The sequence below is a fragment of the Salarias fasciatus genome, chromosome 19 (genome assembly GCF_902148845.1).
Source record: "Salarias fasciatus chromosome 19, fSalaFa1.1, whole genome shotgun sequence".
NCBI classification, from domain to species: Eukaryota; Metazoa; Chordata; class Actinopteri; order Blenniiformes; family Blenniidae; genus Salarias; species Salarias fasciatus.
Genome location: NC_043763.1, coordinates 24,720,913 through 24,781,985, shown reverse-complemented (window position 1 = coordinate 24,781,985; position 61,073 = coordinate 24,720,913). Strand labels below are relative to the sequence as shown.

At 43.8% G+C, this 61,073-nt stretch overlaps 2 protein-coding genes across 4 annotated transcripts; both read right to left on the bottom strand.

The window, feature by feature from the left end:
* Positions 1–686: 686 nt before the first annotated feature.
* LOC115406773 (uncharacterized) lies at positions 687–7,576 on the bottom strand. The gene is made up of 11 exons (XM_030117000.1): positions 7,428–7,576; positions 5,854–6,235; positions 4,724–4,817; positions 4,534–4,638; positions 4,319–4,419; positions 4,104–4,190; positions 3,821–3,929; positions 3,639–3,743; positions 3,413–3,568; positions 3,181–3,302; positions 687–1,584 (listed from the first exon to the last, which is right to left on the bottom strand). The coding sequence occupies exons 1-11, from the start codon at positions 7,573–7,575 to the stop codon at positions 1,434–1,436; spliced, it is 1,560 nt and encodes a 519-aa protein (XP_029972860.1). The 5' UTR covers position 7,576; the 3' UTR covers positions 687–1,433.
* A 4,239-nt stretch (positions 7,577–11,815) lies between these two features.
* LOC115406779 (uncharacterized) lies at positions 11,816–31,479 on the bottom strand. 3 transcript variants are annotated; one of them, XM_030117010.1, is made up of 12 exons: positions 31,167–31,479; positions 26,770–26,818; positions 25,172–25,553; positions 24,553–24,646; positions 23,614–23,718; positions 23,399–23,499; positions 23,052–23,138; positions 18,208–18,313; positions 16,417–16,521; positions 16,183–16,344; positions 13,623–13,744; positions 11,816–13,013 (listed from the first exon to the last, which is right to left on the bottom strand). In XM_030117010.1, the coding sequence occupies exons 3-12, from the start codon at positions 25,537–25,539 to the stop codon at positions 12,863–12,865; spliced, it is 1,401 nt and encodes a 466-aa protein (XP_029972870.1). In that variant the 5' UTR covers positions 25,540–25,553; positions 26,770–26,818; positions 31,167–31,479; the 3' UTR covers positions 11,816–12,862. The 3 variants fall into 3 exon arrangements, with proteins under 3 accessions (XP_029972870.1, XP_029972868.1, XP_029972869.1); XM_030117008.1 differs by lacking the exon at positions 26,770–26,818; XM_030117009.1 differs by lacking the exon at positions 26,770–26,818 and having other exon boundaries at positions 25,172–25,548.
* Between the last annotated feature and the right edge of the window lie 29,594 nt (positions 31,480–61,073).

Below are 61,073 nucleotides of genomic sequence, written 5' to 3'. Positions count from 1 at the left end.
TTTATCTTCAGCAAATGGTTGATAAGTCGGTGTTTTATGTGGATCTGTAGCAGCATGTTTGTTTTGCAGATGAAAGTGGATCAGGGTTCATTCTGGTCTGAACTGGAACACATTCAGTGGATTCCTCCACTGTGAGAAGAATAAAGACATATCTTGTTTTATATTACTTTTCCCTTCAGCTTGTTTGAAACTTTTGTTTGAAATAAAGCTGGCTTAATTATCTGTGAGTGAACTGGTGTCTCCATGTGTTGACTCCAAGCTGGACTTTGTGAAAGCTGAAGGTGTAACCGAGCCTCTGCCGGTCGGGGATCCTCAGTGTGGATCTTCACTGAAGATCTGAGTGCAGATCCAAATATCACAAAATTAACAGAAGAACTTCACAAATCTGGCAAACATGAGACAAAACATTTCAAGTAGGACTAAAGAAATAAAGAAAACTCTCTGAAATGTGATGTGAAGCTTCCAAACGGAGACAAAAAAGACATGAAGAGACGAAAAATGATCAAAATAAAGAGTATTAATTTCAAATGGGATTCAAATGATCATAAACGTAATTACAAGAAAGAGGCAATTAAAAAAAACATGAATTCAAATAATCCCATTTGTATTGAAAACAAATTTCAGACTCAGAGAAGACTTTCTGTTGTTCCAGTAGAAATTACAACAGAACAAACAACCCAAAATTGTGTGTTTTAATGATTTATTGAATCTTTGTCAGTTGACTGGTTACACTACAAACCTTTCAGCAATTCTTACCCTCAACAAAGTAAAAAAAATAAATTAATTAATTAAAAAGGAAGCAACAGTAAAAGTGCAAAGTGGCCACAGAAGACAATCTTCGTTTAATGGAATGTCTCATTTCATTGGTTATAAACAATTAAAAAAAAGTCACCAGACTACATATGAAAACAGTCTACAATTATTCACATGAGCATCTCAGCTGAAGCAACTGACTTGAGAACATTCAAGTAATGCTAAAATAAATTAATTTATAAATAGTCAGCATAAATGTTTCCCTGTAGCTTTAGTCAGCTTTGCTTTTGTTTCTTTACATTGGTTATCAGGATGAGACGGAATAAATCAGTGCAAACGTCAAATTCTAACGAACAACGGAAAGCAAGATAAAAAAGAAATAAATATGATAAACGAAATAAAGAATGGTAGCGATCAGATCGACCCGTACAGATTTAGATGTACCCATAATGCTTTGTACAGATGCTCTCCTCCGAGGATTGATCATCAGCTTGACTTATCAAGCTCATTTCCCCAGAAATAGAATAAATAAAACACACATTCTGCTTGTTCAGGAAGAGGATAGTCTGCTGAAGAGCAGTTTTGTTTCCTGCATCTTGACTGAAGTGAAGTTATGTACGGACACGTAACCAAAACTACGACAGCGGGAAGAAATCCGACGTGCGACGTGTGGAGCAGCTTCAGCAGCAGAAGCCCCAGCAGGACTGAAGCAGCCAGAATCGACTCCTGGGGACGGGCGGAGCGAAAGGAAGAGCCTCCATCACCGTCACGACATCCCTGCGAGGATAACCTCTCCACAGCAGGAGGTCAGGAAGCAGCTGCAGGTCTTCACTGGAGGCGAGACGGCACAAAGTCACAAACATGCAGCTTCATCAGGGCCACAGCCAGAATGCAACACGTTTACATTTAACATTTATCTGATGAGGGGAAAGCAGGTCTCCACCAACATTGTTTGCAGCCTCTGTGGCCATATGGGGGCGCTCGAGGCCTGTTTTGTTTATCCCTTCTGTGCAGGTGGACGGTGCTGAGGTGTTTATGGAAGTCAGGGCTGGGCCAATCTCGGCGATCAGGTTCAGGTGCTACTGGGAGTGGAGGCCACTTCCCCCTGATGAAGAGGACTATTTAAGCAGATGTAAACCACCTCCAGAAGGGTTAATAAATACAATTCATTCATTTCTGACTGTTATTTAATTAACTTTTATCCTTATAAACTGGCCAGCACTCTATCCATCTGGTTTTTCATTTTATTTTGAAAAACTGGAAGTTTATTTTGTAAGACCTTAAAGGTGCATTAAGGAGTTTTTTAACTTTAAAAATACTTATTTTCCACCATAAATATGTTACACATTTTTAATGATGTGTACAATGTGCCCTGATATATTCACTGTAAGTACCTCTAACAGCGCTAAATTGTCACTTGAAAGTTGCAGTGCCGGTCCGGCTCCAGAATTTTTTGGGGGGAGAGTTTTAAAGAAATGACGTAATGCACACTCCGGCTGGCCTGATGGAGATAAGTTTCGTTTTGTCCGCCATTACTCCGCCAGATGCTTAGTGAGCAACAACTGAGCAGGATCTTCCAGAAAGTAAGAACAGACCGGCTTCTAGCACTGCCACAGCTCCACACAGACTCCACCAGGGAAAAGAGACTTAAATCTTACTCCAGCGCAAAGAGCGAAGAAGGAGTTCCTCTGTTCGTGCACGTGAGCCACAGGCGCAAGTTTTTCGCTAAGCTGCATTACACCCAAAGCCTGCAGGGGGCGCTGTTTCGCATAAAACGTGCAAACTCCTTAATGCAATCTTTTACTCTGAAAAGGCCTCATCTTTAGTACATGTGATGGGAAGTTAAAATGTATTCAGCAGGAATATAAAAAGTCATTTTAAGTTGACTAAAATCAGCAAAGCTGTAATTTAAGTTAATTCTGTTGTCAGAACTGATGTATTTCATTTTATTTGTTTAAAGTCTCTACTTTGACGTTAAAATGAAGAACACAGGAAGAAACCACGTTATGCCTTCATTTAAAAGGAACAATCCTGTGTGTTGTTGCTTTCGCGTTTGAGCCTCCGTCAGCCCCCGTAACAGTGGAAGGAATACTTCCAGGACCTCCTCAATCCCATCGCCATGTCTTGGAGACGTGGCGACCACGTCCCCCGTGGTATCTTGTGGGAGATGCTTCAGGACTGTGGAGTTCGGAGCCCCCCTGTCAAAGGCGGTCCAGTCTCTGTACGACCGAAGTAGGAGACTGGTCCACATTTCCAGCTGTCAGTTGGACCTGCTTCTGGTGCATGTTGCTGCCCTTTGTCATCAGTTCTGTTTGTAATTTTGATGAACAGAATTTCCGGCAGCAGCCAGGGGCCGGAAGCGAAATCGTCATGATACCCTGTGTTCAGGTGTTAAACTAGCATTAGTTACAGAGGTGGAGAGCTCACCTCTGTCCGTGACACTCCTTCTGTATGGCCGCCATCGTCAGCTTCATCCCCTCCATGTCGGAGCAGGTCAACACCTCTTCGATGCTCAGCAGCAGCTTGTTGTACTGCTGGACGTCCTTCGCCTGAAACGAGTCAAACGGATGAAAACCTTGACTTTGTGTTTGTTTCCATCTTGTACAATGAGCCAGTGTTTCCGGAGAAGAGCAGCTCAGTTTGCTTCTGCAGGTCTCACCCGGCCTGAGATGATGCTGTGAAGCTCCACAGCGTCCTCGTGGACTGTTGTCCCGATGTCCTCACTCCACTTCTTCCTCAGCTTCCTCATGCTGGTTCCGATGAGATGTTTGAAGTAGACGTGAGCGACGCCTTTGTAAATGTCCCCCATCACTGCCTGAGAGACAAACAGAGGTTCTATGAGTGGCTCTGATGAAGACATGATAACACACGAGGCGAATCCTCACCTTGTGCTCATCCGCAGCAAAATCCAGTTGAGGAAAATGATTCTCCACACTGGCGAACTGGAACGTGCACCTGCTGTCTGATTTGAAGTATCTGTGGAGGCTTTTCTGCACGACAGGAAATGGATCTCTGTTAACTCACACATGAATCTGTGTGAACACTGATTGCAGAGTTGATGGGATACCTCCACATCGTCAGTGACGACTTCAGTGAGCAGGCCTCTGGTGAAAGTCTCCATCTCAGTCAGGAGCTCCGCGGTTTCCTCCTTCATGTGTTGATCCTGGACGTAAGTCCTGAAACCAACATGTTCATTTAATCCCCTTGTTTTACTCCTCAGCGGAGCGAGTTGGTCAGTGTGAAAGTTGTATTTGGCTCACACTGAATGTGGACTGTTCTGTGGGAAACACTTTCACCTGCATGATGCACTCCAGGAGCTGGAGAGAAGGGAACCGTCCTGAAACACTCACCTGATTCCTCTACATGTTCTCAGAGTCTTGAGGAAGTGAACGGTCTCTGGTTGTTTCTTTAAAAACTCTCTCTGCCACGCGATGTACCTGTAAACAAAGACCACACGTTCCCTCAACACCTCAGAACTGTTTATCCAGCGGATTGCACTGGAAGAGATTTAGCTGATGATATTTGTGAATCTTGGTGATTTTCTGGAGTAAATACGAAGTCTTACCTTTTAGCAAACGCCAGCAGCTCCTGAGAACAAACCTGAAGAACTCTGTCACTCAGTTCTTGGTCGATCAGTTTGGCATTATCAAACATGGCGTCAGTGCACTTCAAGAGAGACAAACATCATCAGGAATGTCTCATTAAGCAGCAAAGTAACAAACAGATGACATTAACTAGAGCATAGTGTGAAGATCCAGGTACTCAGACGTGTATTTCTACCTGGACGACGTCCACGTAAAGTTTAACATAAGACTCCTCGTTGTCGCAGGTTTCCTGAACTTTATGATCCTCCAGGATTTTGTCAAGGTGACCTTGGAGTTCTTTCTGTGCACCAATTTGAAAGAACAAACACTCAGTGCGGCGTATTGGAGGGAACATTTAGACCACCAGACCCTGCTGTGATTTTCACCTGCACATATGGAAACAGCTTGTCCTTTGCTTTGGTCTCCCATTCGTCCCATCCGTCAATCTTCTGGTCGTCATGGTTGGAAAACTCCTCAATCCTGGGAAAGCAGCAGGAATATTGTCATCAGATCTGGTTATGATCAGTTCCAAAAGAGGTCAGTTAGTGAGACATCTCAGAACTTAATGTCCAAACTGAAGTTTATTTTGAGGTTTATTCACAAGTGAACTGGCATGTGTGTGACGATACAGAACAGAATACTACCTACTGTTTGTACAGTTTACTGATGAGACTCATCAAGCTTATATTCAATGTGTCTATGCAGGCTGCATATTTCAATAAAAATCTGAGATTGTACCTTTATCATATTGTATTTATTTATTTTTTTTATTGTATTTTGTATTTTTCAAAATGGAAAACAAAGTCCCTTTGGCGAAGAGAAAATTGGCAACCCTTGGCGGAAGACAACAGGTGAAGGACATCATACTGACACTACAGGGACGTGGACAGCAGGAGGATGGGAGATGGACAGAGTGCAAAACTGGCAACAGGCAACAGGTGGGGCTAAAGGACACCTGGAGAACAGGACCACACAGACAGGAGGACCCTGACACTGATCCCAGTTCAGCTTCTCCAACTGCAAGGTCAACACTGTAGCTGCTGCATGTGAGGAAAATATCTTTGTAATTATGACTACATTGTCTTCAGAACATTTCTGCGCAAGAGATAAACTTTTCTGAAGCATAAACACAGAAACGGTGTGTTTCCACTTCAAACATGACAATTCTACAATTTCATTCAGCAGACGCTTTTGTCCAAAGAGACGTACAACACAAGCTTTAAGCTCTTTTTAAGCTTTAGTAAGTGCTTCAAGTGCGAATGGTCAAAGGAGTTGCCATCAACTTGCAGAAGATGTGCCAACTACCCTCCCCCTGCATTTTTTTTTTTCAGTCAACTTAGTCAGTGCTAAGTAAGTGCTGGGTTTTGGACCACCTGCCCTATTCTACCCCTAAGATGGAGTCGGATTAAGTGCCTCGGTGTCACACTGTCATGTGAAGGCGGTCTGAGAGGCTGCTGACCTCCTGAGTTCAGCCAAACAGGGAAAAGTCCAGAGTGGACTGGAAGAAGACGAGTACCTGAGATACGTGTGACGAGCCCAGTACAGCAGCTTGAAGCAGCTCCTGGAGGAGCTGACTCTCTGCAGGAGGCTCTGCAGGTAATGGATCATCCGGCGGTGGCAGCAGTCCTCCAGGTATCCCATCAGCCCGTGGGGCTCCAGCGCCAGTCTGAGCCTCTTCAGATGGAGGACCACGTCCTCCTCTACTTTCCTCAGGTGCTCTTGAAGGTTCTCCTCGAGGTTTTGCGGCGGCTGCGTGATGATCTTGGTCCAGAACATCATCATGTGGCTGTTGCATTGTTCTTTAATTGTTCCTGCCTCTGAGGAACCAGATCGAGGAACATCCAGGATCACAGGCAGGTCCTGAAGGACGGTGTTCAGATCCATCTGGACGCGCTGTTCTGTGAACGAGGCAGAATAGAGGAATACGGCTCAAACTTGTGACACAACTATAAACCTGCACTTAACTGTGAGTGAAGTTTGACTGGGTTTGGTCTGATTGGTCATGTGTGAGACAAGCTGCAGAGCTGCTGTCTCCTCGCTGCAATGACCTCATCATTTCTTTAAAAAAGAGCTAAAATCCAGATTATAGGGAATCTTTCTCCACTAACATCCAGATTACCATCCAAATAATGTGGCAGCAATCCCTGAACCCGGTGGAGGACACCGGAAGTAAGTCAGTAATGCCGTCACGCTGAAGAAGAGTCCTGTCGAGTCTTGTCGTCTCGTGGGACTCCTGATGCAGCAGACAGGTACCGGCAGGTCAGGCGGACAGCACTGCCAGTGCAGGCAAACTCTGGGGTCTGGGAGGAGTTTGGGGAGGTCATAGAAGAGGACTACCGGTCGGCCTTTTTCACAGTGACCTTTTGGTTTTTCTTCTGGATCATTTTTGTTATTCAAATGATTTGCTGATTAATTCAGTGTATGTTTCTCAAAGGAAATGTATACTGTGCTTATTTGCTTACAGCTCCTATAGTCTAGTCTATCTTATCCGTTGCTGCAGAACCAGTAAATTAATCGTGTCAAACTTCTGTTACCGTGTTCCTCTTTACCTCAGACTCATTTCCCAGTTCAGCATTAACCCACGGCATGCTGTCTGCACGGGGACACGCCCAGGGGTGGGTCACTTACCTCAGTTTGGGAATCCCCAGACTGATAGTGGACGTGGGCGAAAATTTCCCTTTATGTAACCACAATACCTTCAGGAAAGCAGCTGTGGCGTTTATGCTGTCGATGTTTATGTCCTGTCACAAATTCTAAAAGCACGGTTGACACTCTACTGTGAAATATGCTGCATGTTTGTGAAACGTGGTTAGTTTTTCATAGGATCAGGTCAAGTGTAGGAGCCTGCTCTTGTCTGATTATTCATGTAATAAATTCAGTTGCAAAAATGTGTTTGAACAGTTGTACCCTCTGCTCATCCATCACGATGAGGGGTCCACTCAGATACCAGTATTTTACTTCCATGTGTATTTGTTGCAGAATTTCCTTTCTTTGATTCTTCATACATGAAGCGTTCAGCACTCAGACGATCAACAGAAAAACCAGCCAGGCTGGTTCACTAGCAAAGCCAAGAAAAAAACTGTCTCTTACCTTCTTGTGAATCCTGGGTATTTTTCTCCATTAAAGGCTTCAGGCTGTCGCTCGTCGCAGCCATTTTCAGTCTTCTGCTTGTAAACCTTGGCATGATCTTCAGTTTCAAAGACATGATGGAGTGTTTCTCTGTGATGCTCCCTCTCATCTGACGGTCTGTTGGTATATACACTCCAAACTCACAGCTGGGAGGGGTTTTCCTGCACTTTCACTTTCACTTTCCTCTCACTAACCAACCTGCAGTGAGGGCAGCTGCAGTAAAGCCAGCCTGCTGGAATGGAGCAGCCAGGGTGACGGTGTGCTGTGGTAAAAATCTTTATCAAATCGTCTGTTTCTGAACACTGAGATCCGGAAGTGAGCAGCAGACGATGCTTTATTTCTGTCCCACTTTGTTGAATATCAACAAATTCTTTCTAAACAAGTGATATGTCAGATTGTTCTGTGAATATCATCATGAAACAAACATTCAAAACCTTAAATATAGGAACCTCGTTGATGACAGGGAGCCTGTGGGAAATAGAGATTTTTTTAAACATGTATATTACAAATGTACTGCATGTGTGTGTAGAAAAATGAATGCCCAAAATGGTATTAAAGTCACAGCATTCAAAAACAGCCATAGAAGAAATCCACTCCACCTCATTAAGTAACTCAAAACTAAAAAGCAGCAGGATGTGATCTTTGACCTCTCAGTGACATCTTGATTTGTGTGTGTGCGTGTGCATGTGTGTGCGTGTGCGTGTTACCTGTTCTTTTGTCAGTTGCTGTGCAGGTATTCTGTGGGGAAATCCTGATCCGTGTTCACACGTATGAAAACCGATCAGATCAGTGAATCTCAGCTCTGAGCCATCGGTTTAAATGGTCGATATAAATGGAGAAAGTTTCGTCTGAGCTGAGCTCATCTTATGAAAACTGACCTGGAAATGAAAGAGAAAAGCTTCAGAGGAAACGAGACAGTGAAACCAACATGATAGTTCAATTTGACAGCTTGTTGTTTCACAACACAGATGATAGTTAGGGAAGAATTCCTCTCTCTGTTGACATCACTTCTACTCTGAGTCTGTCGAATTGTAAACTGTTTTTATTGTTTTGAAAAACTCTGCTTGTTCTTTAATGTCCTGAGGAAACAAATCAGTGAGTTTGCTGTTGACCAAGTGAAATCAGGGAGTGAAGTTAATGTTTGTTTTATCATCAAGGCTGTAAAATAGTTTCTAAAGCAAACAGGCGGAGGAAAAAGGAAACGGCGAGCAGCTCAGCTTGGATTCATGTGAAACGACGTCACTTACTCCACCTGGAAGTTGTGTTTTCAAAGGGAGACGTTCAGGATTGATAAAAAAGTTGCTAAAAAATGGAAAGGTCCCGGAAAAACGTGATGAAACTGAAAAAGCTCTTGACTGGTTGGTACTTTCACTTCTCCCTTTATCTTCAGCAAATGGTTGATAAGTCAGTGTTTTATGTGGCTCTGTAGCAGCATGTTTGTTTTGCAGATGAAAGTGGATCAGGGTTCATGCTGGTCTGAACTGGAACACATTCAGTGTGTGTGTGTGTGTGTGTGTGTGTGTGTGTGTGTGTGTGTGTGTGTCTGAGCACACTGCAGCTTCTGGTTACATCCACCCACTTTCGTTTTGTCCTTTTGTTGGTTAGTTTACAGCTAGAATTCAATCCTTGAGAAAACGTTTAACTTTAACCACTCGGGCTCCCACTGCTTTAACCGGCCGGAAAGCAGAAGACAGCGTGTCCGCATGTCACCGCTCACGCTTCATATCTGTCCTCCACAGCCTCCCGTAGTCCTGAGTCATCTGGAATATCCTCAGTGAATTAGTTCATGTGGGCGGATTCCACTTCCTCTTCAGGAGTTGATGTGCTGACCTCTGACCCCCCGGCATGCTGCGCCGACCCAGAGGCCGTTCCTGTACGCCGTGGCGGCGTCTCGCTGTCCTGCACACATGCGCAGCCTGATCACATGATGCTTCATGAACGTGCTGTTCAGGTGCGTCTGCTCAGGTGAGCTCTGACAGGCACACTAACTGACCTGCTTCTGCTTTTTCACTGGAATTTAGGCTGCCGATGTCGATCGCCTTTAATTAACGGCGGACTGTCAAATCGCAGAATTCGGATTAACGTTGGCAGTCGGCTCAAACAAAAGAAGGGAAATAGGGAGAAAACACAGAAAGTGTTCCAAATATCCTGCTGTGACTGTTCTCTGTTCTACACTGTTAGGATCAGAATGACTGTTCTGCTCATGGTTGTATTATTTTTATTTTATTTTTTTTGAAGTATCATCAGAAAGTGAGCTGTCGCTCTCCGTTACTTTATTCCTTTTAATACTTGAAGTTGTTTCCTCCTCTTGGTCTTGGTTTCATCACTGTTGGAGCTTTTGGTTTAAGATGCATGTTTTAGTTAGATCAGTGGGATTAAATGAATTTTTTTAAACTCAATTTCAAAATTGTGTTTGATGTTGAGATTGCGTTAAGTTGGTCCACATGAAACTTTATTTTGAAAGAAAATAAAAAAGGTAAATTAAATTAAGCTTTTACTGTCATTTTGGTGGGGCCAGCAAAAACGAGAAAACATTTCCACAGGAAATACAACACACTCATAAAACTGGACAACCAAAACAGGAAATTCTCTCTGTGTTTGATTCTTGGCTCTCTATCTGCTGTAATCATCAGGGCTCTGTGGCTGTTTCTGTCCCATCATGTGATGCAATTTGCACCAATAAGGTTCATTCTTTCAGCACGATGACGTCATTTAGAACTTTCCTCACTCAGGAGTTGGCAGCAATGTATCAGTTTTAGATGACATCATCATCTAATTTGACCCAGATATGCAAATGAGCAGCTTTGTCAATTCGATGATGATGTCATTTGGGACTTTCCTGACAGGAGTTGGCAACTCTTTATTGGTTTTAAAGCAACATTTTTTTTAAAAAAACACAATGAAGTGAATCATATTTAATTAAAAGTTACTTACAAAAAATGTTTCAATGTCATTCTGGTCGTATTGCGGCCCATTCTAGCCATTTTGTGACTCCTTCTGCACATTGTACACCTCTTTTTGATAATGTATCACCTTTTCAGTCATTTTGCTTATTGAGCATATAGAGCTGACCTTTGACCCCCAGCACGCTGCTCAGAGGCAGTTCCTGTACGCCATCACGGCCTCATACAGTCCTGCACACGTGCGCAGCCTGATCTCACCTGCACAGGTGAGCTCTGACACACACACTCCTGTGTTTTTCCTTTCATTGAGGCTGTCAGTGTTCATCTTTCAAAGTCAGCGCTCCATTACTTTATTCCTCTGAATGCTGAGTAGTTTCCTCCTCTCAGTCCTGGTTTCACCTCTGTTGGAGCTTTTAGCTGAAGGTGCATTTTTGAAGCAGACCATTCGGTCTACATGACTCTTCATTTTGAAAGAAAATACACAAGAAAGGTCAATCAATTGTATTTATTGCATATATTGTAATTTTTTGGCCGTGCCAGCAAAAATGAGAACGCATTATTACAGGAAATACGACACACTCACAGAACAGCATAGAATAGACTTTATTTATCTAACCATGGAGAAATTTACCGTTACAGAGGCTCGTAGAACACACGGGGTGCAGAAAAATTGAACATCCCACTCAAAATGGAAATTCTGTTTGAGCTCATGTGCTTCTCAGTTAAGGCACTCTGGTAAGAAATGCTTCACGTTTTGGGTTTAAAACTGCCTTGAAATGAAAAGTAACTGAATTTTAAACATCAAATTCAAAAACAGTCGACATTAATTCACACATGTATCTCAGCTACAACAGCAGTCTCCTTCATTGCACAAAGTGAACACTGATCAGGGCTCCAACAGGTGCAAATTAAGACTTTTAAAGAACTTTTTAAGACGAGAACAGAATTTATTGTCCATTTCATGGTCATACTGGAAAAAAATATTAGATTTACTTGTGGCACAATTTTGATTTTTGTTTTTTTGAGGCAAAAAAATGTCTTAATTTGCCAAAAATATAAATTTTGCGTTTCCTATGTAAATGTGGAATAATTTGATGAACAGATGGACGTATTTAGTGTATTTTATCACATTCACATCACCTCCACCCCCAGCCCCCTCTGAACCGCCTCCACCCCCAGCCCCCTCTGAACCGCCTCCACCCCCAGCCCCCTCTGAACCGCCTCCACCCCCAGCCCCCTCTGAACTGCCTCCACCCCCAGCCCCCTCTGAACCGCCTCCACCCCAGCCCCCTCTGAACCGCCTCCACCCCCAGCCCCCTCTGAACCGCCTCCTCTGAACTGCCTCCACCCCCAGCCCCCTCTGAACCGCCTCCTCTGAACCGCCTCCACCCCCAGCCCCCTCTGAACCGCCTCCTCTGAACTGCCTCCACCCCCAGCCCCCTCTGAACCGCCTCCACCTTGGCCTTGTAAACTGTTGGAAATATTATGTTTGATTATCATTGCTAAATGTTTTCATTGTTAAATGTTGTAGTGAACATGCACAGGAAACTGAAAGTTGACGAAGCAGGACAGGTGACTTGCCTGCATTCTTTAAAATGCTGACTGGGAGCATCGTATCTATGCTGACAGAGTGTGCTACCCTTTCCTGTTGCAACTGATGCATCTGTTGCATTGTTTCTGTTCAAGCAGGATGACTTCATTAAACCAAACAGCATCAGGAGCTCCTGCAGCGCCGGAGCCCCGCCCACCAGGATCACATGATTCACACTTCAGTTCGGTGCTTTTCGGCTAAACCTGCGTCAGTCACCAAAACATGTTGAACTGCTGCATTGTGTTTAAATGTGGCTATTCTATTCAAACAAGTTTACGGAAACATAATTTAACACGTACAAAACCAAATTTAAAATATTTTCAAGGTATTAAATACAGATTAGTAAGTTCAATACTATTATGGACTTTTCCAGACCCTGAGGGAACCCTGACTCATGTAGTGCTAAAATAAGTTAGTATTCAACATAAACATCTCCCTTTGGTGGCTTATTTGTTTCTTTACAGTTGATTATCAGGATGAGACGGAATAAATCAGAGCAAACATCCGACAGTAACGAACAAAGGAAAAGACGATAAAAATAAAGAGGTGAAGAAAAGATGCAGTGAGCCACGGATTCCTTCTTTAGTGCTTTTTGCTGTAGAATCACATGAATAAAGCCCTTTGATTAAAACCTGGATTCTCGTTTTACTGCGGCTGAACCGTTAAAAACAGAAAGAACCTGCAGGGTGTGCTGAGAACGGATGCCGTTAAAGCACTGCTGGCTTTTTGGTTTAAAATGTTTTTCTGTTGCTCAAAGTATGAAAAGTGCTTCACTAATAAAGTTGAACTGATTGAAATCTTTTAAGGAATTCCTTCATCTTTCAGTTGAACACAAAGAGAAATAGCAGACCAGAAGAACTTGTTGAAAAGAAGAATTATTGCAGAATTTGTTGCTCACGGCTTCAACAGCAGCAGCACAGGTAGTACTGCACAAACCAGGATGGCATTTGGAGGATGGAAGGAGGGGATTGGAGCACCTCCAGCACCCTCTTGACGTCCAGAGGACTGTAGTCTGCCCACAGCAGGAGGTCGGGAAGCAGCTGCAGGTCTTCACTGGAAACGGAACAAGGTCAGAAACATGCAGCTTCATCAGGGCCACAGCCAGAAGTGCAGAGGAGTCAAAGACACCAAAAACCCAAAGCACGTTAGATTCTTCATTTGGCATCTAAGAACTGAAGGCTGAAACAGTGAACATTTAAAATACAGATGAAGGGAGGAAAAAGACTTTCCTGAGGATAGAAGTTTAACAAAGTGTTGAGTGAGCTCAAAAAGTCAGATTAATGAGACTAAAGTGAGTGAGAATGTGGAGAATACAGTCAGACCATGAAGGAAAAAATCTAAATATTTCAAAGTAAGTCAGAATGTTGAGAATAGACACTGAAGATTAAAAATAGTCTAATTAAAAGAAGACAGATTTTTAAGGATAATGAGTCAAAAAATGGAGGGAAAATACAGAAAGATCGAGTAGACAGACTATCTTTAACTGTTTAATTAACAAGTTATTACTTTATTGGTAAAATTACTTTGAAAATGGTCCAAATGACTATTTGGTTTTGGTACATCTGGACACAGCTCAGTTTTGTTTGTGTCAGAAGTGAAATCATCACGAGACGCTGTGTTCAGACGCTAAACTGGCAGATGTTCCAGGCGTGTAGAGCTCACCTCTGCTCGTCACACTCCTTCTCTATGAACGCCATCGTCTGCTTCATGGCCTCCATGTCGGAGCAGGCCAACACTTCTCTGATCTTCAGCAGCAGGTTGTTGTATTGTGGGACGTCTTCTGCCTGGAACCAGCCAAACAGAGGCTCGCTCAGAAAAAAACTCCCCAATACAAGTTGGCAAGTATGACACGACGTTATGCAACAGAAGCCCGCACGCTCGGGCTGGACGATATGGCCAAAAATTTGATCACGATATACCATATTGGCCCGAATATAGGACGATGTTTTTTTCCAGAAATTGCATCCTCAAAAAGTGGGGTCGTGTTATAACCGCGGACTTACGGTAGATGGTCAATACCCATCCGCGCCGCTAGATGGAGCCAAAGTATCACTGACCAGAGAGCGAGTGGAGCGATGAAATGAGATCAAATGATCTGATGAAAAATGGCGGATCATCTGGGACAAAGGGGCTGAACGCTGGACAACTGAGCAAACAACAGAGGAGAAGTTATGATACCAACTTTAAACTGATGGTGATCAACGCAGCAGAGGCATCAAACTACTGCCAAGCCGCCAGGAGAGCTGGTGGAGCAGAGCCTCGTTCTTATTGGAGAGCACAGAAAAAAAGAGAAAAGCTTTCCGTGGTCCCAAGAGCGACGCTTCAGAGAGACTGATAGAAGGGTGAGTGAATACGTCTCTGAAAAACAGAAAGATGGAATGCCCACCACCAGAGCCTGATTCAGCTGAAGGCACCGGAAAGTTATTTACATCATTTATGCAGTTTGGACCCCTTGAGGTTCTTATTTGTTGCTTTCTTATTTTGAGAGAGAGAATATATTTTTTATTCAATACTGTTGTAATATTTTTTCATTTTGTATCTCGTGAAATGTTATCTCAATTGTGAGTTTTTGAGTTTATAATAATTTTATAATAAAAAGTTGTTTTATGAGTGACCTTACTGTCTTCAGCATTTTTTTTTTCACAAAATGATCTTTGAAAAATAGGGGTCGTGTTCTAATCGGAGTCGTCTTATATTCGGGCCAATACGGCAGTTCATAATTTCGGTCAATACGACATAATTCTGATATCGATATAAATGATGCAAAAGCCTCAGAAAAACTGTTAAGAATCAAGTACATAATGTACTAGCTGTAAAACTAGAAATGATCTATCCAGGAAGCTCCTCCAGTATAACATTTTAGAAATAAAAACTACAATAAATTAAATGTTTACCTTTTATTTAAGAAATATGAAATCACTGTCAAATAAACGTAAGTTTCACCTTTTTCAATATAAATGGCTTTAACTTTACACTTAAATACAGTTATGTTATTGTTACAGATTCAAACAAAGCTGCTTCAACCACAAAGAAAAATCAAAGTGCTCAGAATTACTGCAATAAACAGAAAAAAGACTGAGCAACAACAAACAAACGTTACTGGGACAGGGAATTGAAATAACTTCCATACACTCAACTTTTCAATTTTAATAGCTTTAACTTTTAAACTACGACACAGTTTCTCTGATAGATTTAAACAAAGGTGCTTCCACCAGGAAGAAAAATAAGTGCTCAGAATTACTAATGTTAAGTACAGAATGTCTTAAGGTTGTAGTGATTATGGTGACACTGCAGTGAATCCCTGTACTGTTTTTTTTTTTTTTTTGTGGTATTTGTCTTCACTGTTGCAGCGTCTTGTAAATTGTAGATGGTCCCTTAACCCCGCAGCACTATGGCTGCTCAAATAAATCAGTGTTGTTTCTGACGCTTGATAGACAGATACTTTTAATGAAAATGAGCTTGTAGCATATCGTCCACCTCACAGTGATGGGATGGAGGCGCCCTCTGAATGTTACTGACGTTTTGTTAAAGAGTTATTGAGACCAAAAGTCCGCATCTGTCAATACGCTGCTAACTTTACTGGACTGTCCAGTGAATGATATACCTAATTCGTGGCCATGAATTAGTATTTTGTGCGCACGATTTATTATTTCGTGGCCACAAATTAGCTTGTGGAAGCTTATTCAGTCACGTTTACATCACAAGTTCTCATTTTGGAGCTCAAACTTACCGCGGTGGAGCTTAGCTTGTAGCCTGAGCTGAGGACAGCCAGCTGTGGCGTGCGTGCCGAGTAGTGATCACTCTCTTGCGGAGCTTTCTGTTCGGCTTGAATCGGCGGCGCCGTGAACAGCAATTAGTGATTGTGAAATGCATACTGTAATGCACTATATCGAAAATTTGTTTAAAATTCATATCACCGTTATTGAATAAAAATATACCGCGGTATATATTGATATTGAAATTTTGTCCAGCCCTACTGCACGCTAAAGGTTTCAGGGCTCACACATCAGCCATGCTACATGCTAAACATGATTAAAGTCTGACACACTCCTCTGCAGCCAGGTGGAGTGTGTGGTGGCACACAGCAAGTTTGCTCTCTCAGTCTAAAGTCAACAGGAAGCAAAACTTTACCCAAAGCGTAGACTGTTCTATTTCTGTTCTAGTATATATACTGTTATATATGTTATATATACTGTTCTAGTCTATTTCCAGTGACTCTCACCCAGCGTGAGATGATGATGTGAAGCTCCACAGCGTCCGCTTGGACTGTCTTCCCGATGTTGGTGTCAGTCCACCACTTCTTCCTCAGCTTCCTCATGCTGGTTCCAATGAGATGTTTGAAGTAGACGTGGGCGATGCCTTTGTAAATGTCCCCCATCACTGCCTGAGAGACAAACTGAGTTTATATGAGCGGCTCTGATGAAGACATCTGTTCACACACGAGGAGAATCCTCACCCTGCGCTCCTCCGCAGCAAAATCCAGTTGAGGAAAATGCTTCTCCAAAGGGTCGAAGGGGAAAATCCGCTTGTTATCTGATCTGAAGTATCGCTTGATGTTTTTCTGCAGGACAGGAGATAAGATACTTTTATTGTCATTGCAGAGCACAGGTACAGTACGGTGACGAAATATCGTTTGATGATGAGGAGCATCGGGGTGCAGCGACAGAGCATGCCGCCACCTCCAAAAACCATACCTGGACACACACACACACACACACACACACACACACACACACACACACAGACACACACACAAAAGACAGTCTGCTTCAGTTCAGCAGTCCAGGCCCGTCGCAGCTTCCCGGCGCGCCACATCGCCCACCGCTGTCCATCTGCAAGAGAAGGGAGGGCTGGAAGCGGTGTGGAGATGGGGAGGGGAGGTGTGTGTTGATGTGTGACCTCAGTCCTCAATTCCATATGTGTGTGTGTGTTAGCCCATCTTCCTCTGTGGCATTCCAAAAGCCGTTGCTATGGAGACGGCCTCGGTTGGAGCAGCCCAACAGTCAACAGGTTGCCAGGAGAGGAGGGAGGATGGAGACAGACGATCGCTCCGTCTGCTGTTCCAGATGTAACCAGTGGCATCTCGTTTTCCCCTCCCTCTGCCGCAGACAGCAGCTGCATCAACCCTCTCATCAGGGCTGCTCAAGGAATCCAATTCTAATCCTGATACGATCTTTGGGGCAGGCTTGCAAAAGCGTGATACGGCTCCTTTAACCGTTTTTTCCCTTCACCTTGTTGAATGTTGTGCCAGTGCACTCAGACGTAAGAAATTGTATTTTGGACTAATTTATTTAAGTATTGAGTATAGACTACTTTGTTGAAGCGTCTATCTCTCATTGTATTTTAAATATTTATTCTTTTCACAAGGTTAAGTGCAGTACAGCTGTTTATTTTTTACTACAAGATATCTTTATACAGTATATGTAACAGGAATATTTTTTGAAACATGTTCAATAAATGCTGTTCCACATTCAAAAAAATAATCATTTGAATAATCACGATTACAGTATTGGCCAAAATAACCGTGATTATGATTTTTCCCCATAACTGAGCAGTCCTACCTCTCAGTGACGACATCCAGCTCGTGTCTCAACTCCACCACAACCCCAACCTGAGTGTCCATCTTAAGACTGAGTTCGTCAAAACAGTCAACCTCAGCTTTTGCCTGTTTGTTTGTAAAGACCGTTGGACGTCTCATGGCTGCGGCCTCCCTGATCCTCCAGAAGCTCAGGCCACAGCCCAGGGCGATCAGCAGCAGACCTGTCATCATAAATCCCAAGAGATAAACATCTCCCACGTTCTCTAGACAGGGGTGCGCCAGGCACAAGACCCCCCTCCACCTCCCCTAGGCGTCGATCACACAGCCAGCTGCCAGAGTCCCGTCCCAGCAGGAAGGTTCCCCCGCACCTTTGATTCTGTTGTGATGATCGCATCGATTGTGTTGATAGACCAGCTGATCAATTCCGTGATCATTATTTTCAAAATCCAAGGCAAAGTGATCGGTAGAGTCAAGCAGACGAAGCAAGTTAGTAAGGAAGCAAGGAGGCAAGTTACTGAGGAGCGTGAGCTGGGGTTAAACCGTCGTGAGAAAGGTTAGTTTTACCCTACTGATGATGTATTGTTGCAATAGTAGTGAAGCGGAGAAGCACAGACAGAGCGACAGGAAGAGCGTCCGCCTCCTCCGAGAGCCAAGCAAGAAGAAAGATGTGATCTCTGTTAATCAATCTCTGCAGACTTTATAGGATACCTCCACATCGTCAGTGACGACTTTAGTGAGCAGCTCTTTGGTGAAAGTCTCCATCTCAGTCAGCAGCTCGACAATTTCCTCCATGTGTCGATCCTGGATGTTTTTCCTGAAACCAACATGTTCATCATGACGTGACAACAGTGACACTGCTGTTGGAGTTTCCTCTGAGTTGCTTTGTTTCCTTAAAACGAGAGTTACGAATGTAACAACGGTTCTATGAATCCTGGATGACCGCCAGAGGCGGTGCTTAAAGCACTGGAATGTTCTCTTCGCGCATGCGTAGTTCAAGTATGTATACCAACAACGTCACTCGTGACCCCTGGGTGACCCAGGAACTATATAAGTTTGGGGTCTTAACCCTGGATCAGCTCCTACGGAATCTTCTCGCGTGACCACGAGGATTCCGCGCTCTGGCGGTCATCCGGGATTCATAGAATCGTAGTATATTGGTAACTCTCGTTCTATTTCATCCCTACTGAACGCCAGAGGCGGAGCTTAAAGCACTGGAATGACGAATGCCAACTCAGTCATGAGGAATCCCAGAGACCAACCTCACTGAGAAGCCTCTGCGGGGCCCAGTACCACCCGCAGTGCATGTGGAGGCACAACGGCCAACCTGTAGAACCTGGAAAAGGTGCCAGGAGTCGTCCAGATGGCGACAGCACATAGCTCATCCAGGGGCGCCCCCTTCAGGGCGACCAAAGACGTGGACACCTGGTGCCCTGGTGGAGCGGCAACGCACACCCTCGGGCAGAGGCTGGCCTGCGGCCTGGAATGGCAAACAGTGTCCACAACCCAGTGAGACAGGCGCCGCCTGGAGAGAGCAGAGCCCTTACTAGGGCCTCCGTAGAAGACCACTGGCTGGCCAGATCTCGGCACATCTGCACAGCAGCCATGCAGCGTCCCAGAGTTCTAGCCGGGCACAAGAGGCCCGGCCGGCCCCCAGGTCGTCCGACGGGGGTCACATATAGTGAGTGGCATAGGTTGGCTGTCCGCAGCCCAGACAGCACCCAAGGAAGGAAGCGGCAGTCACAGCGTGATGCCCGCCCCCCATCCGGATGCCACCAGAGACATGCGGGGAGAATAGACAGAGCGTGCAGCTCCCCCAAACGCTCCGCCGTGGTAATGGTCAGCAGGAACGTCGTCCTGCGCAACACCCACTGCAGCCCCGCCGCTGCCAAGGGCTCACAGGGAGGTTGACACAAGCTCTCCAGCACCAGATGCAGATCCCAGGCGGGCGCCCGTGGGGCTCTAGGGGGGCGAGCTTCAAAGCCCCCCTGAGGGAACCGAGACTGGAGTGTGGCCCCAAATCGTGCCGCCTGCAACCCATGTATGGAGGGCATATTCCACTGCCACATACACCCTCAGGGTGAATGGGGACCAGGCTCCGTCCAAAAAGAATGCAGAAGTCCAGGACCACGGGGACCGGGTAGAGCAACGGGTCCTCCCCACAGCCGCTGCACCACTGTGCAACCAACCTCCACCTACTACCATACAGCCGCCTGGTAGATGGTACCCTAGTATTCAAGGTGGTCCACCTGACAGGCTTCGAACAGCTGCTCAGCAGCGAGTCTGGCCCCTCAGACGCCAGGACAAGACAGAGTTAGTGAGGGTGGGGGTGCCCCACCGGCCTCCGCGCTGAAACAGCAGAACCCTCCCGCTGAGAAAGTGCCATGGCCCGCTGTGGAACAACCTGTGGAGCAGAGGAAACCAAGCTCACGCCGCGGATAGTGAGTCGCTTCCGTAAGCCACCACAAACGCACAGCTCCCCTATGGAGGCACCACACCCCTGGTGGGGGAGTCCAACAGGAGAGGGCACCCGCCAGCACCGCAAGGCCCCTGCAGGCACACAATCTGCAGGCTGGTCAAACAGGTCAGCAGGGTCTGTACAAAGCCTGGGAAGGGTTATCACCAGCTACAGGCTCCGGGCTAACACCAAGAGCGCGGCTTGGTAGGACAAGACGGACCAGTGCGAGAAGCTGAAGGAAGGGGGCGTACACCACCTGCACAGCCAATGCGACATCACCGTGCCAGCAAAGTAGCGGAGCCACATCCGGGAGAGGGAGCGGCCGCATGGCGACCCCAACTCCCTTCTGTCCGACAAGACACCACCTGCTGGAAGCCAACACTCACCGCATAGGAACCACCACCGCGGGGTCCAATGCAGGGGAAGCAGCACCTGCGGCCTACAACCCACGGCTAACCAACGCTAGCCATGCCGCCATAGCGAGGACGTGAGGAGCACACGAATAGTACACTGTCCAGGAGGGGGAATGGCTGCCCAACAGCCCCCGCCTCCATCAGCCCCCATAGCAGCGCCACCCACCAGAGCGGGGGGTGCAGCCCAAATCACCGGGCTAGCAGCTCAGAGAGCCACCCCCAGGCGGAGTGCTCAGTGGACTCCTGCTCTGTCCGCCGCCCTCACAGTGCCACCTGCCGGAACAGTGGGTGCACACAACAGGTCGACACAACGGCAATGCGATAAGCCGGGGGAGAGTGGTGTACACCGCCCGCACGGCGGATGCCGTACTACCAAGCCCATGAAAGCCAGCCCGGGGCGTGCTGGAGAGAGGGGACAGCCGTCCAACGGCCCCCTCGTCGCTGTGCCATCGGAGCAGAATCAGGCCAGAAGAAACAGCAGCATAGAGAAGCCGAGGGAGGAGGCTTGTGTCACCTGCACAAACAAACCTCAATCACCGGCCAGCAAGCCGGCCGAGGCACATCCAGATGAGGGACGGCTGCCCTCGGTAGCCCCCTCTTCCACCTGCTGCCACCCGTCCCACCGCCAGGCGCGGGGAGGGGGTACACAAAGCAGCCAGAAACTAAGAGGACAATAGCGATGCTAAGAAAGAAACAGTCGACCGGGTCAACCTGCTCCCCACTGCTCTGCAGTGGTGCCAGTTGGAGTATCAGGTGCTCGGGATGGTGGCGCGGTAAGCCGAGGGAAAGGGCGTACGCCACCTGTACGGCAAACCAAGTGGGTGCGGGGGGGAAACGATTGCCCCGCTGCTCCTACAGGACGGCGCCACACACTGAGCAAGGGGTGTGGGTGCAACAAACCTGGGGGGAGCGACCCGCAACCCCCCATCAGTCATGAAGAGTAGTAGATTCAGCAACCTTAACTTCTGCCTGGAGGTTATGAATGAATCTCTCACTGCAGGCTCAGCGTTGCAGAGCAGGTGAATGGGACCGCAACACGTCACAGCCTTTGGAGGGCATCAGCAGCTCCGACCTACATGGTCACAAGGCTCCCAGCAACGGTGCGTCATGTCCCGCAATCCACAATGTGTACGAACTGTACACGAGAAGAAAAAAGGAGCTGATCCTGGGTCAAGATCCCAAACTTATACAGTTCCTGGGTCACCCAGGGGTCACGAGTGACACTGTTAGTATAACGTACTTGAACTACACATGCGCGAAGTGAACATTCCAGTGCTTTAAGCACCGCCTCTGGCGGTCGGTAGGGACGAAATAGAACTTTATTCACATCCTCTTTGTATTTATTGGTCATTTCTGCCCCACTAAGGACATACTAACAGTTGTTCTAAGAAGCATTTTGGCCCCTCAACATCTTTTTGTGGTTACTTTGTTCCATTTTCACCTCATTTGGATCTTTTAGTACCTCTGATGTTTTGCTGCTCAGCCTTGTGTCTTTTAATTGTTGTTTTTAGTTTTAATTGAAAAAACATTTTCATTCCATTAAAGAGAAACCGTGTTCATTTTTGAACTTTTTGTCCCTTTGTGGACATTGTGCACCTCATTTAACATCTTATTACTTCCGCCAGGAGGTTATGGAATCACGTCGGTTTGTTGGTTTGTTTGTTAGCAACATTACGGAAAAAGTTATGGATGGATTGCAATGAAACTTTGTGGGAAGGTGGGGTCTTGGGCTAACTTAGAATCCATTAGATTTTGGTGAAGATCTGGATCACTGTCTGGATCCAGGAATTTTTTTTAAAGGATTCCTTATCATTGAGAGATAGGGCGGTCTTTCACATAGTTGGGCAGGCCCGCCGACAGGGGGCATGCGGAGCGGCTTGGTGACTGATTTGACCTGTGGCAGAGGCCTGTGCTCTCTGAGTGCCAAATTCTAGTTTTTGATGATATATCACTGTCAGTTTTGCATCTTTCTGTTGTGATTTAATGCTTTTGGTCCAAATTTTGCCTCCTTTTGTAATCATGTTGTTTTATAAAATCATTCAGCTGAAATTTGTTGATTCCACCTCTTAAAGTTGTTGATTTTCACCATGATCTTTCTGTTTGAGTCTGATGGATTAAGATTTGTTTCTTTTGTTGCTGTATTCAGTTATTATTTCTATTTCTCTTCTATTTAAAAAAATAAACACTGAGTTCATAATTCACTTCTGTGTGGCTTTCAACACACTGGGCAAGATTAATCAAAGTTAATTCTGCCTTAACTCTGGGGGTCACGATGGGTTCTGGTTGGATGGCGAGCAGAAGTGACGTATGGACGTCTACAGGAAGTAAACCAGCTCCGGCGTTGTCACTCTTTCTTTCTCAATAAACTTTGATGCGACAGATTACATTTTTATTCTTCCATCCATCTGCTCTTTTCATTTCATTCCACCCATTTCTTCTAAAGCGTCCACTAAATAAATCATCTCCGTTCGAGTTCAACACTTGCTGCGGGCCGCCATCTTGGAATATGTGCACATGTGCACAGAACGGCCGGAAGAAAGTTGAGGCGGAGAAGAAGGTTTCTGCTTAAAAAGAAGAGGAAACCTTCCTGTTTATTTGGAATTAAGTGTAATTCCAAATAAAGCTCTTTACCCTCTATGGACAGAGAGGAGATGGATAGAAGGGAAACGTTCTCAGACACTCACCTGATTCCTCGGCATGTTCTGAGAGTCTTCAGGAAGTGGACGGTCGCTGGTTTCTTCTTTAAAAAGACTCTCTGACACTCATTGTACCTGAAATCAAAGACCACAGTGACGTTCAGTTCACCTCCTGTGTTCCTGATGATGCTTGTTTACAGCTGAATATGTGGTCCTTCTCTGTTGGGGTGTTTCTGTGGAACAGCTACAGCACCACCTAAAGGCCTGGGGTGTGTACTACATCACTTTGAGTCATTTTCATGCTGTGTGGATGCAGATAGTTCCTGCAGCGATGCCGTGTGGATGGGAAGCTTTTGAAGAAGCACGGGGCGATAAAGATCATTTTAAGATCTTACCCTTTCACAAACACCAGCAGCTCCCGAGAACAAACCCGAAGAACTCTGTCACTCAGGTCATGGTCAATCGCTTTGACTTTTTCAAACGTGTCAAAGGTGAACTTCAAGAGAGACAAACATCATCAGGAATGTCTCATTAATCAACAAAGTAGTGAACAGATGGCATTGACTTGAACACAGTGTGAACAACCAGGCATTCAGACGTGTATTTCTACCTTTATGACGTCCACATCAAGTAAAATATAAGACTCCTCATTGTCACAGGTTTTCTGGCGTTTATGAGCCTCCAGGATTTTCTTAAGGCGAACTTGTTGTTCTTCCTGTGCACCAAAAAAGATTAAAAAAAAAAAAAACAGTGAGGTCTATTGGACGGACATTTAAATGGATGGCACTTTAAATATAGCACTTTTTACACTGCTGGAGCTCCATCCAAGCACTGGCAGCAGTTGGGGTTCAGTGCCTTGCTCAAGGATACTTGAACATGTGGACATGGGAGATGGGCAATCGAACGGTCAACCCCTGATTGTGAGACGACGGGTCTGCCAACCACTCCCCACAGCCAACCCCTCCTTAACCCAGGCGCCGTCCTCCACTGATGAAAAGTGAAGTCAATGTGAAAGTGCAGAAAATGTGAAATTCCAGCAGGGGGCGATGTTGTTGGTTTCAAAAAGAGCCCAGATCTCACTGGAACCCATTCAAAAATGCAAAATTTCAGTGCAAATAAACAGATTAAAGCCTGGATTCAGAACAAGTTCTGGTCTCTGTCACGAGCTTCCACAACCGTGTCGTCTTGACCAGACTCCCATTTTCATATAAATCCTCTGTTGTTTGTGTTGTTTGGTGTTATTTTGTGGGTCAAAGTTTTGAATAAATCTGCCAATCACAGCTCCTCTTCTCACCATGTGATACGGTCACGTGACAGGCTGGACCAATCACGTTTACATCCAGTTTCAAACGTTCCATGTGGAGACGTCCTGCTGGAGGCTTCAAAACGGGATTTCAGAACGCTAAGAGGGACGCCACGTTCTCTCTGCCCATCTTTACTATACAGTCAATGAGAACGCTAAGGGGGACGACACGTTAGCTGCATCCAATGATTTAAGCAGACCTTGCTGTGATTTTCACCATCTCTCCAAAGCAGAAAATATTTTCACCTGCTCAGTTTGAATCAGTATGTCTTTCGCTGTGCTCTCCCATTCGTCCCATCCGTTGATCTTCTGGTAGTCATGGTTGGAAAACTCCTCAATCCTGGGAAGCAGCAGGAAAATCAACATCAGATCTGGTTATGATCAGTTCCCAAAGTGGTCAGTTACTCAGCAAATACAGATGATAAATGTATGAATTCCACTTAGAATGTTATTAAGAATTAACTTCATGATGAGGGGTTTCTTTCCTCTCCTCCTGATGCCTGATGGGGTTGTAAACACATATATGATGGGCAGCACCATGAAGGCTCTTCAGGGAGCTCAGGAAGCCTCAGTGGTCACCAGTCAGCAGTGGGATTTCAACCTGCAAACTCTCCATCCCAATTCAGTTTCTCTAACCTCGAGGTCAACACTGTGGCTGCTGCATGCCGGGAAAATAGTTCTGGAGTCATAACTACATCATTTTCAGAACATTGCTGTGCCAGAGTTAGACTTTTCTGAAGCATAAACACAAAAACAGCGTTTTCACTTCAAACACTATCATGTGAACGCAGTCTGAGAGGCTGCTGACCTCCTGAGTTCAGCCAAACAGGGAAAAGTCCAGAGTGGACTGGAAGAAGACGAGTACCTGAGATATGAGTGACGAGCCCAGTGCAGCAGCTTGAAGCAGCTCCTGGAGGAGCTGACTCTCCGGATCAGGCTCTGCAGGTGTTGGATCATCCGGCGGTGGCAGCAGTCCTCCAGGTATCCCATCAGCCCATGGGGTTGCATCCACGGTTTGAGCCTCCTCAGATGATGAGCCACGACCTTCTTCACTTCGTTCAGGTGCTCTTGAAGCTTCTTCTCCAGGTCCTCTGGAGGTTTGGGGATGCTCTTGTTCCAGAACTTCATCATGTGGATGTTGCATTGCTCTTTAATAGTTCCTCCCTCTGAGGAACCAGATCGAGGAACATCCAGGAGCACAGGCAGATCCTGAACGACGGTGTTCAGATCCATCTGGACGCGCTGTTCTGTGAATGAGGTAGAATAGAGGAATATGGCTCAAACGTGTGGCACGACTGTAATACCTGCATCTCTAGAATCAATGCCATAAAATCCCACTCTAATCCCCTCTTGTAGCTATTTTAAAGCTTTCTCAGGAGTGAATGAATTTGCCAAAATCACTTAACCTGGTCCATTTTCCAGACCTCTGCATCTGCAGAGCTCTCGAGCTCTGCAGATGCTTTTAGCAGTTTGCCTCAGCCTTGTGGGAGGAGTCAGTGCTGTTCCACATCCTCCCCCATTCATGCCAGAGAACATCTTCCACCAACCACATCCAGATTATAGAGCATCTTCCTCCAATAACTGAGGGAACTTCAGTTAAACTTTAAAAGTAAATAAACTAAATTGCATTGAAAATATGTAGCTTGTTTGTGTACATCTTGAAGATTTCTTTTTTAAAGAAATTATAATGGAGCCTCACATTTACAGAAAATAAGACGAGGCATAGACCAACAAGCAAACTGCAACAGAATAACAAAAACAAAGGAAAATAAACTAAACATGAATAAACCTCAGCATACCTCAGCACCCGGCCCGGGACAGAAATGAAACAAGAGAGATGTCCATTGTTCACAAATGGGAAGTTTGAAAAAATAGGGCTGAAATCTCATGGAAGCACAGCCACTGGAGTTCAGGGTTGTCAGCTGGTTTTGGGACTGCAGCGCTGATACTGAGGTCAGGACAGGTACACTCACTGTCTTTACATCATAGCATTATATACATTCTGTCTTACATTATAGGGCATCTTCCTCCAATAACTGATGGAACTTCAGTTGAACTTTAAAAGTAAAGAAAGTAAACTGCATTGAAAACATGCAGCTTGTTTGTGTACATCTTTAAGATTCTTTCTTTTTAAAGAAATTACTACGGAGGCTTGTGGCGATCGCCGAGAGGGGAGTCAGACAGGGGATCCGGATCTGAGTGAGGTTTATTCTCCAAACACACAGTGACAGCTGTCATCCAGGAAGCATGCCTCAGCAGAACACACCCGCCTACTGAACCCCACACAGTGCAACACACCCCCACACGTCACCAAACCCCGCCCCTTCTACTGTGAGGAAACTCCCTCCCCACAGACTCCACAGGCTCACATTACAGAAAATAAGACAAGGAATCCCACCAACAAGCAAACTGCCACAGCAAAACAAAAACAAAGGACAATAAACCAAACATGAATATACATACCTCCCCGCCCGCCCCGGGACAGTCATGATCATGAAACAAGAGGAGATGTCTGTTGTTCACAAAGAGGAAATTTGAAATAATAACAATTTCGATGTCAAGAAAGGCCTGAAATCTTCAAGGAAGCACAACCACTGGAGTTAAGGGTTGTCAGCTGGTTTTGGGACTGCAGCGTTGATACTGAGGTCAGGACAGGTACACTTACTGTCTTCCTAGGCCTGGGCGATTATGTGATCGTGATTGGTGATCGCGATTAATTTCCAGTCGATCACGGTGATCAGCTGTGAGCACATTTACTCGATCAGACATGGCAGAAATGTGCGTGACACAGCCAATCACAGTCGACTTTTCCCTGCTCAACTTCCGCCTGTAAGTTGTCTGAGAAGTAAACAGAGATGGAGCTGAACGTGGAGCCGAGGGCAGTGAAGCAGATGAAGCCAGCCATGCCTTGGCGTTTTCCTCTGAAGATGAGGCTGCTGGTGACAGGAAAGACTGCTCCACGCCGCACTGCTGCTAGCACACCGATCCGCAAAGAATCTGGTCTTTTGAGTACAGGAAATACTTGTGATACAGTTCAACTAACGATCGTTCAGTTCTTCTCTTTTACTGAAAATGACGGTGCATCGCATCATTGAACATGTCACCACGTCTTGCCGCTAACACTCTTCTTCTAACAACATGCAGGGAGAGCCTGCAGCGCCTGCGGCGCCGTTCTTCTTCTGTGGTGTCTGTGTAAAATAAGGTTGAACATGCAAACAGCACACCAAGTGGCATGAAGTGTAAATGCAGTCATGGCGTCGTCTGTGGCTGTGGTCTGAATGAGGATCTCCTGGGGTTATTATGTTTCAGAAACCAGAATATTTCTTAACACGAATATTGACTGCACGTAAACGTAGCCAGTGTCGTCTTTTCAGGCCACTGCACCATACGAACAACATTCTAAGAGGAGAAAAACGATTAATTTTGTCTATTTTTTTTATATTATTGTAGTTTTGTACCATTACATTTTAAGTCTAATTTATCCAATCTAGATTGTTATTTAAATGTTGTACATTTGATGCAAGCATTAATGATGGCAGCAGCATATTTAGCATCATAACTTGAAAATAATGTTTACATTCTAAAGCACCTTCATTATCCCCAGGCGGTTTCTTGACATTTTTAATCTTTTATAGCAGGGGTCGGCAATTAGATTTGGCGGCGGGCCACTTTTTTTGGGGGCACTTCAATCGCGGGCCAAGGGGTCTCCGGCTCGCGCGCGCGTCCATCCGCGGAGGGGGGGGGGGACGCACTGCTTGGGATGAAATTACTCTGTCGAGCAATCTAGCAATTTTGGTGAAAAAAAAAAGAAAAGAAAACGTGTCACCTCCGTGACATATCTTTATTAGCATAACAACAAGCCAGGTTAAAATCGCCAACTAGCTTACCGGTATAGCGATATAAGGCAACTGGACGTACAGGAGGCTATCAAACGCAAACACAAATAAACATCATTGGATGATCAGAAACAAACTTGTTTGAGCCCAATTAAGACTGCTGCAGAGCCACAGAAGCTGCGCTTTTCAGCTGCCCGTGGACCGGAAATCACTTTATGGCAGGGAATCACTTTTTGGCACGACACCGGCAACCACAACAAAACAACACATCCCTCGAAGATTGTCTATTGCAACACAATGACACATATCGCACTCTCACAGGGGTGCGTGCGTCCGCTCGAGGGCCCGGGGTAATGAGTGTGTTAATGCGTTTGTGCGCGCGCGTGTTGGGATCCTCTCGCGGGCCAGATTGGACGGTTCGGCGGGCCACATTTGGCCCGCTGGCCGCTAATTGCCGACCCCTGTTTTATAGCAACGAAAATCCTCAGGGCTGTAAACTGTCACACTTTAACTAACATCATTCAGTTCTTCTCTTTTACTGAAAAAATGATGCATCGCAAGATTTTATTATCTTGGTGCTAGATTTTTTTTTCCATTTACTGCACTGTTAAGTAAGATTGTTCTTATATTTTTCTGTTTATATTATTTAATTCGCATTGCTATTTGCTTGCTTTGTTAATAAAATGTTAAACTATTCTATAGTAGGAGTGTAACGGTATTTGTATTCGTCCCGTACCGTCACGGTACGGGGGTCACGGTTCGGCACACACAATCACACGACGAATACACCAGTGAGTAAAAAAAAAAAAAAAAATTCCAACCTTAGATGGCGGTAATGAGCCTAAAAGCTGCCGGCAACCACCATTATCACAGAAGAAGAAGAAGTAGAACAAGCAGGTCCAAACATGAACAAACAAAGAAGAAAGTACAAGCGGAATGAGAGCTGCAGCGTGTGGCGGAGCGGATTAAACGGGAGAGTATTTGTTCCGCGTGCGTTCCCTCATACGGAGTGACGTGTGACGTGCCAGTAAACGGGAAGCAGCACAGTCAAAAAACCAGCAGAGAACGCCACGGTGGTGGAAAAACACTTTTTTAATACAAAACCCCGACATAAAAAACATTGGAGAGGCGAGATGGAACCAAATCGCGCAACAGTGAGTTGTATAAAGAGCTCTATAGCAGAATACGAGCGATAGCCGGCTGGTGTTATGGATTAACTGGTTCCCGTGTTAACGAATGACAGCGGAGGTCTGTGTAAACACATGCTGATTACAGCAGTTGTTAAAGTAAGACTCACAAAAGACTTTAAACGTATACACTCACTGTAACTGTCGATAACCGACGTTCGCCAGAACGACTAGATGTTTCAGTCATTATTGGTCATAAGTTAACACGGGCACCAGTTAATTCGAAACATCGGCATGCGGCGCAGAGCTCACACCGAGACGTGCTGCTCCGCACAGCGGTGCTGCGGTCAGGAGAGCAGCCGCTCCTTCAGCAGCATATCATGGAGATTTTGGGACATTATTTGAGCAGATATCAGCAGATAAAAACTCTCTGCTTTGCGCTGAGGACTGCTGCTGCAGAGAGGAAGACCTGCAAGTTCCTCGTGAGACTTTGTGCGCATGGATGCTTTGTATGCTGTACATGAATACACTCGCGTTTAATACTATTGTTTACAATCGGATTGAAAAAACACCATGCAAACTGGGCCAATAATGTGTCGCATGGGAAAGCTTGGGAAAAATGTTCTGGTACATTTGTGAGCTTTTTTTACTTTTTCCCCACTGTACCGAAAAACGTACCGAACCGTGACCCTTACACCGAGGTACGTACCGTACCGTGGCTTTTGTGTACCGTTACACCCCTATTCTATAGTTCTAGTTTTCAGTGCAGATGCTTTAAAACTGGTTTAAAAACAATATAACATATCGTGATTATAATCGAGATTGAACGATATGAAAAAAAAATTGTGATCTTTTTTTTGCCATATCGCCCAGCCCTATGTCTTCCACATTTTCATGACACAAATATGATTAAACCCTTTTCTTATGTCCTCCCCTCTTCCTTAAACCATATGCTCTGCTGCCACAGCCCAGAGACAGAGGGGAGCTCAGCTTATTTCTGTTTCTTTGTGCTTTTGGAGAGATAGTTTTTGATTTATGTGCATCATAAGTCAAGGTTAAGGGTTATGATGCTTCCCACACCTGTCTGTGGGCTGATCGCGTCCTTTTAGGGCTTCTGTGGTGATAGGCCTAAAGAGCCAACAATTCGGTATAATAGCACTGTAATACAACAATAGTTTGACCTGATTTAGTCCTGAAATGCACGTGTCCATCACGGAAAATTCCACATGTGCCACTTAAGACTAATCCTCCTCCTTGGCCCCCCTCCCTGTGCAGATGGCATGATGGGTCATTTACATCAGCCCAGGACTCCTCAGACTGAGGGGCCACAGTTTTTATAAAACAATATTCCTTCAGGAATGCAGCAGCAGCAGCAGCGCTCATGCTATAGACCAGGGATCGGCAACTGGCGGCCCGCGGGCCAAGTCCGGCCCGCCGAACCGTCCAATCCGGCCCGCGACTGGATTCCAACACACGCACGCACCCACGCACCCCTCCGGGCCCGCGAGCGGACGCAGGCCCCCCGAATGGACGGCACCTCCTCTGGGCCCGCTCCGCGAAAGCATGCCTCCGCCGTCGAACCCCCCTCCGGGTCCGCGGATGTATGACCCCCCCCCCCCCCCCCCCCCCCCCCCACTGTAGTTGCCGACCCCTGCTATAGACGTTTATACCCTGTTTCGAATGATACCAGTGTAGTTTGACCTTGAACTGTGAAATATGCTCCATTTTAGTGTCATTGCCACGTTGTCAATGAGATGCTTTTGTGGTTTGCGCGTGGAAAACCTTTCATAAGAGGTAGTCACGTTGCACCGTGGGGTGAATATCCTGAAATCATGTCACCAATAGAGCTGGCCAACTTCTGCAGACAAAAGAAAAGCGGAGAAAAGTTGCCTCTTACCTTCCCGAGCACCGCTGGAGTCACTCTGCGTGTCCGTCCTCTGAGAGGTTTTCTTCTTTCTGATCTTTGACATTATTCTCCGTCGTAAAGACTTCATCGTGTCTTCCTCTCTCGGCTCAGAGATGCTGCCCGTTGCTCAGTCAGCTCTGAAGGACGAGCACACCGCCACAATGGCAGAGGGATGAATCACCCCGTCCACTACTTCCCCTGTGACGTTCAATGAACCAGCCGTTCCTTTGAACGGCTCTTTTAAGTGAACGACAAAAGCCGGTTCACAGCTGTCTGAGAGCCGTTCCTTTGTGCAAATTGTCCACGTTTCCTTCTCGTGTCTCCCGAGTGTCTTATGAGTCCGAGCTCTCACCGCTGCCTTCATGTGAACGAGCAAGTTTCAGTATTCCGCAGCTCGCGCCACGCACCTGAATGCAGCACCACTAGTGGAGGAGGAGCGTCTGGAGATCAGAGATTAGCCGGTTTCCCTGGTAACTGGCGACTGGGTTGGTGTCACGTTCCTTGTTGCTGATACAGGGCCGGCGCGGGCTTGTCAGGCACCCTGGGAAACCTGACGCCCCGTGGTAGTGTCGAGGACAGGTGCGCCGCGAGAGTTATTGGGCGGGGGGGGGGGGGGGGGGGGGGGGGGGGGGGGGGGGCGGGGGGGGGGGGGGGGAGTCGGCAATATTTGTCGAGGGGCGCGAGCAAGCGAACCAAGCGGTGCGCTGCTCAAACAGCCGTCACAGCAACTTGGGCGGTGCGCCTCACGGCCACATCAAGCGCCCCCCTATGGCTCGGCGCCCTGGGCAACTGCCCCGGATGCCCAGCCTAATCGCCGGCCCTGTGCTGATACATACTATACACATATATATATATATATATATATATATATATATATATATATATATATATATATATATATATGTACTTTTCTGACACTGACACTGTATATATATATATATGTGTATATATGTGTGTATACATATATATATATAGTTTCCTTCATTTTGACGTTAAAAAAGTTAGGGTTATATATATATACATATATCATAAATCATCTGGCAACCAAGATGGCTGCGCCCAGTAAGACCGCTGAGTTTCGTGCTGGTAAAAAGTTACTTTTCTTGTAATACGCACGGGGAAATTGACAAACGAAGTACAGGAAAGCTTGGCAATGCCACCTAAGAAGACAGTCGGCAAAGCAGAGATGGAGAGCGAGATGCAAGAAATTCGTAAATCCCTGAACCTCATGACGGAGGAGCTGCCTAAAGTGACCGAGCAGCTAGCGACACTGATGGGACTTTTCGATGAAGTCAAACAGCTCAGAGAACTGATCAAAGAGAAAGATCAAACCATAAATGAACTCGAGAAAAGGATTGATCAGCTGGAGCAATACACTCGGATCGATGACGTTATTATCACGGGACTGACTGTAAAACCACGATCTTACGCCAGAGCAGCAGCAGGGGGCAGAGAGGTCGGCGCGGATGCTGAACCCGAGGACCTGCAGTCTCTGGAGCAACAGGTCGTGTCATTTTTGAGGGATAAGGATATACACATCGAAAAAGAAAACATTGCAGCCTGCCACACCTTACCAAGGCGCGGAACGAATAAACCTGCGATCATTGTGCGTTTCCCCAATAGAAAGCACAAAAGTGAGCTACTGAGACAAGGGAAGAAGCTGAAAGGAAGATCTGTTTACTTTGAATGAGCACCTGACAAGGAAAACTGCGGAGATCGCTCGTGAAGCACGCATCCTGAAGAGAGACAACAAGATAAAAGCAACATGGACGAGGAATTGTAAAGTATTCATTCAGCTAAAGGGGTCCACTCCGGAACAAGCCAGAGTCATGCTGGTAAGAGAACTACAACATCTTCAACAGTTTCGATAAGGCCATTGGATTACAAACTTCGCGTTTGATGGAGCGTATCTTTATTTCATTTATGGATTTTTTTTTTTTTTTTGCGTTGGTCAAAGTGACAAAACATAAGGACATACCGGAAATGACTACTAGAAAGATATCTAAGCTGAATTCCAATCGAGACTCTACTGTTGGTAGAGACATGACGTGTGGGGTTGGCATGCTGCCATTGTGTCTGTGTACTGTGTGTGCATTTATTTGTGCTAGTGTATGTGCAGGCCTATGAGTAAGCATGTGTGTATGTGTAAAACTTCATATAGAACATAAATCATGACAGAACCAATGACTGATATCAAAACAATGTATAACACCGTGGAACACAAGACAAATGGAGTTGATTACGACATTGATCCAGATAGAAATTTTTATAATAACATAATGTATGACAGTAAGTATTATACTGATGAGGAATTCAATAATATGAATATGGAGGGAGCTCTTAGTGTAATACATTTCAATAGCAGGAGCCTGTATAAAAACTATGATAATATCAAGAATTATGTCAGCAAACTTAAGAAATTCATGGTTATAGCAATTTCTGAGACTTGGTTAGATGAAAATAGGGTAAGTGAAGTTGAAATGGAAGGATACAAACTGTTTAATATTAATAGAATATATAAAAAAGGAGGCGGTGTAGCTATTTATGTAAATAATATCCTGGAGTGTAAAATTGTTGAAAATATGTCAATTGTAGTTGAGAATGTTCTTGAATGTATAACTGTAGAAATTGTGTTAGAAAAATCAAAAAATATTGTTATTAGCTGTGTATATAGGGCTCCAGGAACATGTCTAGATACATTTAATCAAACGATTGATGGCTTATTTTGCAATTTAAAAAAGGAGCATATTGTTTGCGGTGACTTCAATGTAAACCTACTAAACCCACACAATGATACAAAAACAATAGACTTCATAACGACTATGTACAGCAATAATCTAATACCACTAATAACTAAACCTACAAGAATCACAACCAATTCAGCCACACTAATAGATAATATATTCACTAACTCTCTTGGAAATCAAATTACTGCTGGCCTACTTATTAACGATATTAGTGACCATCTTCCAGTCTTCTGTATCCATCACCAACTTCTCAAAAAGATGACCACACCCAAAGTGAATAAAAACAAAATAATCAGATTCAGAACACCTGAAGCTCTGACCGCTCTTAAGTCAGACTTAAATAATCAGTCATGGGAGGAAGTCTACTCAACACCTGACCCTGACAAAGCATATGATGCTTTTCTGAGTATAATAATCAGACTGTATGACAAACACTGTCCACTTAAAAAATGCTCTACCAAAGTAACAACTAGGCAGGAGAAACCATGGATAACAAAAGGCATAGCCAATGCATGTAAAAAGAAAAATCATCTTTATAAATTATTCATTAAATGTATAACTAAATATGCAGAAGAAAAATATAAAACCTACAAAAATAAGTTAACAAATATAATAAGATCTTCTGAAAGAGACTACCACCATGAATTATTGGAAAATCACAGGAATAACATTCAAGGCATCTGGAAAGTTCTAAATTGCTTAATTAAGAACAGAACCAAAGAATAATATTACTCTAATTACTTCTTGAAGGACCAAATAAAAATAAAGGAGGATGAGGACATTGCAAATGAGTTCAATGATTTCTTCATAAATGTTGGACCCACTTTTGCGAATGAAATAGCGGAACCTACAAATACACAAGGACTGGGTATAAGCAATATAGAAGGTAATATTAGTTCATTTTTTCTCAGTGGTGTTGAGGAAAGCGAAATTATCAAAATAGTAGGGCAATTCAAAAGTAAGAGGTCAACAGACAGTTCTAACTTAGATATGGTTTTGATCAAAGATATAATTAACTGCATTATCACACCTTTCACATATATTTGTAATCAGTCCTTTCTCACCGGCATCTTCCCTGCAAAAATGAAAACCACAAAAGTGATACCCATATTTAAAAATGGTGATCAACACCAGGTCACTAACTACAGACCAATTGCATTACTGTCTCAATTCTCAAAAATTTTAGAAAAATTGTATGTCATTAGGTTAGATAATTTCCTTAACAAGTACAACCTTATAAGTGATTTTCAGTTTGGATTCAGGACCTCAAGATCAACATCAATGGCTATAATGGAACTGGTGGAGGATATCTCGGAAGCAATAGACAAAAAAGAGTACGCTGTTGGAGTTTTCATTGACCTTAGTAAAGCATTTGACACCATAGACCACAATTTGCTCTTGTCCAAATTGAACAGATACGGAATTAGGGGTGTGGTCATGATTGGCTAAAAAACTATCTCACCAATAGGGACCAATATGTTCAATTCAATAATCTCGATTCTGGAAAAAAAATATAACTCATGGCGTTCCACAGGGCTCTGTCCTGGGTCCCAAATTATTTAACATAAATGATTATTATTTAAAATAAATGATATAGGCTTTGCCCTTAAAAAAATGCGTAGTATTTCATTTGAAGATGACACCAGCATCTACTGCTCTGGGAAGAGTCTTGAACAGCTTCTGGAAACTGTGAGCAAAGAACTTGAGACATTAAAAAAATGGTTCGATCATAACAAACTATCTATGAACTTAAAAAAAACTAAATATATTATTTTTGGAAATAGGAAGATTGATACATGTACTAAATTGAAAATAAATCAAACAGAAATAGAGAGGGTAAGTAATACTAAGTTTTTGGGGGTAAATATTAATGAAAAGTTGAATTGGAAATTGCATGTAAACTATCTCAAAAGCAAAATAGCGAAAACCATTGGTATAATGTGTAAACTTAAACATTCTGTAAACCAAAAATCATTGCACTTACTGTACAATACCCTCATCCTACCGTATTATAACTATTGTTCAGAAATATGGGGGAACACTTACAAGTCTACACTTCAACCAGTTTTCATCCTGCAGAAAAAAGCAATTAGAATCATCAATGGAGCTGATTACAACACCCCAACAAACCCATTATTTTTTAAATTATATATGTTAAAATTGCATGATCTAGTTGACCGAAACACAGTTGTACTAATGTACAAAGCTCATAATAATATGCTTCCTAAATGTCTCCAGGAGAGATTCAAACCAAGAGAGACACACTATAGTTTAAGAGGAACTGATATCTACCAAAAAAAATAGGGCTAGGACAAACACTAAAAGGAGTTGTATCTCGATTAGAGGAGTCAATTTATGGAACAGTCTTGATAACGTGATTATTGGGTAATTAATAACATACAGTTATTTATAATACTGTTATTTTTATTGCTGCATTGATTAACGTACTCATATCAAAATATACAACACCTTGATATTGTAGTCATTGTCGGATCTTCGCTATATCATTCTAAATCTAGTAATCTCCAAAATAAATAAATAAATAAATAAATAAATAAAAAATCGGCAGTCAGGAGGAATGGTGCTGAATGTAAACATTAAGTGACACAACATAATCACCAGTGTAGGGCAGGCAAGGGGGGCTGTACTGCTTGAAGACCACCATCTTCTTGTGGTACACTCCCAAATCTTGTCTCTTTTAATGCACAGTACAGGACACTCAGACAGGGATGGTCCTGCTGCCCGGGGACTGACCTCCTCAGGCAACCGGTCCACAAAACACCTGGTCTTTTTAATGCACCTCACACTAACAAAACAGAACATCAAATTAAAAACAAATGTAACCACCAGCACCATTCAGTGTGACTGCTGATACACTTCATAATATTTGTTGGAGTGATTGTGATGGTGATGACATTGGTGACAATAATGATAATGATGACTATTGCAGTCATGATGTTTGCAGTAATATGGATAACTGTAGAGTGCAAGGGGTGGGAGTTTTGTCGTGGAATTTTATTTAAAAAGTATCCTAGGCCAGTCACGGTGCAAAAAACCCCACAAACATATATTCCAGAAAAAACGTAAAATCTTCAAGTATATCCACTCTTGGTTCTTGAAGTCTTCCATCGTAGTTCTCCTCAGAAAAATCAGGCAGAGTCAGAGTCAGAATGCAAAAGGAGGACTTTATTCCCAAAAACACCTCCTGGCAGTCAGGTTGACCAAAAGAACTGACGCGCCGATCGCTCTCCGCTCCATCTATTTATACTATTTCTTGGGAGTTCGTCAACTCTCCATGGACTCTTCGTCAAGACACAATTGTTCCCCCCTCCCTACAAAGGTCAAGGTCCGTGACCCCTTGGGAGGCCCTCTCAGCCTCCATCAAGTCTCCATCAAGTCTCCATCAAGTCTCCATCAAGTCTCCATCAAGTCTTCCCAAATGCCAGGTGTTGTGCAACAAATCATAGTGTCACATTTCTTGTCCAATGAGCCTCATTTACACCAGAGGGAGACAGAGAGACAATTGACCTAAAGTCTTGACTTTAGAAAAAACAAACTGTCCAGCTGCCAAGAGGCTGCCGTAAAAATAAAATATGGCAGGCTGGCGAACAGAAAAAGGATACATGTCTTTTCTACGCCTGTGTCTACTAGCCTACTATAACTCACAGAGACATGCATTACATGAACAATAGTAAATAACATAATATAATAGCATGATGTAAAGAATATTATAAAATTATTCTACAGTTTATAAGCTTGTCTTCTTCCTACTCCTTTTCGAGATACAGACAAGAAATCTTTCTATAACACACTTCTTACTCCAAAGCTAATAACTTATGTTTCTAAAGAAATGTGGAAATAGTACTGTACAGTTTGTTTGTTTTCTTGTTTTGTTTTGGTTTTTTTCTTTTTTTGGTTTACCAAATGTGGCTCTTTTGTATGGGATATTGTACAGTACATTCTTAATTTATTTTGTATTTCTGTATCCCGAAATAAATTCATTCATTCATTCATTCATTCATATATATATATATGTGTATATATATATATATATATATATATATATATATATATATATATATATATATATATATATATATGTATGTGTGTGTGTGTGTATATATGTATATATATACATATATATACTTGTTGCTATAGAAACCAGACATAAAGCCATGTTGGATCTTTTATGAGTCTGATTTCAACATCTGCTGCTGTAGGAAATGCTAAAGGAGGTCGGTCACCAGTTAACAAGGAAACCAGTCAATTTGAAACACCGTATTGACTACTTTATCAGAGGTTTTAGCAATGGAAAACACACACACACACACACACACACACACACACACACACACACACTATAAAATGCTCAGTTACAGGACAAGTAGCAGCATTTTGAAGCTCTTCTCTGGAGACAACGTGCAAGGTAAATCACAATGTGTGTCAGAAAAACACCAGGTCATCAAACAAATTCAACCGCCTGATGAAAACTCATAACTGACAGTAACAGTGTCAGATGTCAGAAAATAACAGACTGACTCCACACTAATGAGGCTGATGTCTCCAGTAGAGTCATGTGACCTTCGTCAAGAAGCCAGTCTTTTGAGAAACTGTTTTAAATTGTTTTGGTAAATGGCTGAACTGTGAACTTCCCAGATCACCAAGATTGTCTCCTTGGGGATAAAACTATGGTACCTCATTTAGACAAATATATCTTCAGAATATTAAAAACTGTCTTAATAACCTGTGCAAGGCCAATTCTGGAGTGTTGGAGAGATCCCTGGATCCCCAGGCTGAACATGTGGAAGACTGAGATGACGGAAGCAGCAACATGTGAGAAGATGTTGGGGAGATTGAACAATCAAATTGATATAATCAATGAACAATGAGATAGTTTTAGCAGATTTACATTAGAGACCGAAAGCTAGAATGTATAAATCCCGATTTGATAAAAATGTGCTGCATCAATGTCTGGGCTGAACTCAGATCATGGACTGCCCTTCACAGAGAAGTATGTGTGAACATACGTACATAGAAATATGTTTAATCACCTGCTGACCTGCCCATTTTCATTTTCTTTCTTTTTCCTTCAAAAACCTCTTTTTGTTTTAAAATTATGTTTATTTGTTATTATAAAAATGAAAACCGAATAAAATTTCAACTACAAGAAGAAAAAAAAAAAAAAGAGCCAGTCTTTTGAACGGCTCTTTCAAATGAACGGCTCCTCACGAGCCGGCTCCTTTCAAAGAGCCAGAAATCCTAGCTCTACCTGAGCAGACAACGTTAACAGGGACCTGCTAACAGGAGGCAAGAGCAACCACCTGGCTAGCATCGAGCAGCTGGCCAGCACCAAGTGACTCCTCCTCCAAGGGCAATGGAACGAGGGAACTATCTGGGCTTTAGCATAAACAGGTTTTAAAAGTTACAACTGTGTGTTTGATGATGTGTGGATTAAATTGAGCTTGTTGTCCAGTTTTGATGAACTGAGGATAAGTTAACAGTCTGTAAGCTAATGATCACTTCGCTTCACCCAATGCTGGGTTTGCAAGTTTGATACTTAAAGGTTGTATAGAAGATCTTTATTACTAACAAAAATGAATTAAAGCTAAAAAATGGCGTTACTAAGCTGCAGCAGCCTTTTTTTTATCATGATAAAAAAAAAATAAAATAAAAATTAATCAACTCTGGAGGTTGTAAAATCAATATTACTTTAGCCAATCAATAACGAGGTAGCCTCGTTATCTATTGGTTTTCTAACGTGTCAATCAACCTCTCTACATTTTTAGCGTAACTGTCATGCTCCTACGCACTTTACGTACCCCCCCTCCTGTTGTCGGCACAACACTCCCCCATACGCTCCACCCCACTCCCCCCATGCTAAGCTCTGCTGCCGCAATCAACACCTTTTCACCTGTAGACTTGAGACAATTTTTCTTAATCATAGCTACAACGTGCTGCCATTTGGCGAAAATGTATGTTTAATCTTAAAACAAGACTTGTATGAAAAAGTCCGGAGAGTGAGAGGAGGAGGGGGGGGGTTTGTTCACATCTGCAGGCTGCAGCGCACACAGACCAGCTGTGAGCTCCGAGCGTGAGTCTGCTCCAGTCCTGCAGCTCCACACAAACCTCCCCGTCCTCCTCTGATCCACCCGAGAGCAGGGACGGCTCAGGGACAGGATTTGGCACAAGTACAGGATTTTACTCATATTCGCTGTGTTTTGTGTTGTTCAAAAGGACACGTTGGTAGCTATGTGTTAGCGCTGTGATGCTAAGTCGCTACATGCTACTTGCTACTTTCTGCGTAAGGAGGAGGCGGTCCTCCGGAGAGAGCAGGGGAGGAGGGGGTGTAGGTCACGCATGCGCAGCATTTCAAAAAGGACTAACTGTCACTGGATTTCTCCCTCTGTGGAAAATCCTCTATACAACCTTTAAGTGTAAAGCTTCAGCCTCCAGCATCACATGTTAATCCAACATCTTCCACCTGGTCTGAGGAGATGTACAACACAGACCAAGAAGACTCATTTTTAATTGGTTTTTACAAAGTTGCACTTGAGAGAGGAAACAGGCCTCACCCCCTCTCAAGCTCTCTTTTGTTACTAAGCAGCTGTGGAGAGCACATCCCTCTGATCCGCCATTTAACTGTTGTCGCCGGCTGGCCGCCATTTTGATCTGTAGTTCCATCCCTCAGTCCTCCATCTCACCTCACAAACCACCTCCCTCCTCTCTCTCTCTCTCTCTCTCTCTCTCTCTCTCTCACACACACACACACACACACACACACACACACACAAATTCATACAATCACAACTTGTACAGACGCCTAAATAGAATTGTGTGTTTGGCTTTGCTTCATTGTTAATAAATATAATTTTTGGAATCATTTGTGTTGTTGATGATTCACAATGATGAATGGAATGTTGATCGCTTCTGTCCAAGAACTCCAGAATCCTTCAGGTTTTACTGTTAAAATGTGGTAATTGTTAATAACCTAAATTAACAGTTCGAACAAGTTTCTGAGATTGATTACATCGAATTGGCTCTTTTCCAACTAAACGCAGGTGGTGCCCCGAGGTTATCTGGTGAAAATCAGACTCCAAATTCTTTAATTAATAGTTATCTCTGATATTTAATAATTATTACTGATAGCCAAATTCATTAAGTTGAAATCACAACATTACTGGTGCGGCCCATGTGAGCCAGAAGAACTTTAATGGTGTGAACCCCAACAGATGTCATTCTGGTCGTATTGCGGCCCATTCTAGCCATTTTGTGACTCCTTCTGCACATTGTGCACCTCTTTTGATAATGTATCACCTTTTCAGTCATTTAGCTTATTGAGCGTATAGAGCTGACCTTTGACCCCCAGCACGCTGCTCAGAGGCAGTTCCTGTACGCCATCACGGCCTCATACAGTCCTGCACACGTGCGCAGCCTGATCTCACCTGCACAGGTGAGCTCAGACACACACACTCCTGTGTTTTTCCTTTCATTGAGGCTGTCAGTGTTCATCTTTCAAAGTCAGCGCTCCATTACTTTATTCCTCTGAATGCTGAGTAGTTTCCTCCTCTCAGTCCTGGTTTCATCTCTGTTGGAGCTTTTAGCTGAAGGTGCATTTCTGAAGCAGATCATTGGGTCTACATGACTCTTCATTTTGAAAGAAAATACACAAGAAAGGTCAATCAATTTTATTTATTGCATATATTGTAATTTTTTTGGCCGTGCCAGCAAAAATGAGAACGCATTATTACAGGAAATACAACACACTCACAGAACAGCATAGAATAGACTTTATTTATCTAACCATGGAGAAATTTACCAATACAGAGGCTCGTAGAACACACGGGGTGCAGAAAAATTGAACATCCCACTCAAAATGGAAATTCTGTTTGAGTTCATGTGCTTCTCAATTAAGGCACTCTGGTAAGAAATGCTTCACGTTTTGGGTCTAAAACTGCCTTGAATGGAAAAGTAACTGAATTTTAAACATCAAATTCAAAAACGGTCTCAAATAACTCACACATGTATCTCAGCTACAACAGCAGTCTCCTTCATTGCACAAAGTGAACACTGATCAGGGCTCCAACAGGTTCCTACAAGTCAAATTAAGACTTTTTAAGAACTTTTTAAGACAAGAACAGAATTTATTGTCCATTTCATGGTCATACTGGAAAAAATTATTAGATTTACTTGTGGCACAATTTTGATTTTTGTCTTTTTGAGGCACCAAAATTTATTAATTTGCCAAAAATATAAATTTTGCGTTTTCTATGTAAATGTGGAATAATTTAAGGAAAAGACGGAGATATTTAATGTATTGTATCACATTCACATTCACCTCCACCTCCATCCCTCTCTGAACCACCTCCACCCCCAGCCCCCTCTGAACCGCCTCCACCCCCAGGGATGGCAGACGAGCTGACTTTATAACACTGGCGATGGATGAAAAAATATAGCCGAAATGAGCGATTGTGCAGAGATTATGTCCCGCGCTGAAGCTCCCTTGCCGTGGCCCCCTCTATATCGGTTGGATCTAAATAACTTCTGAAGGACTCCGAGCTGCACCATGTTTGTCTGAGTGAGTATATGAGCATGCACACACCGAGAAATAAGGTTCAGGTGTCAAAAAACCGGAGCTGCCCTTTAAAACACTCTGGTAAGATATGCCTCACGTTATGGGTTTAAAACTGCCTTGAAATGAAAAATAACTGAATTTTAAACATCAAAGTCAAAAACAGTCTAGAATAATTCACACATGTATCTCAGCTGTAACAGCAGTCTCCTTCATTGCACAAACTGAACATAGATCAGGGCTCCAACAGGTTCCTACAAGTCAAATTAAGACTTTTTAAGACCTTTTTTAAGATGAGAACAGAATTTATTGTCCATTTAATGGCCACACCGGCAAAAATTATTAAATGTACTGGTTGCACAATTTTTTCTGTTTTTAAGGCGCCAACATTTATTAATTTGCCAAAAATATACATTTTGCGTTTCCTATGTAAATATGGAATAATTTGATGAACAGATGGACGTATTTAGTGTATTTTATCACATTCACATCACCTCCACCCCATCCCCCTCTGATCTGCCTCTGCCTCCATCCCTCTCTGAACCACCTCCACCTCCATCCCCCTCTGAACCACCTCCACCCCATCCCCCTCTGATCTGCCTCCACCCCCAGCCCCCTCTGAACCTCCTCCGCCCCCAGCCCCCTCTGATCTGCCTCCACCTCGGCCTTGTAAACAAACACAACACAGAAGATCTGACCTCATTAAACCAAACAGCATCAGGAGCTCCTGCAGCGCCGGAGCCCCGCCCACCAGGATCACACACTCTAACGGCCCGAACGCACTGGACGCGGAAGCGCCGCGCGCGGTAGCGCCGCGCACTGCGCTTCTGATCGCCTCCCATGTTAACCTATCTAACCGGCCGCACCGAACGCGCAGTGGAGCGCCGCGCGCGCCGCGGCTCGCGCTCTGCAGCGCGCCCGCTCCGCTTCGTTCTATTTTTCACGCGAGCCGCGAGCGCCGGGAGCGCCATATGTCAAGCTGGATCAAGCAGATCGGACCAGACAGGAAGTCGGAAACAGAAAAGGCAAGAGAATCCGGTCAATTTTCAAAATATAACAAATTAAATAACGATTAGTTACGGACGGTGTTGCTCGTCCGTCTATAATTTGTCACTTGGGTCTAATCACAAGACAGATGGACACACAAACAGACATACGCATGTACACACCCAAACACACACACACACACACACACACACACACACACACACACACACACACACACACACACACACACACACAGCGACAGACATTCACGTGATGCAGAAAAAAAGAGGACAGGAGGAGAAAAAATCTCTCCACAGGTCACCAAAACACACACATCCATACTGGCAGAGCGAGACAGAGGGAACAGGGAACAAACGTGAAAACCGAGAGCTGACGGAGCGAGCCGAGTGCAGCCGATGTGTGACCAGCGCGGAGAGCGCAGGCGCCTCCAGTGCGAACAGCCAAGCGCCGGCGCGGAGACGCGCGCGGCGCGCGCGGCGCCTCCGCTACGCTTCCGCGTCCAGTGCGTTCCCGGCGTAAAACATAATAATTATTCTTACTTAAATTACATTTGTGCACTTTACTCATATCTTAGAAACCTGTTGATTCAACTCAATCAATATAAGTAAGGAACCAATTTAGCCTGAAAAAAGTTTACAACTAAATTCATGTGTGTAAGCTGGACTGGAAACTTTTTGTCACGGTGAATAAACACTGCATTCAGGACCGCACATGCGCAGCAAAGCCGAGCGGGAGTTCACTGCAGCTTGTCTCTGGTGTTGGAGGACGCTGAATTTCTCTACGTCTCAAGGTGAGTTATTCAAGTCCACTATACATCTCTTGTGCCATCCACGACATTATTATTGACATTATTTTGGCAGACCAGTTTTTCATGTTAAAATAAATGAATTGACAGACTAGCTAACTAGCTAGCTAAAATCAGCCAAAGCTAAGCAGGTCTAGCTAATATTAACAAGCTGTGTCATGGCTATACTTTTTAGCCTTTTCTATTTACATCTATGATAAGACTAGGATTGGTTTCAGTTTGATATGAACGCTCAGTTCATGCATTACTTTGGTGTGTCTGTAACCAAACCGTCCCAAACAAAGCCTGCCGACGTGCATGTAGCCTCTCAGTCGGCCATGTGGGGGCAGCACTCGCACCAAGTGGAGTAGCGTCAAAAATAATGAAACAAAAGAAGAAGACTTAAACCGGAGTGTCCGTGTGTCGTGTGTGAGCACGTCTACAGTAGGCAAATAACATTTAAGATGCATGCAGGGACATTAATGGGGAGGAGTAAGGTGAGCACCTCTCGAACCAACACCAGCACATGTAGCCAGCACCGAGTGGCAGTCCGGTTGAATATCCCTTCAGCAGTGCGCCCACACCGGCTGTTCCGTACGCTAATACATTCACTCTTGAAAGTTTTGATATCTTTCTAACCAGTGGTGTAGTGTACGTGATATGCAGGCAGCCCATGTGCATATAAACATGCATGTGCACTGTTTGTGAGCACCAGTATTTAAAAATCAGGAGTCAGCTTAAAGCGATACTTCAACATTTTGGCAAATTGGCCCATTTAGCGCAATTATTTAGTCATTTCGAACAGTATACTTACTTTTTTTGTGAGGGCGAGCTGTTGTTTATTCAGAGGTGAGTCAGGGAAGGTTTTTGGGACGGACACAATGGAAGTGGATGGTATTTTTGGTTCCCCTCGTCAAACTCATCAAATACACAATCCAACAACCCCAAAACACTTTGGTGGGCAAATTATAATCCGCACATTCACTGCGCTGTGGAACACCAACAAATAATATTGTAGTGTTACGACACTGAAGCAAATACTGGGAACTACTTTTTCTTTTGAAATCACTACGCCCAGACAAGTAGTTCCGTCTTAGCAATCTTCGCATAAACAACTCAATCTCGTAATTTTGCATTAATACTTCACAGCGTAGTGAATGTGCGGATTATAATTTGCCCACCAAAGTGTTTTGGGGTTGTTATATTGTGTATTTGATGAGTTTGACGAGGGGGAACCAAAAATACCATCCACTTCCATTGTGTCCGTCCTGAAAACCTTCCCCGACTCAACTCTGAATAAACAACAGCTCACCCTCACAAAAAAAGTAAGTATACTGTTCGAAATGACTAATGAATTGCGCTAAACGGGCCAATTTGCCAAAATGTTGAAGTATCGCTTTAATGAAAAGTTAACATCCTGCAGCAGTCCAGCTCTGTGCCACTGTTTATACTCACTCTTACGTTCTTTCTAAATTATAAATATAAATTAATCCTCAGGTATTCTGCATCACTTATTTGCCAAGAATTATACAATCTACTGGTGCAGCGATTCTCAACCTGTGGTCTGAGGCCCAAAAGTGCCATTTTTAGTGAATGTATATAAAGCAGGAGTAGGGGGGTGGGAGGGGTGCTCAGAGTATACCCACTGGAATAAACCAGACTACGCCACAGTTTCCAACCCATGATAAAATTGAGCTCCAGTGTGGGGGACTGTTTCTGGCTTCACAGCGTCCACCAGTGACACTCCAAATGTTGCATGCTGCACCCCACTATGTGACAAGAAATGAACTTGAATGTGCAACTTGTAGAACCTCTCTAAATTAGAAAATAATATAATTAAACATTGGTATTTCATATAAATGAGTTTTTTTTCCTTCCTTTTGAAAATCTCTCAACAGATCCTGGAAAATGGCATAATGAAAAGGTCTGTGAATCGCCTGATGAATTGCACCTTCTCATTGCGACGTAAAGAAATCATGGAAGAGCAGCCATCTGTAGAAAAGAGCTGGCCAGCGTTCCAACATCTTCTTTACAAACAACAGGTAAATATTTAAGTGACTCAGAAAAATACAAATATGCCTGCCCCATGTAGGTTTTTTAATGTTGGAGTTCTCTTTGCACTTGTCTTTAAAATGTTTGTGTTCTGTTTCATCCTCAAAGATTTTTGCTGAGTTCACCAGAGTAGAAAGATTTCTGTGAATCTTTGGATCGTCGCACACCCCGCTCCCTTGAAATCTTCAGGTCCAAAAAGGGGCTTGTTGGCAAGCAACTCTCAGAGATTCTTGCCCAGGTTGAGCAGAGGGTGAGTATTTTGCAATATCTTTTTTTTTGATTAATTGAACACATGCTCACACACACCACCATAGGCCCTCATTTTAACTCACTCACTCATTCAGTCACTCACTCACTTGCTGACTGTCTCACTCACACTGGGCTCTCTACTGTACATCTGTACATTTGTACTTTTTGTATTCCTATGCCCCTTGTATTTTTTGCTGCTCTGTGTATATTATTTATTGCTATTTTGATTTTATTTTCTGTTATACACACACACTAATGTAGGCCCTCTTTTTAATTTCGTAACCCATTAATCTACAGAGACACTCACGCACAGTCAAAGAAACATTCTGCTTTTTTAAAACTTTGTTACCTATTGGCAGATCACTGATGCCATTGCCATGAGGACAGCCGTGTTCCGATGCCTCCCAATTTTCCTCAAGGATGATGGAAGTGACTTCTACGCTGTCTGTTTCGTAAGTATTGTAAAAGTTTATGCTTATACTATATGTGCAATTGGAAGCCAGGATTTCTGTGTAAATTTGTTCTTACTTTTCTGATTGGCCACAGGACTGTGATGCCATGGAAGACTTCACTCAGGTTCCTGGGTATTTGTTTTGACATGCTGTAATTGTTGAATCCTGTAAAACAGTGTTTTTACCATAATATACAATGGCTTTTATTTGCTTTGGTAAAAAAAATAAAGTATCGTTCCTTGTGTACTAACTATCCTTTGTTGGGCTTACTTGATTTATTTAAGGCAATCGGTTTCCTAGATTCTACTAAGTAAATAGTACTGTTCATGTAAGTCAGAATAACTTGGTGTAGCTGAGTTGATTTTACTTGATATTTATAAGTTAAGATAACTTTCTTAATTCAAGTTACAATAATTTAATAGAATTAAGTACATACAACAAGGTTCTGAGTACACAGAACAAGTGAATATAAAGTAAATGTAATCTAAGACTATTAGTTATATTTACTTAATTTTTTTGAGGCAATCGGTTTCCACAATTTTTTTAAGTAATGCCAACTTGTTAGAGTTTAGAGTGCATGGTTCACACTTCAGTTTGGTGCTTTTCGGCTAAACCTGCGATCTGGAGGCCTCAACTTGTGGTTTTTGGTCAGAAAAACTGGTGGAACTGAATAGAATAGCCACATTTAAACACAATGCAGCAAACAAGTTTATGGAAACATAATTGAACACGTGCAAAACCAAATTTAGGACATTTTTAAGGTATTAAAGCAGAACTATGCAACTTTTTTTACCTCAATAAATGTTTTTCAGAATCCCTGTGGGGGTAAACAAAGACTTGTCACGGCGATTCGCCGGTCCCTCCACTCCTCCCGGGGTCTGTGTCCTGAAAACAGTGCTTGCAACTTTCAGAGGATCCGACCCGACTACATCTCGCGAGAACAAACCTGCTTTACGGCGCTCATACGGGAGTACAAGGATAGAGGCGTGTGAAACAAACATGAAACCCTCGCTAGCGTTAGCAACGCCACCCTCAGGTGCTCACAGATGGCAAAACCAAAAAGACAGAAAAAACCTTTGACGAGTAGAAAAAAAGGAAACGGGAGTAGGACGCTCTCTGCACGTGGGGGGGAGTGATGCGGAGAACGTTTACGACAGTGAGCTTTCACAGGAGACCAGTAGGGGGAGCGCGAGAGCAAAAGTTGCATAGTTCTGCTTTAAATGTCGATTTGTAATTTCAATACTTTTAAGACTTTTCCAGACCCTGAGGGAACCCTGACTCATGTTGTGCTAAAATAAGTTAGTATTCAACATAAACATCTCCCTTTGGTTTCAGTCAGCTCGGCTTATTTGTTTCTTTACAGTTGATTATCAGGATGAGACGGAATAAATCAGAGCAAACATCCGACAGTAACGAACAAAGGAAAAGAAGATAAAGCCTTTTAGATCCCATCCCCACACCACTTTTTAAATCACTTTATGGATTCCTTGAGGAACAGATTTTAAATATCATGAACAGCTCTCTTCAGACGGGTGTCTTCCCCACTGCCTTTAAAACGGCGGTGGTGAAGCCCCTTCTGAAGAAGAGCAATTTAGACCCCGATGTTTTTAATAACTACAGACCAGTATCCAACTTACCATTTTTAAGTAAAGTTTTAGAAAGACTGGTTTTTAACCAAGTCAATGACTTTTTAATGATTAATAACATTTTAGAAAGACATCAGTCTGGTTTTAGAGTGAACCACAGTACCGAGACGGCCCTTTTAAAGATTTTAAATGATATCAGGTGGAATTTAGATAATAAAAAGCTCACAGTGTTGGTTCTACTGGACCTGAGTGCCGCCTTCGACACAGTAGACCACCACATTTTAATAAACAGACTGAGTCACCTGGTGGGCCTCTCTGGTACTGTTCTTAACTGGTTCAGTTCTTATCTCACAGATCGATGTTTTCATGTAAGTTTGGATACTTGTTCCTCAGGAACCCATGAAATTAGGTGTGGGGTTCCCCAAGGTTCAATTTTAGGTCCTATACTTTTTAATCTCTACATGCTTCCACTTGGGGACGTCATCAGGAGACACGGCATCAGTTTCCATAGTTACGCTGACGACACTCAGCTGTACATCGCCGTGTCTCCTGATGACTCAGGGCCAATAGAAACCCTTTATAACTGTGTTTCAGACATCAAGTCATGGATGGCAGTGAATTTCCTACAGCTCAACCAGGACAAGACTGAGGTTTTAGTTATCGGTCCTGAAGGTCAGAGAGAGAAGATTTTACCAAAATTACGGGATTTTAAACCAGCACAATCAGTTAAGAACCTGGGCGTGATTTTTGACTCTGAGCTAAATTTTATTCCACACATAAAAAACATAACTAAGATTGGATTTTATCATCTTAAGAACATAGCTAGAGTCCGCCCGTTTCTCTCTCAGGCCAGCACAGAGATGCTAATGCATGCTTTTATCTCCTGTAGATTAGACTACTGTAATGCCTTGCTCTCTGGTCTTCCCAAAAAGAATATTTCAAACTTACAGCTATTACAAAACTCAGCCGCTCGCGTGCTGACGAGGACCAGGGGGCGGGCCCACATTACACCGGTTTTACAGTCACTGCATTGGCTCCCTGTCCGCTTCAGGATCGATTTTAAGGTTCTCTTATTAGTTTTTAAATGTCTTAACGGCCTTGCGCCTTCTTATTTAGCTGATCTGTTTTTACCCTATCGACCCTCGCGGGCCCTGAGGTTCTCTGGCAGTGCCTTATTGTGTGTTCCTAAAGCCAGAACCAAGACTCATGGTGAGGCGGCTTTTGGCCATTATGGCCCCCGCCTGTGGAACAGCCTGCCGGAGAACCTCAGGACCGCAGAGACCGTTGATATTTTTAAAGGGAGGTTGAAAACACACCTTTTTAATCAGGCTTTTAACTGACCTTTTATAGTCCTCTTATTCCATTCTTATTTATGTAATTTTATTCTATTTTATTATGCACTTTCAACTTGTTTTACTGTTTTACTTTATAATCCTATCTTATTATCTTATTTTAATTTCGTGTCATATTTTATTATGTTTTAGCTGTTTAATTCCAGTGTTTCCTCAGGGGGGTCCTTCACACCGGGAGTTGGTGCTGGTCCAACACTGGGGTTACTGTGCCCGGGTCCTCTGGTCCCGGCAGGCCTGGGGGGCTCCACACTTTGGTGTGCGAGTTCCCATGGTCTGTCGGGGTCGGGGGTCGGGCGCTGGAGCCCCAGTTTTAATTGACCCTCGACTTCCCTTGGTGTGGGGGGCCCCACTGGTGGTGTTTTCCCTAAGATGCTCAGTGCCATGCCATGTCTCCTCTGTTCTGTGCGAATTAATGGTAGAGTGTGAGTGTGAGTGTGAGTGTGAGGGTGAGGGTGAGTGTGAGGGTGAGTGTGAGGGTGAGTGTGAGGGTGAGTGTGAGGGTGAGGGTGAGTGTGAGGGTGAGTGTGTGTGTGGTGCATACTGTTTGATGGCGCGGTTTTTATTCTTTTTGTTTTTATGACTGTTTTTAATGTTCAGCACTTTGCGTTGTTTTTATTAATATGAAAAGTGCTATATAAATAAAATCTGATTTGATTTGATTTGATTTGATAAAAATAAAGAGGTGAAGAAAAGAAACAGTGAGCCACGGATTCCTTCTTTAGTGCTTTTTGCTGTAGAATCACATGAATAAAGCCCTTTGATTAAAACCTGGATTCTCATTTTACTGCGGCTGAACCATTAAAAACAGAAAGAACCTGCAGGGTGTGCTGAGAACGGATGCTGTTAAAGCACTGCTGGCTTTTTGGTTTCAAATATTTTTCTGTTGCTCAAAGTATGAAAAGTGCTTCACTAATAAAGTTGAACTGATTGAAATCTTTTAAGGAATTCCTTCATCTTTCAGTTGAACACAAAGAAAAATAGCAGACCAGAAGAACTTGTTGAAAAGAAGAATTATTGCAGAATTCGTTGCTCACGGCTTCAACAGCAGCAGCACAGGTAGTACTGCACAAACCAGGATGGCATTTGGAGGATGGAAGGAGGGGAACGGAGCACCTCCAGCACTCTCTTGACGTCCAGAGGACTGTAGCCTGCCCACAGCAGGAGGTCGGGAAGCAGCTGCAGGTCTTCACTGGAGGAAACAGAACAAGGTTGACACCTGGTTCAGATGCAGTAAGCTTGCCCTTAACGTAAGTAAAACAAACTATATTGTTTTCCGCTCTAATAAAAAAGCAGACATTAAGCAAATATACCTACAAATTAATGGACAGAATATCCTACGAGTTGGCTTTACAAAATTCCTGGGGATTCTAATCGATGAATTTCTTAACTTTAAATGTCACATTGAAGACCTTACAAAAAGATTGTCTAAATATGCTGCTTTATTTTTTAAGTTGAGACATTTTCTACCACGATCTGCACTTCTCACCCTATACAAGACCATGTTTGAGCCCCATCTACAATATCGTAACATTATATGGTGTAATACATTTCCAACTTATTTACAAAAACTTGAGATACTTAAAAAAAAAATTATACGAGCCTTATCATGGGCTGAGTTTAATGCACCGACAAGAATACTTTTCTATCGTTATAAACTTCTGAGGCTTGCTCAACAGAACTACTTCCAGAATGCTTGTGTCATGTACCGAATTGTTCATAAACTAAATCATAAACTATGCAACCTCATTCCAATCTTTCATCCAATACACAAATATACCACCAGGAACATCAATAAAGTTACTGGAAAAAAACAAAGACTAAAATGTACCAGCTTTCGTATTGTGTCCAGAGGACCACAGATTTGGAATGAGCTCGACGAGAAACTAAAATTGTCACATTCCATTTCCACCTTCAATAAAAAATTGAAAATACAACTCCTGTCAATGTATATTTAATTTCTTCATTGTACTAAAAATCATAATTATAACTGGTGCTTGTATCTTGTTTTACCTATTAACATTGCATCTGTTACTGTACAGTGACCATATAGAATGATCCACTGTTATGACACTGGGATTGTTTGTGGTGTGTTTGTTCAAGTCGTTTGTTTCTGTTATGATATGTGTGGGCACCCGGGCCCCCTATCATAAGCTTTAAATTGCTTTTCTGGGGTGACCCCTTCATGCATCAAATTACTCTAATATCTCTATGCAGCATGTACTGTATTTTATGTTATGTTATGATGTGTGAAAAAAAAGTCAAAGTCAAGTCAAGGTTAGAAACATGCAGCTTCATCAGGGCCACAGCCAGAAGTGCAGAGGAGTCAAAGACACCAAAAAGCCAAAGCACGATAGATTCTTCATTTGGCATCTCAGAACTGAAGGCTGAAACAGTGAACATTTAAAATACAGATGAAGGGAGGAAAAAGACTTTCCTGAGGATAGAAGTTTAACAAAGTGTTGAGTGAGCTCAAAAAGTCAGATTAATGAGACTAAAGTGAGTGAGAATGTGAAGAATACAGTCAGACCATGAAGGAAAAAATCTAAATATTTCAAAGTAAGTCAGAATGTTGAGAATAGACACTGAAGATTAAAAATAGTCTAATTAAAAGAAGACTGATTTTTAAGGATAATGAGTCAAAAAATGGAGGGAAAATACAGAAAGATTGAGTAGACAGACTATCTGTAACTGTTTAATTAACAAGTTATCACTTTATTGGTAAAATTACTTTGAAAATGGACCAAATGGTGATTTGGTTTTGGTACATCTGGACAGAGCTCAGTTTTGTTTGTGTCAGAAGTGAAATCATCACGAGACGCTGTGTTCAGACGCTAAACTGGCAGATGTTCCAGGCGTGTAGAGCTCACCTCTGCTCGTCACACTCCTTCTCTATGAACGCCATCATCTGCTTCATCACCTCCATGTCGGAGCAGGCCAACACTTCTCTGATCATCAGCAGCAGGTTGTTGTATTGTGGGACGTCTTCTGCCTGGAACCAGCCAAACAGAGGCTCGCTCAGAAAAAAACTCCCCGATACAGGTTGGCAAGTATGACTCGATGTGGTTGTGTGTGCATGTGTGTGTGTCAGTATGAGTGAGTGGGTATGAGTGTTGGGTTGGGGCGGGGGGGAGTGAGGCAGGAGAGGACAGGGGGTGGGAGGGGTGGGCGGGTTCCGGGTGGGGGTGGGGGGTGGGGGGTGGGGGGTGGGGGGGGGGGGGTGATGCCCTGGATCTTGGGGTGGGGGGTGGGGGTGATGCCCTGGATCTCGGGGTGGGGGGTGGGGGGGGGGGGTGATGCCCTGGATCTCGGGGGTGGGGGGTGGGGGGGGGGGTGGGTGGTGGGGGGTGATGCCCTGGATCTCGGGGTGCGTGGCCGGATCGCTGGGGGGTGTACTGGCCTGGGGTGGGTAGCCGCCCGTGTGGGTCGGTTCTCCCGGGTGGGTCATGGCCCTCCGCCCGGGGTGGGGGGTTGGCTCCTGGGCTCTTGGGCCTCGGGCTCTCGGCCCTGCCCGCCCCAGGCGTCCGGCGCCCGGGGTGGACCGGCTCCTGCCGGTCGTGGCTCCGCGGGGCCCGGGCCCCGGGACTGCTGGGGTCCCCGGCCGGGGCTTTCCTCTCCCCGTTTCTGGACTGGAGCGTGGGCGTCTGCCTGGGGGGGCAGCTTGGATCCGGGCTCTGTGATGACCGCCGGCTGTCTGGGCTCTGAGGGCCTCTCTGGCCTGCTTCTGGCCTTCTCAGAGGTCAGAGGTCATATATGCATGATCACTATCACCATCACTGTCACCATCATATTCACATGATCACGTTGATCTTTAATCACTCTTTACATACTGGGTTACCTTGTCTTCCTGTGGTGGTTAGAATAATGGTGATCTGTAGCAGACCTCTCTTGATGCACGCCCCGAGTTTACTACTAGTTACGACTAGCTATATTCCAAAAAAAAAAAAAGGGTTTGTGGTGTCCTTGCATTTCCTTCCTCCCCTACACCTCCTTTTATTTTTGTGGCCTGGTCTGTTCACTAATATGGTTCGGAAAAAAAGAAAAAAAAAGTATGTATGGTTCTGTAATTTTCTGTGTTGGTTGTCGGCACTGTTTTGGTGTTGTCTAGATTGGGGGTTTGGGATTGTTCTTGGTTGCGTGTGGTGCGTCGACAACACTGTTTTGTATTGTGACTTTGTACATAGGTTGTGCCCCCCCCCCCCCCCCTCCGTTCTCCCTCTCTTTATCTTTCTCTCTTTCTGTCCCTGCTCTCTGAGCGTTTCCGTCCCGGTCCTGTCCGGTAGCCATGTCGGATGCCAGCTTTAAATAAAGGCAGCAGCAGGAGGAGACTCAGTCTCATCCTGCTGCTAACATTAAAATCTGTTCAGATAGTAAAAGGCTACAATCATACAATATTGCACGCCCCAGCTGCTGAACAGGACAAGGGAAAAAAAAAAAAAAAAGTATGACTCGATGTTATGCAACAGAAATGGGGCTTTTAGGTAGGCAAGAGAGGACGGGTTTGGACATTCTTTAATCTTAATTACAACAACAAAAGCAAGAGACTGTAAATTATGTTCTGTGAAAATATCAATAGGAGGGGAAAGACGGCTGCTACAGCGCCAGAAACTAAATCAGCAACTTAAAGCGATAGCTCGGGATTTTTTTTTTTTTTTTGATCAAGGTCTATTTATTCAACAGTTTTTGAAAACAATATTACAGATAATCAGTCAAAGTTTTTTTTTGTTCTCCTCAAAACACATAATCCCACCCTCAACCATACCCAGCCAGACTGTAGAAAGTATAAAGAAAGAAAAAATATACATATATATATGTATATATATATATATATATATATATATATATATATGTATGTATATATATATATATATGTATGTATATGTATATATATAACAAGCATTGTGTTTGTAATAATAAACAATAATAACACAAAGAAAATACAGAAATTATGGAGCAGAAATAAGACATAAATTCACGTCATTATTCAGCAAAATCTTTTGCATCAATGTTTTTAAAAGCTCGGGATTTTTGACATGAATCTGTATGGCATACTGGTCAGCAGTGTTGTGCATTCGGGGGGCGCTAGTGAGCACCATATGGAGTAGACGCGTTTCACCCAGGCTGCTCTCAAGTCCTAACTATTTCGGTTGAGAAGTTAATTCAAACGAGGATCTGCCAACTTTTCTGGACAACTTCACACTCCTAAGCGTCTTAACATGACAAGGCCAGAAGCGGACCGCGGCAAGAAGACGGATAAAGTCATGAATGATGATGAGCTGCCTTCAGAGCAGGAGAAGCACGCCGCTGCAGCCACGGAGCCAAGAAACGAAACCGAAACCGAAGCGGTAAACGTGTTCGCTGCAATAGACAATATGAGCCAAAATGATGTCTGACCGGTTCGACATTTTGGAAGCATCTCCTGCAACCACTCAAGCTTCTCTGTCGTCTCTCGGGAATCGTGTTAAAGAAATAGAGGAAGCCAGCTCTGATTACGATCGCCGCCTTTCCACCTTGGAGTAGATATGCACGGAAATGCGAGCAGAAAATACAGCGCTCCACCTGGAAATGATAGACCTCGAGGCTCGCTCCAGACGCCAAAACATCCAGATTGTTGGTCTCCCTGAAAGATTGAGAATGGCCGCCCCACGGAGTTTGTGACGGAGTTTATACCTGAACTTCTAGGTGCAGGCAACTTCACCAAGTCACTTAAAGTTGATCGTGCTCACCGTGTGGGAAGAGCGCCCTCTGGTAAAGACGCGCGTCCGCGCGTAATGCTCGCCCGGATCCATCGCTTTCAGATGAAGGAGAAGATACTGCAGCTGTCCCATCAACAATTCCCTCTGCATTACAAAGGCAAGGCAGTTCATATATTTCCCGATCACCCGGCGGAGGTGATGAAGGAGCGACAAGCTTCTGGTGGAAGGTCAGGCTTCGTTTACCCGGCGAAGCTGCGTGTAACCCACGGTGATTTGGACAAGATGTTTTGGTCGCCGCGGGAGGCTGAGACATTTGTGGAGACTCTGATTTGAGCATTGGCCATTCATCCACCTGACTGGACATTTTCTGGTACGAGACTTTCTCTATAAGGCATGGACATTTTCATCACCGTTACAGTTTGCTTATTTGTTTATATTGCTTGAGAGGGAGCTCTGAGGTTTCAATATCAGCTTAGCTTTAGGTTAATGTGAGGAGGGGCGCAGGTAGGTGACGTGTGATGTGGTAAGTGACGCACTTCCTGTGAGACGGCAGATTCAAACTAAGCGCGCTGACAGATTCATTTGTTTACTGAATTTCACTAACTCGGCTCTAAAAAGTCGTAGAAGTAGAGAAATTAGTGTGTTTTAGGTTCACCCTGGAGCACAGTGAAGAGGATTCGACCAGTCTGACAGAGTACATAGATCGCTGCTTCGACCGGATCGTCATGGGGAAGCCGAATCAAACATCCACCCCCTCTACTTCCTCGTCTAAAGCCAAGAGACAGCGGGAGGAATCGTCTGGAGCTATTTCTCCACCTGCGAACGACTCGACGGACGTTCTTATCTCCATAGATAAGAAACTTTCCAGCCTCGATGCTCGCCTGAACCTGTTGGAAATCCTCCACAAGGAGTTCCAGGCTGTGCGCGAGTCGCTGGAATTCAGCCAGCAGCAGGTCGAGGCGCTCGCGGCAGAGAACGCCAGCCTCAGAGAGTCGGTGAAGACCCTCACGGAGGGGATGACCCGACTGTCAGAGGAAAACAAGAAGATTAAAGAAACGGTGATCGATCTCCAGGCCAGGAGCATGAGGGACAACTTAGTGTTCTCTGGAATCCCGGAGCAGACGGAGGAGGACCCCGAGGCGACGGTGAAAAGTTTCATCAGAACGCAGCTGAAGCTCCCGGAGGAAGCGGTGAAAAACATCTCCTTCCACAGGATCCACCGCCTGGGAGGGAGAAGACCCGGCGAGTCCAGACCCAGACCCATCGTGGCCAAGTTCGTTAACTTCAAACAGAAGGAGCAGGTGAAGAGCCAGGGCCGGCAGCTGAAGGGAACCCACTACGGCGTGAATGATCAATTCCCGAAGGAGATCCTGGATCGGCGCAGAGTTCTGTTCCCGATCAGGAAAAAATCCATCTCGGAGGGCTCCCGCGCCGTCATCGCCGTGGATAAATTATTCATCAACGGCCAGCTGTTCCGTGACCCAAACATCACTCCGTGGCTCTACTGATCTCAGGTGCTGCATTCTCACTATCCCATAATCACTCCGTAAATATTGATACATAAAACAGCCATAAATTAATTAATAGTAAGTCACTGCCCGTCTCCACTGCACTGCTCACCGTGGATGTGTTTTTTTAAGCATTTGTTTCTTTTTTCACTCTCACTTTTTTCTCTCTTCACCCTTTTTCACTCTCACCCTCTCACGCTTCACTGTAGCTGCACCCGTTACCATAGCAACCCGACACGCGGGGCGCACCGGGACATCGGCTTATTGACACACATCACTGTACAGGTTCACGCGCACTCTAAGCATGTTGATAGACAGATTCAGAACGCACACTCAGCTGACATGCAGGGTGCACACCAGTAAACAACGGGCTCCATTCAGACACCAGGTTTAGTGAAATGCATGTAACACTCATAGCTGTCTAGTCATGAACACTCTCAGTTTCGTTTCCTGGAATATCCGTGGGGCTGGTACAAGGGAAAAGAGATTAAAAATTACCCATCGGCTTCAGGAGTTGCAGGCAGACATTGTCTTATTACAGGAAACTCATCTAACAAACTCATCAGTAGATCTTCGCCGATCAACACAGTTTCCACAGGTGTACTCAGCCTGTTACAATTCCAGGCAAAGAGGAGTAGCAACTCTTATCAGTAGAAGGTTAAACTTCTCTACTGACAGTTCAATCATAGATCCAGAAGGCAGATTTGTTATTATCACATTATCTATCCAGAATGTTGAATTCTGCATTGCTAACGTGTATGGACCTAATGTTGACGACCCCTCCTTCTTTCACTCCCTCTTCCCCTCACTGGATGATCACTCAGGTCACACATTGATTATAGGAGGGGATTTCAACATGGTTTCTGACCTACAATTGGACAGACTGAGTACCACAGGAAGTCAACGACTCTGGCAATCCTCAGAAACTGTGAAACAGTACATGAAGGATTTTGGTCTTTGCGATGCCTGGCGCTCTCACCACCCCACTGCAAGAGAATACACATTCTTCTCTTCAGTTCACCATTCCTACTCTAGATTAGATTATTTCTTAACTAGCAGCACACTGATGAATGACATCTCAGAAATCAAAATTCATCCCATCGTCATAAGTGATCATGCACCAGTTTCATTTACTCTCAGAAATAAGACGAATAAACCACCAACTAGAAACTGGAGATTTAATACATCATTACTTAAAGATCCAGAGTTTATTAGCTATCTTACAAGAGAATGGTCTATATATTTAGAAAATAATGACTTGCCAGATACTTCAGCATGTGTTCTTTGGGAGGCAGGGAAAGCGGTGATGAGGGGAAAAATAATTTCCTTCTCCTCACACAAGAAAAAGAAAGAGGCTTCAAGAACTTTAGAATTGGAATTAAGAATTAAATCGCTGGAGGAGGCTTATCATGTCTCCCCACAAGAGCACATACTGAAGGATATAAGGAAAGCTAAACTTGAACTGAATGAAATTCTAGATAAAAAAACTCAATTCCTGATCCAACGACTCCGTTTAGAGAACTTTGAGCATAGTAATAAATCTGGAAGATTCCTGGCGAATCAGTTAAAAACAAACAAGGAGAAAAACACGATTTCAGCTGTTAAAGACTCAGAAGGAAACATCAGCCATGACCCGGACAAGATCAATAATATCTTTAGAGATTTCTATCAAGGATTATACCGATCACAAATAGACGCAACAGATGAGGAAATTAATACTTTTTTTTAATGATATTAACCTTCCAAAATTGAAAGATGAAAATAGAATAGTGTTGGATTCTCCTCTTTCAGTGGATGAACTCCATAAATCTCTGCAGGATATGCCCAACAATAAAGCTCCAGGTCCAGATGGCTACCCAGCAGAATTCTATAAAGAATTCTGGACCATGTTGGCTCCCACTTTTCATAAAATGGTAATGGAAATAAAAAATAAACGAACAGTACCCTCAAATATGAACTTAGCCAAAATAACTTTAATACTTAAACCAGGGAAAGACCCCACACTTCCGTCCAGTTATCGTCCTATTTCATTAATAAATGTAGATCTCAAAATAATCGGCAAAGCCCTATCCAGAAGAATAGAAAAGATAACCCCGCTCACAATACATCCTGACCAAACAGGGTTCATTAAAGGTAGACATTCATCCACTAACATGCGCAGATTAATTAATATAATAGATTACTCTACAATACATAATCTGGAATCCATAATTATCTCTTTAGATGCTGAAAAAGCTTTTGATCGAGTAAATTGGAAATTTCTATTTGGAATATTAACCAAATTTGGGTTTGGAACGTCTTTCATAGATTGGATAAAAATCTTATATAACAACCCAGCTGCATGTGTGAAGACTAACGAGCAGACTTCTCCAAGCTTCTGTCTGCAGCGAGGAACCAGACAGGGCTGTCCACTCTCTCCCTCACTGTTTGCCATCTTTATCGAACCTCTGGCAGCTGCTATAAGACAAAATAAAGACATCAGAGGGATCCTGGCTAACAATAAGATAGAACATAAAATAAGTCCTTATGCAGATGATGCATTGCTTTTCCTGCAGAACTCTCCATCTTCTATCTCCCAGACAATCACACTTATTGACAAATTTTCACTAATATCTGACTATTCTATCAACTGGTCTAAGACTACAGCCATGCCTATAAACTGTGATTTACAAAGTATACCCAATGCAACAATCCAGTCTGGAAACATTAGATATTTAGGCATAAACATTTCTCCAAGGATATCAGAACTTTTAAAACTAAACTACGTTCCGTTACTGAAATCAACAGAGGATGACCTCTTACGGTGGAGACGCTTACCTATATCTCTTATGGGGAGGGTTGCCACCATTAAAATGATGACTTTACCTAAGGTTAACTATTTATTTTCAATGATACCAACCAAACCATCGTCTGGCTGGTTCAAATCACTGGACTCATACATATCTAAATTTCTCTGGAAAAATAAACCATCACGTATCAGTTTAAAGACGTTACAACAGACTAAAGACAGAGGTGGACTAGACTTGCCTAACTTCAGTAATTACTTCATAGCCAGCAAGCTGCAATATATCTCCAAATGGCTTAAACCGAACAATTTAGATGAGCCATGGCTGGATGTAGAGCAAGCATTATGTGAGGATCTAGTCATCTCTGACCTGCCATTCATCAGTCCCACCATCAAATCCCATCGGTGTTTTAAAAGTGTCAACATCAGCTCCTCTTTAATGGCTTGGTGGGACTTTCTAAAGCTAACCAAATCTTCTCTGATCCCGTGTAAACTCACACCCATCTGGAACAACCCGGACATCCTGCAAAACAAAAAGATGATAAACTTCACTCAGTGGAGAAATAAAGGAATCAGCCAGCTTGAACATATCATTGAAAACGGCAACTTTCTATCATTCAATACTCTCATCTCACAATATGGAATCAGCAGCACAGCATTTTTAGAATATCATCAACTTAAATCTATCATAGGTAAAAAGTATACCTTTAATCAATTGCAGGGACAGCTACCTCTCGGGGTCGAAGAATTCTTAAACCTCAGTTCCCCAAAGTTGCTATCAAAGATATATAAAATATTATCAAAGGTAGAAGATGAAATCTTCCTTCCGACCTTAAAATGGGAGGCTGACTTATCTAACAACTTTGACCAAAATGCGTGGTCACAAATATGTTTAAATACTTTCAAAATGACAAAGAATTCAAATATACAACTAATGCAATTCAAAATTCTGCATAGAATTCATTACACAGGACGAAGGATGTTCCAGATGGGTCTATCACAATCTGATATCTGTTCACATTGCAATGATAACATGACTGACAGCTACCTCCATGCCTTGTGGTCCTGCTCACCAGTGCAGAGGTTCTGGCTTCAGGTGTGTGAAGACCTGTC

What these genes read in the sequence shown, in the direction of transcription:
- LOC115406779 (XM_030117008.1), bottom strand. Translation starts at nt 31,263, where the DNA reads ATGAAGTCTTTACGACGGAGAATAATGTCAAAGATCAGAAAGAAGAAA. An exon ending in AGAACATGCCGAGGAATCAG is followed by an intron (nt 18,314 to 23,051) that starts GTGAGTGTCTGA and finishes TGTTGGTTTCAG; the next exon opens with GAAAAACATCCAGGATCGAC. An exon ending in TCGTCACTGACGATGTGGAG is followed by an intron (nt 16,522 to 18,207) that starts GTATCCTATAAA and finishes CCTGTCCTGCAG; the next exon opens with AAAAACATCAAGCGATACTT.
- LOC115406773 (XM_030117000.1), bottom strand. Translation starts at nt 7,575, where the DNA reads ATGAGAGGGAGCATCACAGAGAAACACTCCATCATGTCTTTGAAACTG. An exon ending in AGAACATGTAGAGGAATCAG is followed by an intron (nt 3,930 to 4,103) that starts GTGAGTGTTTCA and finishes TGTTGGTTTCAG; the next exon opens with GACTTACGTCCAGGATCAAC. An exon ending in ACAGCATCATCTCAGGCCGG is followed by an intron (nt 3,303 to 3,412) that starts GTGAGACCTGCA and finishes GACTCGTTTCAG; the next exon opens with GCGAAGGACGTCCAGCAGTA.